Source organism: Cibotium barometz, chromosome 61, assembly GCF_041138505.1.
Source record: "Cibotium barometz isolate CiBa-2024 chromosome 61, ASM4113850v1, whole genome shotgun sequence".
NCBI lineage: Eukaryota > Viridiplantae > Streptophyta > Polypodiopsida > Cyatheales > Cibotiaceae > Cibotium > Cibotium barometz.
The window spans coordinates 21,677,009-21,749,097 of NC_141106.1; the positions used below are offsets into that span (position 1 = coordinate 21,677,009).

Here is a 72,089-nt window from a genome sequence, read left to right on the forward strand (position 1 = left end):
AAAGCTTGTAAAATGTGGATTCATATACCCTATTGAGCACTCAGAATGGGTTTCTCCAATAGTCATCGTACCAAAGAAGAATGGGAAACTCAGAGTGTGCGTTGATCTCAAAAAGGTTGATGCAGCCACCAGAAGGGATCATTACCCCTTGCCATATTCTGAACATGTGCTTGAAAGAGTGGTAGGCAAGGAGGCATATAGCTTTTTAGATGGGTACTCGGGTTACAATCAGATCACAATTGCAGTTGAGGACCAAGCTAAAACAGCATTTATCACGGAGTTTGGAGTGTTTGCCTTTCGCGTCATGGCTTTTGGCTTGACCAATGCACCTACAACATTACAGTTTGGAGTGTTTGCCTTTCGCGTCATGGCTTTTGGCTTGACCAATGCACCTACAACATTCCAACGATTGATAAACACGGCCTTTAAGGAATATCTAAGGGACTTCTGTGAAGCTTTCTTAGATGATCTTTGTGTTCATTCCTCTTGGGACGAGCACTTGATGTGTTTACGAAAAATATTTGAAAGGTGTAGATTATATTGCATCTCATTGAATCCTTTCAAATGTCAATTCTGGGTTAAACACGGAGTTATCTTAGGGCATATAGTGTCCAAAAATGGGATTTCCACTGACGAGAGTAAAATCAAGGTCATTCTGTCATCTTCTAACCTTTTGCCAATAGCTGCCAATTGTTGCTTAATGCTTTTATATATGTTCAAGTGTGTGATTAACGGTTCACTTTTCTTCATATCCAATTTGTAGAATTGCATTAACAGATTTATCTTTGAATTTTTAGCTTGTGTGCCAAATAATTTATTGAGTTTATCCCATGCATCTTTTGCCCATTCTATCCCTATGATGCGATGAATGATTTCATCATTTAAACTGAGTGCAATAAGTCCCAATGCTTTTTCATTCCTACTCTTCCACTCATTTTTCCCTCTCACCTCTGGACATTCATCTCTTCCCTCAACTAGCCCCCACAGATTTTTCCTCATGAGCAAATACATGGTTTTTGTCTGCCATGTGTAAAACTGCTCCCCGTTAAATTTGACTATTTCTTGTGCTGCTGTACTCATGCTAATGTGAAGAGGGTCTTACCTCTTAATCTAATTTCAAGATTCAAGGGCAGTGTCTACTCTTTTACAACTCAATTTGGTGTTTAAGAGATGATTACAACAGATTTATCAGCATAAAATCACTAGAAATCACATTAAATCAAGGATAACCAATTTGTACGGAATCGTTGGAGTATCAAACCAACTCCGAATTGCAATCTGAAGTTATAGAGATCTGTATCAGATACCTAATGGTTAATTTGAACCCTCAATTTCACCAAAATATAGTAATTAGCAAATTAATCCTATGTTTTGTGTGCAAAAAATAGAGTATGCGAGGAGCCTAGATATGAGGCCTTAGAGTTCAAATGAGCTCAAATCCTTTCAAGGCCATCAATAGCAATTAGTCTAGTAGAGGATTAAGCCAAGAAACACAAGATTTGACCAAACATTGAATGCTTAATCTCTGTTTTACCAAAGTCACCTGTAGATTTGATGAAGAGCTTGGATCTCACTGTAGACTTGATCAAATCAAATTCTGACTTCACCAGCTTGTAGAGCATGCTTGAAAACCCCTGGGGCTAAAAGGAATTAGACCCAAATTTTGATCTGTGGAAGAGAAGATCTCAGTTTTTCTCCCAGAAACAGGCGCTTGATAAATCAAGAATTTCAACAGCAGCCCACCGGCGGCGGTGGTTTGCGCTTCTGATTCGATGGACTGGATCGTGGAGAGGCTGGCTATGTTGGGCTAGAAGGGTTTGGGCTAATTTTGAGTGTGCAAGGAGAGGGAGCTTCTCCCCCCACTGGCTGGGGGTACAGAGGTTAGTTGAAAATAACTAAAAACTTTGATTATTTCTTAATTATCTACTAATCCTAATTAACTAGATAATGGGCTCATAAACTTGATGGATTCTAGGCTTGGCTTTGATACCATGTTAAAATTACAGCAATGTGATGAGCTATGGTGGATCAAATGCTAGAATCAACATCATTATACAATGATTAGCAAATAAATAAGATGTGATTAGTGACTAATTAATTAATAATTAAGATGTGATTAGTGAGTAATTAACAAATAGCTTAATGTAGGCATAGATAATCAAAAACCAGCAAATTCTCATTAGCCCAATGCCTCAATTTATAGAGTTTACATCCAAGCATCTAATCCCACTGATTTCTCCTTGACTCACTTCCACCTCTTTTGCTTGATTCTCTCCACCTCTCCTAGAATATCTCCACACTTCCTAAATCTTCTCGTGCTACCCTTTATTCTCTCTCCCAGTAGATTCTTCTCACCTTTTCACAGGTTCTCTCACATTTACAGATTCTCTTTTACAGCCTCTAGCCAAGGGCTTGTTCCCGCACACACCCTATTCACTTGTATATTTCAACAAATAAGAGTAGGAATGTCTATAGGGACACAAAGATCCTCTATCAATCTTCTCAACCATATACATTCAACTGTCCACACAGTGAGTGTAGCTTTGTATTCAACTTCACACGACAATGTTGCCATAGTTGGTTATTTCTTGCTTAGCCAAGATACACACGAATTACCAAGAAAGAAACAATTTCTAGATGTAGAATGTCTTGTATCATAATCACTTGCCCGTCAAAATCGTTGAAGGCCTATAGTTTTGAATCACCTCCCTTGGCATAAAACAATCCAAGATCTTGAGGGCCTTACAAGATACATTTAACTGCCTGCCAATGCTTAGTGCCTGGGCAATGCATGAATTTTGAAAGTTGTGACACACCATACGAGACGTCTAGCCGTGAGTTGCACAAATAGATTAGACATCCAACAGCTTGATCATAAGTGATTAGATGGTTATGTTGACTGGTTCACCGGTATCCTATAAACTAAGTTTTACACCAAGTTCCATTGGTGGAGAAATCGGTTTGCAACTTTCCATATTGAACCTCTTGACCAATGCCTTGATATACTTTGATTGCTTAATGGCTATACCATCATCTTGTTGTATAAAATTGTATACCCAAACAATAGTGCAAAAGACTAAGATCTGACATCTGAAAATTTGAGATCAACCTTGAAGGCTATAATGAAATCCTCATTAGTGCATGTCACTAGCATGTCATCAATTTAAAGAATGACAATAAGCAAATAGGCTTACTTATTCTTTTGCACATATAAAGTACTTTTTTCGAACTCTTTTGAAATTTGTCCAACCAAATAGGCATGAATCTTCTGCTATCAAGCTTTAGGAGCTTGTTTCAAACCATATAAAGCTTTATTAAGCTTACATACTTCTGTTCTTAGCCCGGTTCAATAAATCTAGCTGGTCGAGTCACATAAACTTCTTCCTACAAGTCAACATTCAAGAACATTGTTTTAATATCCAATTTGTGCACTTTCCTTCTATGATGATGGACTATCAAAGCAATATAAATCTGATAGTGGTCATACGAGAAGTGGGAGCAAATTTTTCATCATAATCAATCCCTTTTTACTAGGCATAACCTTTTGCAACAAGTTTGGCTTTGAATCTATCAACAAATCCATATGCCTTTCTTTTGACTTTGAAAACCCACTTAGTACTAATAGCTTTCTTGCCAAGTGGTAGATCCACTAAATCCAAAGTACCATTTTTCTAAATGAAATGAATTTCATCTTACATGTTCAACCAATTTGGATCTTCTTGAGCCTTTTCACAAAAGACTCAAATTCATCTACATCATGTAGAGAACTAAGGAGTTGAAAACTCAGAAATGTATGTGTTGAGTTGAAGAAGGAGATTAAGCATTGGATCTAGTTCTACTTTGTAAAGGAGAAAACAATTTACTATTCTACAAGGTGCTTCTAACCAATCTAGATATAACACTAGATTCATTGATGATCTTTCAACATTTATAGCATCTTCTAACTATTTTGAAGTTGGTGCATCAATTCCTTGAGCATTCTCCCCTTGCAACAAAAAAGAATCAGTATGAAAAAAATACTGAGAATTAACAGAAACTGGCACAGGCAACAATCCCTCAAACATGTCCAGAGAATCGGTATAGACATTCCTATTGAATTCCATCATTGGATAAACATAATCCTCTACAAAAATGACATCCTTACTGACAATAATCTTATTAGTAAAACGATTGCAAAGACGATAACCTTTTCTTTCAACACTATAATCAATAAAAATGCATTTCATTGCCCTATCATCAAGCTTAGTTTTGCTTTGTGCTAGCACATGTGCAAATGCTAAATAACTAAAAACATGCATGTGTTCAACCTTAGGTTTTCGATTGAACCAAGCCTCATAAAGAGTGATAAGTCTTCAAAGCTTTAGTGGAACACATGTTCAACACATGGATAGCACAAAGAACTACTTCCATCCAAAACATGTGTGAAAGTTGCTGACCTTTAACCATGCACCTAACCATCTCCATGAGAATCTTATTTCATCTCTCAATAACACCATTTTGTTGTGGTGTATAAGGAGTTATATACTTATGCTTAATGCCTTTGTGTCAAAAAATCTTTGAATGCATTGGACATATATTCTCCCCTCTATCTGAACAAAAAGTTTGAATTTTTAAGCCAGTTTCATTTTTAATCATAGCAAAGTGTTGAAAATGAGAAAATACCTCTGATCATGAAGTCAAGTTAATTTATCAAGATTTTAAGGTTTGGATTAACAAAAAAGTTATGTAGACTTTAAAGGGATCAGAGAGGTTATTCAAAGGAGACATGGAGTTTCTTCGAGTCAAATTAAAGAAGAGCTCTTATATTTGCGGAAATTCTAGAAGCCTTCCCCTAGGTATTTTTGTCTATATATGATCACAAGACAAATTGATGATTAAGCCTATGAGTTACTAGTACCTTCTCATCTTTGGATTCACAATGTTTTTCATGTGAGTGGCCATAGGCACTCACTATCATTTAGAGAGATAGATGGATGTATTGAGAGGATAAATCAAGTTATTGAAGATACGCTTAGAGCTTATTGTAGTTAAGAACCTTTAAAGTTTTACATTTGGTAGAGTTTGCTTATAATGCTTCATGTCAAAGAAGTCTGGATATGTTTTCTTTTGAGGCCTTGTATGGGCAAGAACACATTGCGTCTTTGACTTGGTTAGATCCTCTAATTAGAGTTGAGGCTACTAATAGATGCTGGATGAAATGGATCATGAAGTCAAGTTAATTTATCAAGATTTTAAGGTTGCTTATTAGGATTAACAAAAAAGGTATGTAGACTTCAAAGGGATCAGAGAGGTTACTCAAAGGAGACATGGAGTTTCTCCGAGTCAAATTAAAGAAGAGCTCTTATATTTGGGGAAATTCTAGAAGCCTTCCCCTAGGTATTGTTGTCTATATATGATCACAAGACAAATTGATGATTAAGCCTATGAGTTACTCGTACCTTGTCATCTTTGGATTCACAATGTTTTTCATGTGAGTGGCCATAGGCACTCACTATCATTTAGAGAGATAGATGGATGTATTGAGAGGGTAAATCAAGTTATTGAAGATGCGCTTAGAGCTTATTGTAGTCAAGAACCCTTAAAGTTTTACATTTGGTAGAGTTTGCTTATAATGCTTCATGTTAAAGAAGTGTGGATATGTTTTCTTTTGAGGCCTTGTATGGGCAAGAACACATTGCGCCTTTGACTTGGTTAGATCCTCTAATTAGAGTTGAGGCTACTAACAGATGCTGGATGAAATGGATCATGAAGTCAAGTTAATTTATCAAGATTTTAAGGTTGCTTAGGATTAACAAAAAAGTTATGTAGACATCAAAGGGATCCATGACGATTAAGCCTATGAGTTACTCGTACCGTCTCATCTTTGGATTCACAATGTTTTTCATGTGAGTCTCCTTAAGAGATACGTGGTTGACGCATCTCATATGTTAGATGATACCCATGTGATTATCCTTAAGCAAGAAAAAATTAAGGTAGAGCCTGAGCATAGATTCCAGAGAAACTTATTCGAAAAAAATTACTTTGAGAGATTTTAATACTTACCTTTAGAAGATGCTACTTGGGAAAAAGGTTGATGATATTCATCATGCTTGTCCCCATTTCTCGAGTTGAGGATATCTTATTCTTTTTAGGGATGAAGGATGTACGGTCATTGTCTCATAAATAGACTAAAAAATAGATAATATCACTTCTTTTTTTATTTTTACAAGACACTTGTGTTGTAAAAACTAGACTTGAGAATTTTTAAAAGAAAAAAGCTAGAAAAATCTAAGGTCGAGGATTATAGGAGCACATGATAACAATTCTTGATTTTGAGACTACGTGTATACATGTGGCAATAATAGTGTTGGATAAGAAAATTTTTATAGGGTAATGAGTTAGAAAATTTTCTTAAGTAGAGTATTAAAGGGAGTCATGGTAATAAATCTTGATTTTGACATGGGCAAGGTGCACTATTATTAGAGAAAAATAATAAATTGTTAAAAATTAGAAAAAAATAACACGGGGGGATTTTGGTGAAGGGTGAAATTTAATCAAAGTGTAGGTGGTTAATAATCGGGCACCTAGGTGTGCATAGATTGTAACCTTAGATCTTATTAATAAAGAAGGGGTCTACTGAAATTTTCTTCTCAAATTCTCTAAAGTTAGGTTTGGCCAATAACCCTACAAATGATTTTTTTGGTATTCTTTTCAAAGAGGATAAATTAGATGGGTCAAATTAATCCCTATGGCGTTTTATGGTCATAAATGTTCTAGTTGCAAAGGCCTTATGGAGTTATGACAATGTCTCAGTGTAAATGTCAGAGATGGTTGGTTTCTTGATAGTGCTTTTAAGTACATAACTTCTCACTATTACGTGTGCCAATAATGCCTCATAACTTGTCAAAAGTATTGGTGAGATAGTGCTTTTAAGTACATAACTTCTCACTATTACGTGTGCCAATAATGCCTCATAACTTGTCAAAAGTATTGGTGAGATAGTTCTCACTCTACTACAAGTGGTAAGGATCTTTGTCTAGGAATTAAGAAGGATCTACTTTCTATGCTTAATTTAGCAAGGGGAGGTCTTAACGCTGAATTTGCAAATGATAGATATGTTGTTCGTGAGAGAACATGACAAACAGATTGTGATTATTGGATCTTTAACCACCAGCGATTTGTACAAATTGGACATGTATGTTAAGTGTGATGTTGGTTGTTTGCCAGCAGACACTTCTAATGCAATGAAAGATGCCTAGTTGTCGCATGCTAGGTTTGGCCACACTTCTATTGGTGGTTTGATGCTTTTGCAGCAACATGGGATGTTAGAGGATCTTCCTCAACTTCATCCACCACCAAAATATATTTGTGAAGGATTCATCCTTGGTAAACTTGCTCGCCAACCTTTCCTAAAGGATGTAATAAATAGAGCTGATCTCAAATTGTAGCTTATATATAGCCTCAACTCTAATTAGAGGATCTAACCAAGTCAAAGACGCAATGTGTTCTTGCCCATACAAGGCCTCAAAAGAAGACATGTCCAGACTTCTTTGACATGAAGCATTATAAGCAAACTCTACCAAATGTAAAACTTTAAAGGTTCTTGACTACAATAAACTCTAAGTGTATCTTCAATAACATGATTTACCCTCTCAATACATCCATCTATCTCTCTAAATGATAGATCGTACTCATATCAAAGTGAGTGCCTATAGCCTCAAAAATAAAGTTGTCCAAAACGTAGAAGAGAACCCACTGAGGATGCAATAAGGTAATCCATGAAGCCTTACTATTTCTCTTACAAAGGTATATAAAGGTTTGGGCAATCGTTGAAAAGGTCTTCTTAACTAGCAAATGGACTACCTTGGTTAATTAATCTACCACAACCATGATAGAATCATATCCGCCTTGCATAGTTAGGATCCTAGTGATGAAGTCCATATAAATACGCTTCCACTTCATCTATGGAAGTCCATTTTGATACACTCCCACTTCATATGTGGAATATCTAAGGCATGAAGCTTCCAAGGCACATCCCTTTTTAAACCACTCCAAAAGACTCTTTTTATTACCTAAAGCATAACTCTTTGCATAACAGGATATAGCATTAAAGGTGTATCATGTGTCTCAGAGAGAATCTTCCTTCTAATCTCATTGTCAAGAATGCATAGCCTTCTACAATAAAACAAGCATCCATCCTCCAAGGTAAAGCCTTCAACATTGGATCCATAGTATCAAAGATTAAAAGCTTACACAATTGGGTGAAAATAAGGATCTTGATCAAGAAGACTCTTAACTTGCTTCGAAAGGGAATTAGAGAGCATAGAGACTGCCATACTAAAATCTTGATGCATAAGAGTATCCACTAATATGTTTTCCTTACCATGATGAAATTTAATTTCAAGACTATTGAAGTACCTCGATCCATGTCCTTTGCCTCATGTTAAGAACGGACTAAGAGAAGATTCACTTTTAGCTCTTGTGATAAGTCATTAATTATTATCTATCTACATCCTAGCAAGTAATGTCTCCAAAGTCTAAGTGCATGACCCATTGCCAAAAGCTCCAAATCATGGGTAGAGTAACTCTTTACATGCGGGCACAACTTTTGAGATTCATATGCAATTGCATAGTCTTACTACACCAAGACAACACTAATAGCAATACCGCTAGCATGGGTCACAACACCACCTCAAATGCTTTGTTGAAGTTCAAAAGCTTTAGTACAAGTTGGCACACCTTTAGCTTCTCAAAACTATGTTCACATTCTTGCGTCCAATGGAATGGTAGCTCTTTCTTAAGCAGTGCAACTATCTTGGCATAGTCTTTTACAAAGATTTGGCACCATCATGTCTGTTAATCCTAAGAAGAATCAGACATCCCTAGTTAACTTGGGAGTGCACGCCAATTCATCACGACTAGGAGTAAAGCACAAGACTAAGATACTCAATCTTGTTAGTAAAGAAAGTACATTTTAGTCTTTCCTGTATACAACTTATACTCCCTTAGAATGTCTAGAGCCAAACTCATCCAACTGCTCTCGAAAGATATCAGAATCTATTGAAAGTAGCTGGAGCATTTGTTAACCCAAAGGGCATCACCTTGAATTGAAGTAACCATAGCAAAGAAAACTTTGAATGTCCGGCTCTAGTATCTTGATTTAGTAGTAACATGATTTCAAATTTATCTTGGTGAAATCCTTGACACCATGCAGCCTATCAAAAAGCTCATCACTGGGAGGAATAGGATATTTATTCTCGATGGTGCATTGGTTAAGGCCTATGTAATCCACAAAGAGTCTTAGGATACCATGGTTAAGGCCTATGAAGGATGCCATGTCTTCTCTTCTGGAATAGAACTATTGTGCCTACTGTGTTCAAATTCTTGTACATAATTCTGTGTTTGAATTCCGCTACTCTCTAGCACATAGACACAAGAGCTCTACAATGGCTCGCTGGCGGTTGAACCAAGCCTACAGTTGACGTGAGTCCACTAGTTTCCATGTGTGAACTACGAAACAGATCTGGTCCACACCCTCCATGGTCACTGGGGAGAACTCTTATGCTACGCAGGAGCGGTATGCACATTTAGAGCTCCTAACTAGAGACTCAGATGCACTTAGGTGGTGTTGCAAGTCCATGTGGCTCCTCCCCCTGACATGCAATCTCCCTCCCAAAGTGGCAAGCATTGGGGGGAGCTCCCCCCCACCATCTGAGCAGATACCTAAGAGGGGCAGCAAATTGAAAATAAAACTTTTGAGTAACAACACTGCCGAGACACTGCCATACAAAATGTGCACCACTCTGGAAAAATGAGGATGCTTTATTGAAAGCATATTTTACAAGCTCTTACACACCTCTCCTTGACCTATTTTGGTGAGCAGTGTCACTTTAATGATAATGGTGTCTTGAGCCGAATTTCTGCTAACTTGCCAAGGCACCTTGCACTATGGTCTTCTCCTTATCCGACAGCGCCTGTCACAACATAAACTGTGATTAATTGAAGGTTGATACTTTTACATTCACACTACAAATACGTTGCACTGAATGGGATTTAGGATATAGGGTTTAATGCTACATTCACACTGATTAATTGAAAGCCGATACTTTTACATTTACGCTACAAATGCATTGCAATGAATGGGATTTAGGGTATACCGTTTACGGATTAGAGTATAGAGTTTAGGGTTTACCTGACATAGTAGACTAAAATAATTATGATCATCAGCAGCAAGCTTCTTGAGGAACTCAGACAAATAGGAAACAAGATTTAACTGCACAACATTTGGAAACACGTCATATTCATTACAGATTTGAACCCCATATACCACTAAAAACTGGTTAAATAAGCTTTTTACAATCACTTTTTTCCTCCCAACATTTACCTGATTAATGGGATCTGTGGCGGCACACGGATCCTCCTTGTAATCTCCTTTTTCAACCTTCAAAAACAACAAAATCAATTACATGAATTAAAATGCATGTCCCCAAGGGAAGTAGCCTAGTGGATAAGATTTTCAACTTTCAATATGGAGGTTGTGAGTTCAAATCCTCTTGGGGACATCTATGCCAATGGATCCTTGTTTCATCATGAAACACCCTACCCAAGCAATCATGCTGTTCAAAGCCCTGGTATGGGTGTGTATGGGTAGTAGAATGGGTGTGTTGTAGCCGGGTGAAATTCCCATGTGCAACTAGAAAAAGGGGTGGGGGCAGGACCCACTCATCCTAATGAAAATAATAATAATAATCCGTGCACGTGTGCACTCGCGCACGTGCACACATACACATGTGCATGCACACAAACCTCATCTGTCAAAAGATGCTTCATTTCTTCAAGAGGCTGGAACACAGATTTGCCATTCTGCTTAGCACTGATGGTCCTACCAAGAGTTCCTTGGCTCACATCATTTTCATTCTCATCATAACCATCTTCTTCTTCATCCTCAACCTCCTCCCAGCTATCATCCTGAAGATATCCCACATGGCAAGGACATGCAAAACCACCAAAAAAAGAAAAGTAAAAATAGCAGAAATTTTAAATGTATAATTCATTCAGGTATTAAAGTTTGTATAAAAAGCTACCTCATTTATGCCTGCAGCCCCTTGATCTTGCATCTCTGCTAAGACATTTATTAACAATGATAACAACTGCACATTCAAGATTCAAGACTCTCCTCAGTACTTTCCTTAGTTAATGGCACTTAATCTCTAGCAAGTTAAAAGCTAACCTTAACAGGGAGAGGCACTGAAGTCCATCGTTCGGGCATTCCTTTGGCCCGTGATCGTGTGACAATCCCACTCACTGTCGACTGAAAGCAAATGCCTCTTAGGAAAGCTTTCCTAATTTTGAACTCAAGAAGTTGCAGTTTATTGATTGTGAATGAGAAAAGCCCCATTGGTTTGCTTGCCATCTCAGCTACATGTCTGTCAAAGGCCAGATACACAACCTTCCCTGCCCATGCAATCCAGCAGGGAGTTGGGCAGGCAAGGTCGAGCACCCATACCCAACAGGGAATGACTTGGATGGGCTGCCACTGAGGGCAGGGTTTGGTTGTGTATTCAGTCTTAAGCTTTGTGCTTTCACATAAGATACAGGAAGCACCCTTTAAGCCCTGCTTGGATACGTTAAGAACTCTAACAAAATGCTTGTACAACTGAAAAGGCCTATTTCTTCCCCTCACCTGGACAAGCTGGCCTTGCACATGGATTTTGGAAAGCTCTGGATGTCTTGAAGCTAATATCAAAGCAAGAGCAGTGGTAGTCACTTTTATCTGGTAAGCACCCTGCATCTCTCCTGGGATCAAGTTGCACAAATGAGATGACCACCATCCTGAAGTGTTTCTATACTACATTCCAAGACAAACACAAAGCTCGCACCTTGCTGCTTGGTCCACTCCGACATCACATATACAAGAGAGTTAGGAAAGCCCTTTGCAGGAGTGAAAAGAAGCAAGTTGAGAAGCTGTCCGACATCTGGAACGCTCATGTGCACCTGTGTAAAACCTAACTCTAGTTAGATTATCACTTCAGCAGCTGAATATGTATAAGAACAGAAAGCACGACTTTTTCGTACCAGCCTGGCAAAGACGAGAATCAGAGAGTTTCTGAGCCCCATTATTTCGCAAGTATCCATGCGCTGCACAAGCGCAGCTACCAGGTCTTTGAGATGGGGGGCCATGTGTGCCGGAAACTTCTGTATCAACTGCGTGATGAACCGTTCGACAAACAGGGATGATGAGCTGTCCAGCTCTGGATTCAGAAGCCTGCAAAAGTAGCCAAGGATGTAAGTGCCAGAAGCTAGCCATTGATGGTGCTACTGACCTCTGAAACCATTCTTTACCTTGCAGCAGCATCTAAGAGCATCCTCATGGTGCTACCTGAATCCCTGCTCCAACTCAGAAGGGATTCCCCGCCTTCTTGCACAAAAGCTGCTAGACATTCTGTGGCATTCTAGAGGAAAGAAAAACCCATTATCAAGATAAACTAGCATCTTGACTAGATATCACTGAGTTGATAGGAAAACAATCCTAGTAGTGAGATCCTACTTGGAGTTCACTGTGGTCATCACTCTGGAGGACCAGCCCAATCAACGGATAGAAGGCAACATTGTATATGGCTTGCACAATTTCTGTACTTGATTTCTGTGCACAATAAGGCACAACGACAAGCCAGGACAACAATGAGATGCTTTATTTAGTTAAGATAAATACTTCTCTCTCTCTCTCTCTCTCTCTCTCTCTCTCTCTCTCTCTCTATATATATATATATATATATATATATATATATATATATATATATATAAAATAATATATATAAGGAGTGAGTTCGAAATCACACCCCCTGCTAGGCAGCGTGGTAGCCACTCAGATAAGGGGGCACCAACTAAGATGATAATATTTTACCTTGAGTAAAATAGTCAGGAGATCGAGTGCCCCTGCCACCAAACCAGTTACCTCATCCGAGGGCTGCAAGTCAAGCCTTGAATGAATAACTTGCACTAGTGAAACTAAGATCAATTTATATATGTAACAACCTTAATTGAAAAGGAATCAAGCAACCAGTCATGCTGTTGTAGCTGTTGTGTGCGCCTGTGAGTGTTACTGTCCATGTGCGCATAAAGTAGAATTCCGTTCACACTACCAAAGACATGACTGACAAAAGTGTGTGCGTGCTGTGTGTGTGTGTGTGTGTGTGTGTGTGTGACTGTGAATGTCCTTGTGCACACAAAGTGGAATTCAGCTCACATTAGCAAGGACAGGACTGACAAAGTGTGTGCATGCTGTGTGTGTGTATTTGTGCACATGTGCATGCAAAGCAGAATTCAGCTCACATTAGCAAGAACAGGACCCACAAATGGAAGCACCCTCGATACCAAAGGCTCTAGGCATCCTGGTGTATCCTTCAGTGCCTGTAACGACACAGTACAGCTGTTAATGTGAGAATTGGCATGCACCTAAAAGCCTATAGATCCCAAGAAAGAGCTGCCCAGCTTCACAGTCATACCTCCAGAACCTCCATTGCATCGATGCTTACAAATGGATCAGAGATATAATGCCACCAAACATTGAGTACAAGAGGAGAAATCTTGGACTCCATCACCCATGAGGTTTGCGGATCTGCTCAACCACAAAACAACTTATGGTTCATGTCACAGTTTGCACATACAGGACATACTTAAGGTTACATGTGAGGACCATTCAGAAAGAAAAATTTGATAAGCAGCTTGCAAATATATGCTCTGCAACAAGGCAATGGCAGATGTCCCATATACCTGCCTTGATGGCAACTTGTAAAGTCTCCAAAGCCAGATGCAAGGTCTCATCTGATGCCTGTATAGATTACACACCAAAAATCTCAGCATGCACAATATGGCAGTACTCATGGTAAGGGGACAAAACAAAGCTCTATAAGGCCACATACCTCTTGCATCAAAGTGCAAAGGGCTGTCAAAACAGTCTCCATACGTGTTTGAAGGACCTGGATTTTAGACATCGGGAGCAATTCCAAGAGTGCACGGCATGCACTCACCTTTATCAGTGCAGGGCTGCAGCCAACAAGAATTATCAGGCTCTTTCCAGAAAAAAGAGCCACCGTTCCAACGGCAGTGGGCAGAACTTCAACCGGCTGGGAGAAGAGGGGGGGGGGGGGGGGGGGGGGTTCCCTAGCATGGACAGTCGAGCTGGGCCCCTGCAATAGGCAGGGGTGTATGTCTGTAACCCCCCTCAATTTCAGCAATAGATAGTTCATGCTCACACATCAACATGCTTTTGATTCGAAAAAGGGATAAACTCAAGTCTTACATGCTATGTCCCAGACCTCCTACAGCAGCATTAAGGAACTCCTCGCACCTTCTCGCATCAATCTATGTCAATACAAAGGTCCGCTCAATAAAACCTGCCTCAACTTTCCTCCAAGATCATAGGCATATATGGCATTAAAAAAGCGTGGAAAAATCTCATGCTTCTGATCTCGATTCTCTCTTAAGAACACATGGCTGTGAGAGAGTCAGATTGAAGACTCACACGAGAAGAGAGCTTGGCAGCCACCCATAAAGCACGCCCATACAGAAACGGGCATTCCATCCCAGCTGCAAATTGGTCAAGCCTACTATTACAAATAAACAAACTTTTATATACTAGGGATCTTTACAGACAACTATGGGGCACCTGTCTGTAAAGACCATATAAAACCTACTATAACTTAAATAAAACAAGCTTGCACCTGGATTGAGGTCCTCCAGCAATATATTGTCCAGAAATCCCTCCACATTGAAAACAGATGCTGTGTTCACCTGTTGAGGCATGAATTATAACAACTTTGTGTAGCAAAATGCCAAAACTAAATTACATACATCCAACCCATCCATTGGACAGGCAGGGCCATGAACCTACATGTTGCACTACACAATTTCCTTCCACAACGCCATATTCGAACCACGTAGCTGTTAGCAACCAAGTTCCACATTACCAAGCTATGTATAGGACATGCAGTATGCATGCATAAGCATACACATGTCAGAATACGCAGCGGAGATGATGACCAGATCTAGGAACACAAGAGCAAAAAACGCAGGCAGAAAAACAGCACAAGAGAGAGAGAGATGTAGGCGTGTAACTCTGCTCTGATATACACAAGAAGATCCCGAATATGATACAAATATGGTATGGGGGCTGGGGGCCCATTTATATGCCCCCAGATAGGCAGTCGGCCTGCTGAAAAGTCCCTCCACGACTGTAGCAACAGTCGGCCAGCAGCTGATAATGCCCACGACTGCTTGCATCTAGTCGGCCAGCATCACAAGGGTCCACGACTGATGTATGGGCAGTCGGCCAGCTACTGGTCCTCCAGCCGCCTCAAGGCTGCCTCCCAAGCCACAGAAAAAATGGGAAAAAATAGGGGAAAAATACGGGGAGTGAGGAAAAATGATAAAACACCTGATAAGGGCGGGCACACCCACAACAAAGGCCCTGGTGTATAAATCTAGACAGGAGATGACTTCTAACACCCCCTCTCAGCTCCTAGCTGTGAAACCAACCACTGGGAGCTGGGATGCCGCCTGAGCGAATCCTGAGAGAGCGACTTCATGAAGAGGTCCACCGTACTGTCCTCTGTCGAACAGAACTCTAGCAAGATGTCATCAACAACGATTTGTTCACGAACAAAGTGCCTCTGGATGACCATGGGTTCCTCCGGTGGAAGCCCAAACCTACAGTGTAACCTCCTGCTGCTTTGTAAAACTGCTCCTGGGCCATAAGTAGATCTCCTCGTGTCCGGATCTCCTCCCCAAACCGAGTCACTCCAACCGTGGAGTCGGATTCCATCCAGCAATCCCCCACCTGTGTACAAGAGTCCATGATCCTTCGCATGCCGCAGAAACCATAGGAAACGCAATCCTGCCTCCCAAAGAGACATCTGCAACCATGAGCTCAACTGCCTTATCAGGAAGCTCCCGTCCAATCTGGTGTCCATCAACCAGATCAATGAACCATACAGCTTCTGAGTCACAGAGACATCACACTGCTCACAAGGATCAACACCTGTTACGGTGCACAAACAAATCCTGGAAACCTTCTGAAGACCACGCAAGGCCTTCTGAAACCTGTCAACCACCCCCTCTGAATCCGGAACCACAAAGCCTGGAGAAACCACCTCCTTCTGCAAGTAAGCACCTGCCACCTGCCTGGCTTTCCAAAAGGTCCCCGTGGAAAGAACATCCTCAACTACCGGAGGTTCATTGTCCTGAACACGACGAGACATCAGAGCATAAGTGACCTGTTCAGTTTCCTCTAACTCACGAACACAAGAACCACCAACATCAGTACTGGAAAGTTCCTGCCAACTGCTGCCATCTACTGGCAAGCTATCCACCACCTGGTCTCGGAAAGCCCGCACCTGCAACGTATCCACACTTGAGTGGCCATTACCAGACTGCCACTCATCACAAACCTGAGGACCTGGGAGAGAGAGTGCTGAAAGCCTGTAAAGTCCATTCTCCACTCCACCTTCCCAAACCACTTGGCCTGTTTCTTTGTCCCGGAGAGCAACAAAATGCTCATCAAACTCCACCCGTACGCCAGTCTTGCAAACCTGATGCACTGACAACAGATGAAAACCAAGTGCCGAAACATACAACACCTGGGAGGAATGCTTCCCCCCTCTGCCATCGGGAACTATCTCCATCCTGCTCTCACTGTGAACTGGGATAGTGGATGTATCACCAGTAAGAATATGACCAAAAAGCCTGCAGAGATCCTGTAAACCGAAACGGGAAGGAGTCGTGTGCCTGGAAGCACCACTATCGAGAATCCACTCCCAAGTATCCGTTGCGGAGAGTCCTCCAATCTCCTCCTTACCTGAAGAAAATGAAGCACCGGTGTCCATCACCTCCAGGTGCACAAAAGCCGGAGTCTTCATGATTGCTGCTGAGGAGTCTTCATCCTTCTCGGTCTTCCGCTTGGGACACTGCTTCCAGTAGTGGCCTTTCTCGCCATAATCATTACAGGTCCTCTCTGCCTTCAGCTTCTCGCGGTCAGCGTCGGACTTCTTCTCAAAAGACTTCTCCAATGAAGCCTTCCTTTGCCCGAGTTACGGCCTTTCGACCGTTGGCCAGTAAAGGCCTCCGAACCTCCACCCTGAGGAGGGTTCATGAATCGTTCCTCCTGGTCCAGGACCATGGGCACAAGCTCCTCCCACGTGATGGTCCTTTCCGATCAACAGTAACTCCCCTTCCTCTACTTCCGGCCGTGGAACACCAACGACGAAATCGGCGAGGTCGTAAGACTCCAGAACAGATTCCATCATCACCTTCCATATGCCGTAGTTGCTCCCGTCCAACCGACGGTCCACCGAGAACGTGGGGAGTGTCGGGATCTTCACATGTCTCTCGGCCATCTCAAACAGATCTGCCATAGCAAGGATGTACAATAAAAAGGGTGGGTGGGTGGGAACAAAGAAGAACTAAAACCTGCAAGTCGCTGTCCAGCAAATCAGCCAGCCTTCCTCTTGCACCTTCTCTTCCCGATCAGCCCAAAACAGTCCACCAATCAGCCACAAAACAGTCCCCCTCTTGCTCACACAAATCCCAAGACCTATCTAGAGCCTAGGGCTCTGATACCATGTCAGAATACGCAGCGGAGATGATGACCAGATCTGGGAACACGAGCAAAAAACGCAGGCAGAAAAACAGCACAAGAGAGAGAGAGATGTAGGCGTGTAACTCTGCTCTGATATACACAAGAAGATCCCGAATATGATACAAATATGGTATGGGGGCTGGGGGCCTATTTATATGCCCCCAGATAGGCAGTCGGCCTGCTGAAAAGTCCCTCCACGACTGTAGCAACAGTCGGCCAGCAGCTGATAATGCCCACGACTGCCTGCATCTAGTCGGCCAGCATCACAAGGGTCCACGACTGATGTATGGGCAGTCGGCCAGCTACTGGTCTTCCAGCAACCTCAGGGCTGCCTCCCAAGCCACAGAAAAAATGGGAAAGAATAGGGGAAAAATACGAGGAGTGAGGAAAAATGATAAAACACCTGATAAGGGCGGGCACACCCACAACAAAGGCCCTGGTGTATAAATCTAGACAGGAGATGACTTCTAACAACACATACATATATACTCCATCACTTAGCAAAGGACCTGCAATTTTGCACAATAATCCTCCACCATTGAACATGCTCTCTCTTGCCTTAACAAATTGTGTCTGACTATGGAACCCGCACCCTTGTGTGCCTAATCCCTCACTGCTAAACTTGCTTTACCCTTGCCCACAGTATCCATGTCATCAAATGTCCCCAAAAAGACCCCACTGGAGTCGATCTTGTAAGTGCCCCGTTCAAGTCTGGAGGTCAGCACCCGGTCCACAGCCACATCAAAACAGGTCAAAAAGGTTGGAAACTTGGGCTCCACAGACTCTCTTCATGCCATCAAAAGTCTCTTGCCTCTTCTGCATCTGCTATTTTAGCATATGGGCCAGGCCATTTTGAGCTTACAAAACCATTATTCTAGACAGCCAGCCATTTGCAGATCCTATTTTTCGTTTAAAAAGAAGCTAAGATGAAAAGGTGAAATCAAGTCAGTACAGTACCTCGATAATTGATTCAGCTATTGTACCAACAGCCAGGATTGCAGCTTCCCGAACCTGCAAGAAATAAATGCAAGTTTTGCTGCAATGACATTGAATGCAATGGCATCTACGACATTGTTTATGTAATCCAGAAAGAGCATGCCTTCCACCATTCGGCCCTCCCAACAGCTCTCAATTGTGCTGCTTCAGAAATCCGCCTTTCGACAGATTGCACAATTGACTGAATGGCAACCACCTCATAGGTTGTCACCAGCTCCTCTAGAAGCAAGATTCCTTCAATACAAGACCAACATAGCATGACTTTATTAAACCACTCATTTGTCCAGACGCAAAAGACACCTCACATGTATATACATATGTATGAGAAACCTTAAATGAATGTATGTATGTATGTTCTGTATGTACATATGTATGTTATGTACATTATGTATGTCTTGTATGTATGTACGTATGTATATTAAGTATGTGTTTTACGTATGTAGGTATGTACGTATGTAGGTATGTACGTATGTATTATGCATGTATGTATGTATGCATATATGTATGCATGTATGTATGTAAATTTTGTTTGGGGTGCGTGTTTGTGTGGGGGAGGGGGGTTTGTAGAAAGATAGAGGTACTACCTGACACACGGCAACTGCATATTACATCATCTTCATCAGCAATAAACTCATTTGGATCTGAAGACCATGCTTCTACCTGGGGAATAATAAGCATTTAAAAAAAGACAATCCAGTAGTGTTAAGCTTTGAAGACTAACAAAAAAGGATTGAGTTTAATGCTCCTCCTTCAATCCCTTTGATGGACAAAGAAGCACGGTATGTGCAGCACACTCGAAGCAAAAGGCTATACTTTACCTGCTCACTTGTCATCTGCATATAGCCGATTGAATAGTAAGCCAGATCACCTAAATGGTTTTCAGTGACCTATGGAAACCACCATATGATGAACGTTCATGATTTTTAGTGATTCAAACCATTAACAATAGGCAATCAAGCCAAATACAATACTAAAGGTTGTCACACAAAAGGTTGACTAAGTTATACCTTACTGTATCGTGGATGACCGACTATTGTCAGCAGAAGTTCAAGAAGCTGCAACAAACATCATACAAGGAAATTTGGGTTACAAGAATTGTGTGATTCATTCTCCACATAACACTTCACATGCATTGAGTGCCAAAAAATGAGAGAGAGAATTCACGTACACACTACATAAATACACGTGTCATATATATATATATATATATATACATATACATATACATATACATATACATATACATATATATATATATATATATATATATATATATATAATTTATTTATTTATTATTATTATTATTATTATGTGTATGTATGCATGTATGTATATTTGTTTATTTCATATTATTATTGTTATTATTTTTATTTTGTGTGTGTGTGTGTGTGTGCAAGCTTGTGTGTCCGAATGTGCATGTGCATATGCATGCACCCACATGTGCACGTGGTGATAAGTCACCTGTACAGAAAAAGATTCCAAACTCTGTTCGTTTCCATCAGAATCTGCTAACTCTGAAAACGAGTCTTGTAGTCCTTGGATGCATGCTGACTCGTACACCTCAAGACAAGAGACAAAAGTCTGCCACAGTGGAGAGAGAATCACTGGGCAAAACAGAGAATCAAAGCTTCAGTGCTTGGGGTGTTGGAGTCCAACATACTCAGACAAAGCCCATGAAGGGTGACCAGAAAGGCATATAAATAAGAAGCCAACTTGATGAAAATATGAGCAAAAACCTGACCAGAAAACTCAGTAAGAACAAGTTTGGGGAAATTCAGAACCAGCTGCATCAGTGTCTTGAGGGCCTACAAAACATGACGAAAAGTCAGGCACCCCATGTACTGCCCTGATAATGTTATGGTCTTTCCAGGCATAACCCCCATGCGTAAAAAGGAAAGATCTTACCCGCCCATCGCTTTATGGGCAGCAAATTCTCCCCAGTCCAACCAACACCCACTTGATGGGCAGGGGAGATGTATGTAAAGACCCGTACTAAAACTTTGTGCTTTACTCATGAAAACAAGGCTCCATTGCTGACCTCCATTCTGAGGCCCCAATCATCAGGATTTCCTTGAGGAACAGGAGGGGACAAAACAAGTGCGAACTGCTCCATCCATGCCTTCAGCATTGGTGACACTAGGGCTTTGGTCTCAGACTATGGACAATCCAGTACACATTCACGAGTTCAAATTGTTCCATAAAGCATTTACCAAAAAAAACGCAAAAATAAAACCAGTGAACACTTACCTGATAGATACCAGTCATAACACCAAGGGTGGATATGCAACCATGAAGTATGATGAGAGCCCGGCGGCGTATGGATGGTCCGTAAGCCTACATCATAAATCAAAGGTGACAAAAAATGACTTCAATTGTTTGTCGGTGCAACACTCTCCTACATGGAAGGCACCAATCTCACATTCACTTACATGGGGTGAAGAGACTATGGTATACAAGGATGGGAAAAGGATGGGCACAAGCTGAGGTATATGAATGTCGTCGAGATCTCCCGAAAATAGCGCAAGGCACTTCAGAGCTCCATTCACTGTAGAAAATCAAAACCACTTACAACTTAGATCCTTTTGAAGAGTGGTTGGCATGGGGGTGGGGGTGTGGAGCTGGAGCTGGGGTTGGAGTTGGAGTTGGAGTTGGAGTTGGAGTTGGAGTTGGAGTTGGTGGTTGGTGGCAGGGAGAGGGGATCAAGTAATCATTCAAACCCAGGAGACTACCTTTATTTGTATCCGTCTCATCATTAATATATCTTAGCAAAAACTCCATCAGATCCGGCCACTCCTCTGGCCAGTCGCAGCTCGCAATTGATGCAATTGCCATACCTACAGCAGTTCTAATCTTCCCGTGAGAATCATCTAGCACTTGCAGGAGAAGGCTGCGAATGACCATCTACAAATTCACAGCAGACAGAAAACCAGAGTTAAACAACCTTCAATCCTTGATTTCCCTTGAGACAAACAGGCATATCATACCAGTAATCTCATCCGGCCACATTCCCCACCTTGTCTTCAGATGGAACAGTGGGAGGCCTATACTTGTCCTCTCCTTCCTGCCAGTGTTGCTTTACATACTGCTTCAACACAACTGCAGCTAGGTGCAAAATAAATTAAGGGCAACTAGACCAGCACAAAGCTTACAACATAGAGAATAAATACTATGCAAGCCTTACAAAAGAAAGACGGGAACTAGGTCAGCACACAGCTCGGCACTGTAACCCAGCTTTTGTTCATCTCGCATCACCAATTTCACTTATCAAAAATGGCTCACCTGGAGCTTAGCAGCACCAATAGCACAAAGAAATTGTAAGACCTTGCAAGGTGACTGAGCATGTAGTCAAAAAGGATATCTGTCGTAGCCCCAATGGTAGAGCTTTATCCAAAACGAGCTTGGAAAGTGCAACTCCGTAACCTTTGGACACAAACAAACTGCTTTGTAAGCATTATGAAATCATGTCCTGTACACCAACAATCCTTTACCAGTAAAACACTTCACAATCCAAATCCGACATATACAGCTTCAAAACAGCCCAAGGGCGTGAACAGTCCACGTGCCCTTGTCACAATAAAAATAACTCCAAATAGCCAATAAATAGTGACTATATACAGAAGGTATGGTTGTAATAACGTAACTGCACAAAAAAATAACCCTCTTCAAGAAGAGATTGCAATAAAAAGTGTCAAGAAGAGATTGCAATAAAAAGTGTTATGTATGATTACAGGGAATGGACTGAAAATATTTTGCACAAGGAGTTTCTCTGGCTAATTACAAGAAGAGAAGACTGCTTCGAATTCAAGCCACTTACTGTTGGGCTTCTGCGAAATAATCTGAGACTGGAGATTATGATAAGGGCTGTCGCAACCTATCTAACAAACCCTTTAGTTAAGCATGTCGGGAGCTGGTTGGCAGCCTTGCACTGGCCATGGGCCAGTCCAATGTCATGTGCATTCTGCACTTGGATGCCACATGGACATGACTGTATAGGACAAGTGCACACCTGAGGCTGGACACCAATCATTTGTTAGCATTCACGGTGCCATGATGGAGCATGTGCACAAAGAGGGATGAAGGATCAAGCCATGACTATGGTGGATGGAAGATAGCCATGGTGACTGTGTGTGGGGAGAGAGAAAGAAAGAAAGAAAGAAAGATATATTAACATCTCCTAAAGGCTGAAATGGCCCATGAGACCAAAACAAGGTACAACTGATGATGATGATGTCTCATCATAACAAATCTGAAAGAAAGAATGAAAATAGAAACATCCTAAGAGAGCTAAGAGCTGAAAGCGGAACCGCTGAATCGTCACGGTAAACTCCTCCGGTGGCGGGCAATGATGGCTCGAATCTGCCAATGGTGAGGGAGTCATGGACACGATCCTCGTGGTCATGGCGTCTCACTCTACAGATGGCAATGGCTCTGTCCACGGTGACTCCTCTGGAGGGTGGTCTGCCAGGTAGGCCTATAGATGGGAGAGAGAGAGAGAGAGAGAGAGGTGACAAAGCTCAAGAGAGAATGATAACTCCATTTTTTAATAGAACCACCCAAATACATGCTTTGATAGGCATCAAGGCAATCTTTTGACCTAGAGACTACTCACAACATAGAAACCTTCAATAGTCTCTATACACCAACACTAGCAAAGAAACAAGACATGTTCCCCGCTACTGACTCAAAGGCTCAAGAGCATGGCTCAGAGGCATAAAAGCATGGCTCAATGCAAACGATTCAGAGGTCAAATCCTACCTCAAGAGACAAAGACAGCCTACATCAGCATACAAAAACAACCCCCCAACAGGGTAAAGAGGGAATGATGAAGCATTACAAAAAGAAACACAAAATATTCAGATTTTGAGGGACTTCCCAAGCACAGAACCCATGATTCAAAACATAAATAGGAACTACAAAAAGATTTTGGAAGTTTAAAAACTTCCCCTCGGGCGTATGTCACTGAAGAGTAGTCTCTTTCGGTGACGTTGCCATGCCAGTGCCGATGCAGATTTGGTTGCAGAAGGCAATGACCCGATGCACATGCTTGGACCTTCCATGGCACTGTAGAAACTCCAATTTGATACATGAGGCTTCAATTTGATGATTTTCTCCATTCCCATAATGCCTATTGCTGCAAACCTGATTGTATACTGACCAAGATGCATGCAAGACACCCAGTCAGCCTGCAAATCAGCCCTTCACACCATTTTTTACATAGTAGAGGTCAGGCACGCATGCCTGCCCGCCAGCCCGCCCACGCGCTTCATTGTGAGGAGAGGAGAGAGAGCACCACGACTCGTTTGTGAGAATGGTGTGGTCACAATTTGTCCTTTATATCCTAAGCTCCAGTCTCAAACGCGCGCATGTGGGATAAATTGCCAAGCGGCTCCACAATCCCTCCTCCAGTACAAGATATGAAACTTCTTACTTTCTCCTAACATCTCCTAAGCCTTGCGTTTTTCTCCTTCAAGCTAAGATGATGTGCGTTTTTGCATAAACGCTGCTGTGGATTGATTTCGACCTGATATGGACCTGCAGTGGCCCCGTTTTGTTGAGCGTTTTTGTTGAATTTCATGGAGCTGCAAGTAAAGAGCTCAGCCATGGAGAATCAAAGAGATATATGGTAGCAAACAATGAAAGAGAGAGAGTTAGAGAGAGAACAAAGCTCTTAGAGAGACAGAGAAGTACACAACTCAATGATGTAAATATTGATTGATTTCTTCAATGAAGTACATGCAACTTTAAAGGTTACTAAGGTTGCCTCAGTGACATCATTACTTATGTCAAGCACACACATACCTAGATATTATTTGATACCCCTCTAAGAAGTAGTTCACAAAGACACACTACTTCATCTCTTGCTATTTCAAGGATAAATCAAGACCCGTAGTCCTGTTCACATGCCTACAGTGGTGCACCTTGGGTGGAGCTAACAATCAAAAAGAAGGACCAACCGCATCACACACAATCCACATGGCCTATATCATAAGGTGCCAGAGGTGGTTACAACCATGATTAACACTTGATCTAGAACACAAAACACAACTTGGTCTAACATACAAAACACAAACACCTATCTTGACATGAAAAAACATAGAAATTCTACACACACATGGAAACACACATTTGTGCACTGTATCACATCACCCCCCCTTGATACCAACTTGGCCTCCTCATTTGGTGGCTCAAAGGTTGAATCATTACATAAAGTAGATTTTTCATCTCATCCCTGGAGAAAAATCAAGGTTTCCAAAAAAACAAGGTTTCCCAAAAATTAGGCCTTTATGAAAATGATGCTATAGCAACACTCCAATGCTTGATATATGCTCTCAATTTTGAAAAATGTTGGGGGATTTAAGATTAATGCTTTGATTAAGCAAGATTTGTAAAAAATCCCCAAATTTTACTTCTTGATTTTAGAAGGAGCACTTCAAATGGTAGATTCTTGAAAAGCCCCACATATTTTTACCTTTTTTCTTTTTTTCTTTTTTTTAATGTCAATTTTTGCAAGTTGTTGTAGACCTAGGGCTTGCTCCTGCTGAGCTACTACTTTGGGTTGGTGCAATACCTTGGGACACAGAGGACAGAGATGACAACAAAAGGTGCAAACACCAACGCATGAAATTGAACACATTGTTGACATCAACTACAGGCGATGGTGCAAATGTCACGTGCACCCTGCACTGGGGTACACAGTGACACATTGGCATGATCATCAATGTAGCATTTATACAAAAGTAGAACCTTTTTTAGGATTATTTGTCATATGTTGTGACCCCATTGTGAGCCCTCAGTCCAAAGGACAGTCAAGCATGAGCTACGTAGGTCAGTCTAGAGGTCAATCAGATGCCAGTCCTCTTAACCCACTTGGAGAAAACATCATTCAGAAGCATTTCGGTGTCTACCGTAGCCTTAGTTGCATGTTAAGCATTTGTAGGACATTATCACATAGAAGGGGCCAGCCCCAAGGCAGCCCAACATGGGCTAGCCTTGCAAAGGGCAACCATGCCCTTGACAAGCAGCCGGCCAAGCCCCTTGGTGGCTTATGTGGCCAGTCGGCCAGCAACCAACCAAGCCTACAACCCGACCAGCATAAGATGGGCAGCCACCAGGTGTATCAGCAGCCAACTAGGCAGTTTAGCCAGTCGTGAGAATATTCTGCAGCCGACTCGGGATTTAAACCAGACGATTGGAATTAGCTAGTCGTGGGAGACATTTCTGCAGGCCGACTATTCATTTGCAGCAGCCGACTGCATCCAAGAGGTCATATAAAAGCATGGCCTCAGTCCCACACAAATTCATTCAGGTATCCAGCAAAAGTCAACAAAACAGCTCAGCATCCTATCAACTCCAGGTAAAAAGGAAGCTCCTCCACACATTCAGCCAGCATATGTGCAGTCCTACAGCTATCTAGACTTGCATTAGTGGCCAAAAGAGTATTCAGCAGAGCCTCAGACTAGGTGGATACTCAGCCAACGTACGGTCTTCCTCATCCTTGCGTTGGGCATTCATATCACTTGTACTCAGCATTGTACAGCATTTCTCCAAAGAATAATATAGGCAAATACTCCTGCTTACAGGGGCGGCCCTTCAATGGGTATTGGGACCCAATACTATGTCGTCTTCAACATTCTCGTTCTCTTCTCTCCCTACTCTCTAAAGTTGATGCTAAAGATTCTCACCACATAACGGTATAAAGGCGGTGTTCAGCGTTACCACAATCAACCTCGGTGCATGTAACAGCGAACAACTGCGACCAGACAAGTGGGAGCTAGACAAAGCAATGGGGCCTAGGTGTGAAGGCATGGATCATAGTTGCCTGTGAACCCTCGGTTCAAGGTACTAGCAGCAACCACAAGAAGCATAATATATGGAAATATGGGCAAGATTTGATGGACCCGATCCAAGGGCCAAGGACTGTAAGCAGCCAATGGGCAGCCCACACTAGCCCAAGGGCTTAGGGGACCAAGTGCCCCAGTCAGCCAGCCAAAAGGGGTTAAAGGCTCCACGGCTATAAGTCGCCAAGCCTATGGTACTCTAGACCAGTCGGCCTACACGGCTGGGTGTCATGCCCATATATAAAGGGTAGTCGAGCCCCCCCTCTTCCCCATCTTCAAATCTACGGAGTGCTGACCTCTAGCAGCCATAACAGCAGCCTGCAAGGAGGAAATCCACAGTAAAATGTCATTGGATCTGAGGATCTAGTCATTTGTTCTCTGGCCGCTGAACTGTGGCTTGTAAGGAGAAAACACAATTCAGGTCGGTCCTTTACTAGGGCAAATTCACCCCCATCGTATTTTGATTCATTTCTGCAGTAAACAAAGCAAATACTCCTTCGGAAAAAAAGCCCTTCAATGGGTATTTGGGACCCCATCTCATGTACGGTGTACCTCTCTCTCTCTTTCTATCTTTCTCTCTTGCAAGTTTACGCACTAGTTCTCCTTCATACTCACATGTAAAGATCAAAAGGAGCTCCTGCATGTTATGTTGGTATCAGAGCTGTACCTTGTGAAATGTACAAAGAGGAGCCCAAATTTATTTTCCTTTTTTATGGATTGTGATCCTTGCCCTTCCCCTCCCTCTTCCTCCTCGCTCTCCCCAGCCTCACCGCTTCCCCATCTTCCTCCAGTTTTTCGCCGTCCTTTCCATCTTCGTCCAACAGCATCTTCCACTCTTGGGTTTTTATCATTTGGCAAGTCTCGGCCTCTTCTGGTCTTCACCCTCAAGAGGACTCCATGGCAGCGGCTCTGTCACCCCGGACTGAGGCCGCCATAACTTGCTTGTCTTTTTCTGAAGCGGACATACAACTTCTCGCTACGACTGTTGCATCCCTAGAGGCCTCCACTCTGTATGCAAGATTGTCAATAGCCGCCCTGCGTGCGGACAACTCAAAGATCTTCTGCAAGGTAGCCTCCTTGGTGGACCTGCAAAGATCACAAACATTCATCCTCTCGGGAATGGCTACTATCAGGTTAAGTTAAACTCGCCACCAATAACGTCAGATCGAGTCATGTAGCTGAGCCCCATTGCACTGCCTACGGCCCAAGCCTTCTTTGCACGGTGGCAGCACGGCTTTGACCCCACATCCGACCCTCTTGGTTAGCGTTTCTTGCTTTCCTATGACAGTCTGCTTCCCACGCCTCATTAAGGAATACCTTCGTCTTCTCCCGGTGATCAGTGGAGCCATTGGGAGAGTAATGGAAACCCTCCCCCCCCCAACAGCCACTTCGTCCCTAGCACGGGCGGCCGGGATTCCATGCCTACACATTTGTATTGCCTCGTCGGAGAGTGCCCCATGTCATATCTATTCCTTGCCTTCAAGGAGACAACATCATTTAGCGAGTGGAGTACTTAGGCTTTCCCGGCCAGTGTTTCATTTGCAGGCAAATGGGCCACCTTGCCAAAGCTTGCCCTCAACGCCAGTCCAGGAGACCACCTCCAATGGTTTAAGCTAGAATTTCTTAGGTTAATTGGTTTAAGCCTAATCCTCATGGTTCTATGTTAGATAATCCTTGGGTGTGGTCTGTGGAGACCTTACATTGGTATCAAAGCTGAATTTGACAAGGATAGAACCCGTGGATGTCAAGATTGAGGGGTTGTCACTGAAAAGCACAAGCTAGTGCTTTACCACGTTACCCATGGTGTGGAAGCCATGAAAGCTTTGCATGAATGTGCAAAAAAGCAAGGAAAGGAGAAAAAGCACCATATGTGCGGGTTTTCTTTCATCTTCTCGGTGCATGTGTCATGATGCGATCAAGAAGCTTTTGCTCCCGATTTTGCCCTGATGTTGGTAAATAGAGACGGAGCAAGAGAAGGTGTGCATGTGGCAAGTAAGCACAAAGGGAGAAGGGGCTTTGGAAGGCATGGTTGTGAGGGTAAAACCTCAGCCCTAGGTGGCTTGGAAGGGCCTGCCCAAAAGAGGGCGAAAGGTGCAGCCCATTAGCGGCTAGGCTAGGCTAGCCCCAAGGCGGCCAGGATACGCCAACTAAAGAGGGCAGCCTGGGGCTTTGTCGGGCCACTTGTGGCCAAGTTGAGAACAGCTCACTACAAGGCGGCCAGGTTCAGTAATGATGTCAGAAGGCATTGTGGGTAGCCGAGTGAAGCTGAAACTCCCCCTCGTGCGTCTGATCCTGCCCACCCCTCCTCTTTCGCCTGTGTGCCCCTACCTCACCTGGCTCCAACACCCCCTTGCTTTGTGCGCAACCCCCCCTGCCTCGCCTAACCCTAGCACCCCTCCTTCGCCCGCCAACAACCACCCCCCACCCCTTTCTTCGTTGGCAGCCCCCCGCTCTTGCCCTGCCCTCCTGTTTCGCGCTTGCACCTTCCCTCTCTGTCCCGCCGCCCGCACCCCACCCCTTCCCTTTCTTCTCCCCTCTACGTCCCCCCCTGCATATGTGCCTTCCCCTTCTGCCTCAGTCCGTGCCTCTAACCCCCCTCTCCCTTTTTTCTCGTTGTAATCCTTCCCCTTCCCCTCCCTCTTCCTCCTCGCTCTCCCCAACCTCACCGCTTCCCCGTCTTCCTCCAGTTTTTCGCCGTCCTTTCCATCTTCGTCCGGCAACGTCTTCCACTCTTGGGTTTTTATCATTCGGTAAGTCTCGGCATCCTCTGGTCTTCACCCTCAGGAGGACTCCATAGCAACGGCTCCGTCACCCCCGACTGAGGCCGCCGTAAATTGCTTGTCTTTCTCTGAAGCGGACATTTAGCTTCTCGCTCCAACTGTTGCATCTCTAGAGGCCTCCACTCTGTATGCAAGATTGTCGGTAGCCACCCTACGTGCAAACAAATCAGAGATCTTCCGCAAGGTAGCCTCCTTGGTGGAACTGCAAAGATCACAAACATTTATCCTTTGGGACATGGCTACTATCAGGTTATGTTAGACTCGCCAGTAACATCAGATCAAGTCATGTAGATGAGCCTCCTTGCACTACGTACGGCCCAAGCCTTCTTTGCGCGGTGGCAACACGGCTTCGACCCTCTGGTTAGCGTTTCTGGCTTTCTTGTGATAGTCTACTTCCGAGGCCTCAGGAAGGAATACCTTCCTCTTCTCCCAGTGATCGGTGGAGCTATTGGGAGAGTGATGGACCCGCTCCCCCAAACAGCCACTTCATCCCTAGCACGGGCGGCCGGGATTCCATCCCTACACATTTGTATTGCCTCGCCGGAGAGAGTGCCCCATGTCATATCTATTCCTTTCCTTCAAGGAGACTATCATTTAGCGAGTGGAGTACTTAAGCTTTTCCGGCCAATGTTGTGTTTCATTTGAAGGTAGATGGGCCACCTTGCCAAAGCTTGCCCTCAGCACCAATCCAAGAGACCACCTCCAATGGTTTAAGCTAGGATTTTTCAAGTTAGTTGGTTTAAACCTAATCCTCATGGTTCTATGTCAGATAATCCTTGGGTGTAGTCCGTGGAGACCTTACATTGGTATTAGAGTTGAATCTGACAAGGATAGAACCCGTGGATGTCAAGATTGAGGGGTTATCACAGAAAAGCACAAGCTAGTGCTTTACCAGGTTACCCATGGTGTGGAAGCCATGAAAGCTTTGCATGAATGTGCAAAAAGTGAGGAAAGGGGAAAAAGCACCATATGTGCGGGTTTTCTTTCATCTTCTCCGTGCATGTGTCATGATGCGATCAAGAAGCTTTTGCTCCCCGATTTTGCCCTGATGTTGGCAACCGGAGACAGAGTAGAGAAGGTGTGCATGTGGCAAGTAAGCACAAAGGGATAAGGGGCTTTGAAAGGCATGGTTGTGAGGGTAAAACCTCAGCCCTAGGTGGCCTGGAAGGGCCTGCCCAGAAGAGGGCGAAAGGTGCAGCCCGTTAGCGGCTAGGCTAGGCTAGGCTAGCCCCTAGGCGGCCAGGATACGCCAACTAACAAGAGGGCAGCCCGGGGCTTTGTCAGGCCACTTGTGGCCAAGTTGAGAACAGCTCACTACAAGGCAGCCAGGTTCAGCAATGATGTCAGAAGGCATTGTGGGTAGCTGAGCGAAGCTGAAGCTCCCCCCATGTGTCTGATCCTGCCCACCCCTCCTCTTTCACCTGTGCGCCCCTGCCTCGCCTAGCTCCAGCACCCCCCTGCTTTGTGCACATGTGGCTGTTTTTATTAACTAATAGAAGGATCTTTTTCTCGGGAAAAAAAAAAGTTGGCCAGGTTCAGGCATGCCATGTGTCGTTGCGTGGGGTACCCAAGTTGGCCATGTTGGCTATGCTCCGGGTGGTGCAAAAGGCTGGGCAACGCCCTTGTTTGCACAGGGCAGCCAGACCAGTAATTTGCTTATGCTCACAGCAGTGTATAATGCAGCACAGATATGGCAGCCAGCATTGTGCACATAGGGTGTCAACACAACAGAGCCTTGTGCAGAAATAGGGCAGTCGACTGGGCAGCATGCAGACAGTGAGAACAATTTGGCTCACGACAGCGGGCAGTTGTGCGCCTATAAAAAGCAAGAGAGGGCATGAATATTAGTAGGTCTGGAGTTTTTTTAACAAAAAGCATGTTAGCTTTTTCTTGTTGAAACCGATCCCGTCAAGTGGGAATAGACTCCGTTGGACACCCACACACGTAATAGCACAACTTAATATCACAATTTGAAATGGACAACTTAATAACAACTGCAAATTGAAATGAAATAGATGGACACCAGCACTGGGGCCGGAACGGGCCGACCCCCCCCCCTCAATATATGATATATTATTGGGAGTAATTAACAAATACAATGCTCCATGGGTTCAATGAACCAGATGATGTCCATGTACAAATGAATACAGTACCAAACAAGAGGCTCGAAGTAGATGTTCGAAGGAGAGCGACCACTTGAGTGGTCCAGTCTCTACGGTCCTGTGCCTTCACTGGACTCTGCGGAGAGCGCCCCACTGGTGTTCCAGGACCACGCACAAACAGGCGCTCCCGTACTAACGCCTGGCTCTCCCGATCTCGGCACCTTTGGGCCGTGGCTGAAAAAGCTTGGACTACCAAAGGGGTGTTAGCGGTAGAGAGAATCCTTTATCAGATTTACAACAAAGTTCTTTACTTAATTTTGAATTCACTTACTTGTAGCTCGCAAATGGAAGTCTAATACCCGAGGTGTTTGTGTGCAGCTACTTGAGAGGGACACCAAGGCGCAGCAGCCTGTCGAGGAGAATGAGGAGAGCAGCCTGCGTAGCCATCTGAAGAAGGGAGATGCCACCTATGGAAGGGAGGCGCAATCCGCCTGCAAAGGAGCACAGCCGCCTGCTGTGGAGGAGGAGGCGTAGCTGCCTGCAAGGGGAGGATGAGGAGAGCAGCCGCCTTTGGAGAGGTAACGCCTGGCTGTATGAGCACAGCCGCCAGCTGAAGAGGAGAAGGTGGCGCAGCCTAAAGAGGCGTGGAGGAGCAGCTGCCTGCTGGAGAGGAAAGGGAACACCTGGCTGCAGCCTGCTGGTGAACAAGCGCAGCCTGCTGGACAGAGGGAGGCGCACAAACGTCTGCTGAGGTGGTGGAGATGGCATAGCCTGAGGAGATGGTGGAATCGCCTGGCTGCAGCCGCCTGAGAGCCAACGAGGAGAAGCAGCCTGAGGGGATGGAGGCGCACAACCGCCTGTGGCTGCGAGTGGGAGCGAGAGACGCAGTCGCCTGAAGAGACGCAGCCGCCTGAGAGCCAACGAGAAGGAGCAGCCTGAAGAGATGGAAACGATCGCCGGTTCTGTCCTTCCACGAGTGGGGTGGTCGCTCTCCTTTGTAGAGATTGGAGAGGAGTTAAACGACCACAGCTGGCCGGCCCCCCACGTTTGCATGGGGGCGGCCAGCTTCATGGTTTGGTGTGGGTAGGTGGCCATGCACCCACCCCCACACACTTAAGGGACTAAGTGTGGCTCCCCACCTTGGCCCATATGTGGGTGCCCCTAATGGGTGCCCACTTTTAAATGAAATGTGAACTTACAACCTTATAAAATGAAAGGTTAGAATTAAAACTATTAAACCAACAAGTGCAATACACTTACCACCTGTTCACACGCAACAAAACTCATCAGAAGACAGAGCAAACTTCACGACTCACTGGCAAGCGTCCCCACTCAGTAAGTGGCACATCAAACAGGCAAACACAAAAATACAAGTCATGCGAAAACAGTTTCAAACATGCAAAACATGAGTGCATGTGCAAATAGTATCATAGACATATCTCCCGTTCATGGAACAAGTACAAAATATCCGTCGGACACAAAAATGGCACGACATAAAACATAAATCTTGGTCTTCCTATGGAGTGACAGTCCCATAGGTAAAACACAGTTCCAGGCATGAGCCTTCCTATGGAGTGGCAGTCCCATAGGCAAGACACGGCACAAATACTGGCTCTTCCATGGCGTGACAATCCCATGGATAGAACACAATCCAGGTCATACACGGGTGGCACCAGTCTGGCTCCCGTCCATACGACACCATCCTGCTAACACACGGGTGGCACCAGTCTGGCTCGCGTCCATGTTAAGCAAAAATACTAGCCTCTTCACATGAGACACCGGCCTGGCCTCAAGTGAACGAGACACAAAACTGGAGATGGACCAAACGGTCGGCCAATTGGTGACACTTGTGCTAAAGCCTAAAAGTGGGGGGCTTTTACTTAGCTTTTTGAAAAAGCACAAAATTAAAGCAAGCTTTTTAAATCCATCCACTATAAATTCAGCCTTGCTATTCTTATTTGCCTATACTTGCAAGCTCCACATGCTTGATGTGCAACATCACTACGCCTTAGGTCTCCAAATGCTGCATACCTCACTTCAACCCTCTCATCCACCCTAAAAGCTTTTGTCCTAACCTTTCACTTCTTTCCAGCCTATAACGTGTTACCTTTTTGCCACTGCTTTTCTCCAAGTTAGCATGCACGATTTCGTGTGCACCGGATCTATATGGAGTCAGTGAACAGTAATTTGTGAACCTAGCGATAACGTGGAGACGGTCGGCAATGATGACTTTGACCAAGTGAAGCCACCGAAATGGCTAGGATTTGACCCGCCATTGGCAGTAAGGCTGGAAGATAAACATAGAGTGCATTATCCAAGATCCCCTGAGGGAGGATAGCGTCCAGCCCAAGCTTGATTGGTGCTCCATGTCTTGGCCAAACAATGACCATGGGGTTGTCAAGTGGTGTCAATAGGCTTTAGCTAAGTGGGATTCAAGTTTGCAATCCCACACATTGGCAAGTCCAAGAATGGCCCAATAGTCTCAACTTCACAAACCCTAAGTCATGACGCTTATTTTCAAGTACTTTTTTCTAAAACCCCTAATTAATAATTTTTAATTTTTCGAGGTCTTTGACGAAATCTAGTTTTGTTGCATGCTCTTACTCTTCCACATGAGTGGATAGTTCTTTTTAAAACAGTGAAGAGATCATACCGAGTTTCACCATGAACCCTTCATGTTATCTGGATGACCACACTGAGTGGCAAGTGGCACGCAATCTTGTTGGGTGTTGAGTTAACACAAGACGAAATGTCAAGTTAGGCAGCCTTGTGGTGATGATCATAATCTAGGATGCCTAGGCCAAGGTTTCCAAATGGCTTAGAGACAACCAACCAATTCCACTAACTACGGAAGCAAGGACAGAGGATTCAAGTGTGAACATGATGGTATCTTTCATCTTTGACTTTGCATGGAGCTTATAATTAATAGCCTAGGGCTAATAATGGCTAAAAGCTTATAAATAAAGCAAGAAATCTAATAAATAAAGCAAGGGCCAATAAAAGCCGGGTTATTGCCAATGAGGTGATAGCTCAAATGGTGAAGGTGTTTGCCTAGGACCAAGAGGTTCGGGGTTCAAACCCCCCCTGGTGCTTCCTCAACAGCATCGCCTACAAGTGGATAAATAAGCAACTACAGGCAGCTGTCTACGAACGGTGAAATTTGGTAACTATGGGAGGATCTTGGGCCAAAGGCCAATTGAAAAAAAAAAAGGAGAGTTATTACTATATAAGTGACCTTGGGATCACTTATTAGACATAAGAGGTCAAGTAGTTATGTGGTGGCCTGGGGCTACCAAAGAAGCATGCAAGATCTCGTGGCCCTGTAGCTACAAGGTGAGAGGTTTGGCCTAGTGGTATGGGACGCTAGGTTGGGACCATCACTACCATTCAAGCTCGTGGTAATTAGACGTCAAGCTCTGGGGCGGTTCAAGGCACTGAACCTACAATTAAGTGGTGAGTCGCTAGCCACAATCCATCACTCATGCGACACGTACGATGTCATGACAATGTAGGGTCTATGGAAACCTCACTACGGTTTCTCAAGTTTGTTGGTTTAACTCTAGTCCTCATGGTTCTATCAGATAATCCTTGGGTGTGGTCTATGGAGACCTTACACTGCCTTTGTCTCCTCCTCGTCAAGCTCGCCACATAGTCTGAGGTTTCGATAATCTCTTGCCGTTGATCTTCTCATTTACTCCACCTACCTCACATACTACTTCTTTGAGCTACCTTGTGATACCCGAAAACCAAAGGGGCTGCACTCAATAGGCCGAGGACACTATACAAGGTCTCCAAACTCAAGTCTCCACTCTTTAGCACTACCTTCACGAAGCAGAGTCGAAGCTCACCCACCTCCGCACATCATCTTTCCACAACATAGAAGAGATGCTTGCGTTGCGTGATCAGATCGCACGGCAGAACACATACCTCGTCTCTTTACGAGCCCAACGAACGGACCTAAATGATCTTTGCCAACAACCTCTTTGGCCTCTTCAGTCCCTTCAACCTTGTCACTAGTTCTCAAACCTCTCAATCACTAGGGTACAAAGCTTGTCAATTAGCACTCGGAGTTTGCCTCCAACATGCTGAGGGACTTTAATTTTCCTCTCATTGTACATACCATCTTTCATGATGTATTAGCAATATAGTGCTTATTTTCATTCTGTACAAGTTTTATCAATTCACAACATTTCATTGGTTCTATTCTTTTTTTTTCTCTCTATCTTCTTCACCAAGGACAGTGAGCACTCTAGTGGTGAGCCACTTGTAGCCACCAAGGGTACCCACATTGGACCGTCTCTCGACAATCGAACCAACTAGACCATCCCAACTAGACCATCCCAACTGAACCATCTAGCAACAACGGATCTCCTGAAGTACACCACCAACATTACATGGGAGGTGCGTGCACGCACCAACATTGAAGGCACCACAATGTCACCCTGATGGACATCTACCAAAGATAGGAGATACCACCGACTCCACCGCCTCCACAAGAAGCATTAAAATGATTCCTCATCCCATGCTTCAAGTCATCATTGTCATCTCATCTTGTTCATTGAGTCATGTCATTCCGTCCAGTGTGTTGTCCATCTCGTTGTAACCACTGTTGGGTATGCACGATGCAATGAGAAACTTGTAACAACTTCTTGAAAGCAATAAGAGTAGTGTTTCCAGTATTCTGTCTTCTTGTCAATGTGTTCTGCTTACATTCGAGTCTATTTAAAATGGTGTCATGAGTGTCGAGGAATCCATACCTATTGTCCGAAGAAGAACCACCACTTTAGAGTGCCGAGCAACCACCATGCTACACCCCGGAAAGGTTACATTTAGTAGGTATGATAGTACGCTTGATTGACCCTACTGCTTTACATTTTGGAATTCACCAATTTGAGGCATATTTTGCTGTTGTCCAACAATCAGATATAGAGAAGATTTTTTAGCCAATCCAGTGGCACTTGTATCTGAAGGCAAGAGTGGTCGTGAGCCTACACTAACTCATGGAAACTACATGTGGCAAGAGCAGGGGGCTTGCACACTTAACTAATAATGAAATTAAACACTTATTAAGTTGACCACAACCAATTATCACAACGCTTTAAAGAGATATGTGGCACAGTGATACCACATTGGCCTAAAATGGGCCAACCCCCCTTGAAATATTTATATTGCCAAGAAGTATTTATACAACTCTTCTTCCTAACTAGAGATGAACAACAAGATTATTCCGCTTTGCAACTACGGAAAAGTGCAAAGGTAAGATGTTTATCCTTTCATGAGGGTAAGTATGATACTTTCAAAAGCCATAAGGATGTCACCAAACATGACAAAGGCAACATCCAAAGAAAAAGGCAGATTTTATCAATAAAACTGGCAAGTGGCATAAGGTTATAGGTTTTTTAAAAGAAAAATCCCAAAAGTGAGAAGCATGAAAGCAAACTCAAAAGCTGTTACAAAAGGAGTCTCTAGATTGTGGGTTAACACCTTGGTCCTAGGGAGCAGCTTTACAATGCACGTCATGAACATGATGAGCTCAACTTCGTTCAATTGGGGGGGGCGGGCGGGGGTGGTGCGCATTAAGCATCAGCTACCTATCTTTAGTCCAAGAAAGTGAAGATAAGGTCTGATTTTTTTTCACAAACACGGCCCTACATCAAGAAGCTCCATGATCACCACAGTTTAAGCATAAAAAGCAGAAGTCTCCAAACATATGCATGAGAAACAAGCTGAAAACAAGAACCTGGTTGACTAGAGGCTGTATTTAAAGCATCCTCTGCCGTTTTCCAAGTCCCTGGATCAACATCCAAAGTGGCATTGAGACAGTTAAGCAACCAGACCTGCCCGCCTTCCATTCCACTAATATGAAGAAACCTCTCAATGTGAAAAAGGGGCCTGCATAAAACCTTCCCAATTAGGAAAGAAACAAGCTGACAATCTTAACGGATACGAGGACCCAAAATGCCGTGTCTTCACATGGATGCTACGTAGGACCCATGTGGGTGCAACATGGATCATGAACAGAAGCCGAAACCACCAAAAAAAGCACAGAAAGATAGAGACACCACTGATCTCAACAGAGATACATACTGGATCGGATCAAGTAAGTTGTATCAGAGGACCTTTGTGAGCTGGAATTCTCTCTGAATGTGGAAGCGCCAATGTGCCCGAAACAGTAACGGGCATGCGTTGAGTAGCAGCCCACTAGTCTTGTAAAGCTCTCAGATGGCGCGCGCGCGCGCTCTTCTGGAAAGACGCATTTTCTCAAAACGGCGCCACTAGGTTTACACACTGGGCGGCTTCAAATGGCCTCTTCCCTTCTCCGTCCATGGGACACAAGACTCGCTTCTAATGTGTTGGGGTAAATTCATGGCAATATTAAAATAAAACATTATTTATCACGGGCTTTATACACACACACACACACACACAAACAACAACAACAACAACAACAAAACTAATGAATTTTAATAGTTGTCCATTGTCCCTGCGCTTCAATTATGGGCACTACAAGCATCGCCCACGGCCTTAATTTTCTAATGAGAATCAAACCAAAGAGCATAATCCATTAAGTCGGTGCCTCCATATTCATGCAAAACACTTGTTCAAGTGTTTGAATGACACTAAATATGTAAGCAAACTTTGGATAACCCATAAAAAAGGTCTTTTAAAGTGCTCACACATTTTATCCCCTACTATCCTTTAGTATCAAATTATTGAAAGTGCATGGAACACATCCCCAGTTATGGATAAAGCAATACAAAAACTAAAAGAAGATGATAAAAGAAAGGTGTGTACTCAGGAAAGGGGTCAAAATCTCCTTGGTTAGGAGTCAAGACAATATTCACAACAACATGATCACAATATCACATATCATATAATGCATGCCCATATCCATGTACTAGGTGATATTCTCATTGTAGTTAGAGTTGAATTGTTGGGAATTCTAAGTAATCTACTATCATAGAGGCAGAATGTACACTATATATCCATGTTTATCCACACAGTAAGTAAAAGCTCTTGACATAGGTTGGGTCGTACTCTATCTAACACATGATGAGATGCCAAATGTTCAATTTGATGGCTTGCTAGATGGAAACATTGACCATATCTATTGTGGATATTGGTACTTCAGTACTAGGACGCCATCCATGAGCATTGCATGATTCCACTATACAAATACCCACCCTATAATGAAAAGGGTGATCCCTGACTTACAAGTCATTGAGATCAACTTATATATCAAATCATTGATGCACGAAAAAGCCCGGTGTGACTCTTGATTCAAGAAGGCCTTGGTCTCTTATATGCAGGACCACAAAAATCAAGGCCTTGGTCTCTTATATGCAGGCCTTGGTCTCTTATATGCAGGACCACAAAAATCAAGGCAAGATCACATCGGTTCCTTCCTTATGAGCCAAGCGGAAGAGTGGGGTGGTACGTCCACTCAAATAGCGTAGGGAGATTGGATGTTTAGTGCCACATCAATCATAGTGGAAGAGTGGGGTACACCCACTCAAATAGCAAGGAAACTAGATATTTACCAGAACATCAATCCATCGCTAGCAAGTTTCTAGCGTCTCCTACCAAATAAGGCCCTAATTGATCAAGTCAAGTTATCTTTTTTTTAAAATGATTTAGTTGTGGATATCGTTGCTTTTATTATAATGTTTAGGCATCATCTAGTCATGTGTATACAACCCCTATTATGAGAAGTAGCCATGGTTGAGCACTTAAGTGCACCCCGGTACTCACACAAGATTGACCTAAGAGGAGGCCATATGGTGTAGAGATGGCTTGGATAAGATTTTGCACACTATCAAATAGACTACATGAGAGATTGTTATTCCATAATGGTCTTCACACATGGGGTAGGTAAACTTTGCTCTTGAACACCCTATCCAAAGTTTGTGGGGCTCAAACAAGACCCAAGATGAGCCTGGATAGAGTGGATTGTTATTCCATATCGGTCTTCACACATGGGGTATGTAAACTTTACTATTGAACACCCTATCGAAAGTTTGTGGGGCTCAAACAAGACCCAAGATGAGCCTGGATATGCGTGGAAGGCACATCACATTGTAGTAGTTTTCTAGTATTTCTTCATGTGCCGATTCAACATCAAGTCTTTATAGAGACACTCCTCACCATGTATCAAAGTCTTTATAAGGACACTCCCATACCCTTCTCCTCACATCATCTAATCGTAGGGGAAGAGTGGGCTACACCCATTTCAATAGCAAGGAAATTGGATGTTTACCACCACATCAATCCGTCAAGTAAGTTTAGCTTATGCTACCAAATTAAAAGCTAATTGATCAAGTTAGACTATCTTTTAAAAAATGATTTAGTTGAGGATATCGCTACTCCACGCTAGTATATTATAATGTTTATGCATCATCTAGTCATGTGTATACGACCCCCATTATAAGAAGTAGCCATGGTTGAGCAGCTTAAGTGGACCTCGATACTCACACAAGATGATGGCCTAGGAGGCTAGATGGTGTAGAAATGGCTTTGCACACTATCAAATAGACTACATGATAGGACCGTTATTCCATAATGGTCTTCACACATGGGGTAGGTAAACTTTACTCTTAAACATCCTATCTAAAGTTTTTGGGGCTCAAACAAGATCCACGATGAGCTTAGATATGCGTGGAAGAAGGTACATCACATTGTAGTAGTTTCTAGTATTTCTTGATGTGCCAATTCAACATCATGGAGTAACAAAGCCTAGTCATGGCCGTCGCACCATGTATTCAAGTCTTTATAGAGACACTCATGTCCCTTCTCCTCACATGTATCCAAGTCTTTATAGAGACACTCCTAGACCATTCTCCTCACATGTATCAAAGTCTTTATAGAGACACTCCTCACCATGTATCTAAGTCTTTATAGAGACACTCCCAGACCCTTCTCCTCACATGTATACAAGTCTTTATAGAGACATTCCTAGCCCCTTCTCCACACACGTCATTAGTCATCATTGCCCAAATATTTCATTTCTAGGATTGCTATAAGTTTGAATGAAAGATTGAAAGGTGTGCTATTAGCATAGCTGCCTTGTAGGATGTGTGGTAGGCCCATCATGTTGGAGGTAGCTTTTGCTCCTAATTGTTTTGTCTATCTTGTATTGTGTTTGTAGGATGTGTGGTAGGCCCATCATGTTGGAGGTAGCTTTTGCTCCTAATTGTTTTGTCTATCTTGTATTGTGTTTGTGAGTATTGCACTTATACTTTTTTTCTCTTGTGGGTAATTGAGAGTAGACTTTTGTTGCACCACAAAGAATGTTTCCAATAAGAAAGACACAATCTCACTTATGAAATGCAACCCTTGACACTCACTATGTCTGGTGGGCAACCAAAGCAAGTAATCACATTGTCATAGAGCTTCTCATATAGAAACTTAGGTGTTAATCAAGCATTTTCTCTTTGTATAGCTCTTACTTCTACGCATTTTGTGCAATATTTAGTAGAGGCTATGATGTAGTGTGCCTTTCATCCCTTAGTAGCAACCACACTAACAAGACAAAATCAATACCCCATTTTTCAAAAGGCTATTGAGATGTGATGGGAATGTTGGGCATTCAGTTTTTGTTTTGGACCATGGAAAATATTTGACATGATTTTGTTAAACAAAATCAATAGCATCATTGAAGAGTGTTAGCCCACCATAAGCCTACTTGTTGAAGTACCTTATGCAAAGTGGCCTCTAGCAATTCCTATGTGGGCATGTGCTCACAAACATCCAAGAAATCATTCACATGTCAAGCTATTATCTTGGCCCATTTTCAACAACATTTGATCAATGGATAGGGTGCTATTCTCTTGACAAAGCATTTAGCCTTGTCTTTGTTTAGAGGTTTGCCTTTGGGGAGGCCAAGGTAATACGTGATGATATCTTTGCTCCGTTCTCAAACCAAACCTAGATTGAATACGAGGAGCGTTGGGCAAAGTATCTTCCACTCCTATATAGTACACTCTTTGTTTTCACTTGTGAGATACAATAATATGATCAGGATGAACATGTTGCAATCCTTTCCTCACAAGGTCAAGAACTCAAATTCCATCAATACGAAAAACCAGCACATGATGCATCTTGTAGTATACTTCTTTTTAGCCTTATTAAGTCGTTCCTTTTGCAAAAGATATGGGGAAGTCCATGCTGTGCTCCCCAAAGTTGTGCTAGAATATATCCTAAAGCAAAAGTCAAGGTGTCAATCTGAATATAAAACATAATGTCCATCCCAATAGCAATGAGATTAGGGTGCTAACTAATGTCTTATTTAGCTTTTCATATCCACATTAGCATTCATGAATCCACTCGAGTCAATTAGTTGACTATATAAGGGAGGGGCTTATATCATATAAAGAAAGATGAACCTTTGGTGATAATACACATCCCATGAATCTTTGTACCCCTCAATGCTTTGTTAGTGGTGGTGATGTAAGGATGAATGTGACTTTTGAGCCATTTTTGGTGACAACGTGTCTCAAGGTCATACCATGTTGGTACACCCAGAACTAGCACTTCTTGAAATTGACACATTTTAAAGACCTTTCTTAAGCAGAGCACGTGTATTCTCATTTTTATGTTCTTTTTATTAATAATCACCATGGGTGAAGTCCATTGTGTATGTTTGTTTTCATACATAAATTTTGTGTCGATGATGAGCTTTTAAAAGCTCATCTTTGATTAAGTGTGAATAGTAAGGATTCATGGGGTATGGTCTTTACTTGATTGGCATATGCACCATCCATGATAAGAATTCTTATGTTTTATTGCGCTAGAAGGAACACTCCTCATGTTTATGTACTTCCATACAAAGCCAATCAAGTTCTTTCCTTCATCTAGAGTGAGGCCTATAGCAATGTATACTGGCTTAGGATATTCACTTGGTCGAGCTGGCTTCCTTGACCTTAGCTAGGCCATCATAAGATGTAAAGATTATTGTAGCTCTTTGCATGTTCTCCTTTTTGGCTTTTTCAAGATAAACAATCAATCTCTGACATTATACAATTTCAAAAATTTAGGCACTTGTTGTGAACTTTGTTCATCTTTTGCATTCTTTAGCCCTTGAAGTAAATTAAACATTATAACCGGCCTAGCCTTACAATTAAAGCAGTTGTTAGTAAGTAGGGGTAAATGCTCATGGGGCAAGGAAATCAAGCATGTTCGTAGTAGTAGGTAACTTACCTAAAAAGCCCTAAATCATGATTGAGAAAGGATGAGCCATCGACATGGGGAATCAAAGGGGGTAGTGTTTTTTTAATGACCTTGTGCTTACTTAAGTGGTCCTTCTAATCAAACTAGGATAGAATTTCTTGGATAGCAATGCTTGGGTTTCTTGTGTACATTTTAAATGTACACCATAAGGGCGATATAGAGAATCAAGAGTATGTAATAGTGTCTATTGAGGGACTCCATGGCTAGTCCATGTTAAAGAAACAAGGCTTTGGTCTTTAATCACATTATGTTTGGGTGTCTAGGATCTCAAGCAAACCCATGATTTTAGCCAACGTCTCCACCCACCTACTTTTGATAGGAGAATGGAAACCTTGTCCTCACACATTGTTTACCCAACTGTTGACAATGAAATAGTGCAAAGAAGAGAAAAGAGAGAGGTAAGAGGAGGAAGGAGGGATTTTTGTTGTGCTCATATTGCTTGCATTGGCAAGGGAGGGGGCGCCCAAACCAAGCAAAGGCCCCTTCACCCTATGCTTTGGATCATGGCTTGTGTTGGGTCATGCGAGAGCATACTAATCTAGGAACAAGCCCATTAGCCTCATGCTTGTTGTTCCATAATAGAGATGATTATTTTTGCTCTACATGAAAAATGAACACTCTGAGTTTAGTATTTCAAGTCTTAAAAATTTGTGTAAGCACCAGCAGGCAGCACATACAATGGTATTTTAGATCAGTTGATGTTATGCAATAGCGAGCCTCGATCACCTCAATTGATCATCCATCTTATAATTTTATCTCCAACCTCTGGCCCAAAGTGGTCCTAGCCTCACCATTAGATTTGCTTGTAGATGAGAAGCATACACGAAACTTGTTTTAAGGGCTAGCCACTCTTGCTTAGTACAAAGCTAGTAAAACTTTGTTATTATGATTTTTTATTAATGCCGTGTGGAAAAAAGTGGTTCCTTGCTTTCTAAAAACATTGTTAGGGTGCCCAAGCAAAAATGGACAACTTTGCTCAAGCTTTTTTACTTATTTATAGACCTCGTATGGTAAAAATTACCATACCATAATGATCCTAGATAAGTAAATAGCATTTGGGGAGGGATTTTAGGGTATTATTATAGTTTAAAAAAAGGTACGAGTAATGCAAATTTATAGCCAAATTTCAAATGTATCCCTAAAAAATGTCACATCTATTTATTGGCATGTGAAAAAAACATGCCTAGCATTCTCTTAAGTAATAACCTAAAAATAATGCACATGTTTGAGAATGCACTTGTTGACAAACTACGAGAAGCTACATTTTTTTGCATATTGAAGTGAAACTTTTCAAGAGCACCTTCACAATCTCAAATGTCAACGTAAAAGTGGAAAATTAGGCAACTTCAGCACTAGGCACATGCAGCCACACCTGTTTTGAAGACAATGTTGCACACATGATTTGAAAACAATGTTTCTTTTGCTCTTAAAGTGAATTGTATGAATTTTAAGTGTGCAAATCCTAGGTAGGGGAAGAAATGCTTATACCTCATACTTGATTTTGATACGTAATGGTTGAATTTTGCAAATAGTAGGGAGGGCAAGGGATGTGATGTGATATAATAAGAAATATATTTGTAATATTGTGTGTGTATATTATATATATATATATATACATATATATATATACATATATACATATACATATATATATATACATATATACATATACATATATATATATACATATATACATATATATATATATATATATATATATATATATATATATATATGTATATATGTATATATATATATGTATATGTATATATGTATATATATATATATATATATGTATATATACATATATATATATATATATATGTATATGTATATATATATATATTGTGTACATATGATATGATTATAGATATTGTGTGTATATGTATGTGTCTAGGTTTGTAGGCACATCTCTCTTTTGCTTTGGCTTTGGGTCCTAACCTAAGGGTATGTTGCTATCCTTTGAATTTAGGGGCAAAATCATCTACCAAATGTTTACCCTACAAAATTACTTATTTTAATGACCATTGAATATAGATTAGACCTCTTCCTCGATGTATTATATTGATCAGTCGCGTTTGTGTTATCACTGCAATATTGATTACAGATGTTTATCCCATGAATCAGTAATTTATGAGAGTTTATATTATCAAGTGTTTAACAAACATGTGTCTCTCTCTGATTGTGTGCAATAGAGCTGCATATTCAATCAGTACGGGTGAGGAGATATTCCTGTGTGCGCCAACATGGAGTGGTTTCATTAACCAGTTTTCACAAAACAATCTTTGAGAGAAACTTAGGCAAAGTGTTGCGTTTCATGAGCTGTAATTTGCTTTTCAAATTTGATTATTTCATATACTTATTATCCAATCAAGCTTTCACTAGCTTCTAATTAAAATATAACTATAACTAGTCCAATAGCTTCAGTTAAATATAATTAAACTCTCATATGATCACCTAAGTGGGTCGTACCATTAATATAACTTCATGTTGTTGAACTTTTTATCATTGGAATAAGCCTTACACACCAACACAATGGCTTCATGTGGTAGCTTTGTTTGAAATCCATATGAGAGTTTAATTAATCTAATTAAACTCTCATATGATCACCTAAGTGGGTCGTACCATTAATATAACTTCATGTTGTTGAACTTTTTATCATTGGAATAAGCCTTACACACCAACACAATGGCTTCATGTGGTAGCTTTGTTTGAAATCCATAATTACCACCGTTTTATCTTTCACATGAAGAAAGCTACCCATTGTGTGTGCCGCTTCATCAAAATAACATGATTTTTTTAATATGTGAAAGGGAGTACTAAAATCAGATTCCATATAGGTAGATTCAAACCCACTACCTCACTTTGGAGGGATGGGCATTACTTGTGTGTGCACATAATATTTCTAGTATTGCACGAAAATTGACTCTATCTCATGTAAATATGATAGGCACTCGGAATTTCATCGTGAGCTTTTACTATACTGGGTGGCACAGAGTAAGAGGCCAAAGATTCCCTTTGGATGAAGATCTTAATGACTTTCGAGATAATCCTTTGCAGGACATAGAGAATAAAAAATTAGAGTTGTGTAATATCAATGACTTCACTTATGGAATACATTTCACCATCTCATTCATGGTTTTCACCCCAAGCATCCAACTAATAAATATTATCTTGTAGGTTGTTACTTGGCTACAATATGACTCATTATATAGTAATCCTTTCAACGAAACAACTTGAAAGGAAGGTATTGACTTAATCATGATATATGACAAAGTTGGCTTCCCCTTTGATTGGTTAATGTCTTACATGAGTACTATTCATAAACCTTGGAATTATATACTTTGGATATGGCTTTATTAGTGAAAAAAAAAGATTTATAATGAAGTAGTTTTCATTGCACATGTACATGGGGAATGGGGCCTAGGCACTTGTTGGGCTTAGGGATCTTTACATGTGTACTTTTGGGGGGCCTTGAGCTATATTAAGTATAGGGCTCATGGACCCTTTTAATCATTTACGCTTTATGAGTACACTTACTCTTTGGAGCTCTAAGCTTCCATGGTGAACTTCTCCCTCTCTTGAGAGAAGCTATGTGTGTACTCCATTATGAGTGCAGTAGGTGCTACTCCCTATGATGAGTGGGACATGTGTGTAGTCTATGCTAATGAGTGCAATTCTCAAGTTTCCTTCATTGCATCATTGGTATAAGAGCTCTTGGCTTAGATCTTTGCTTAGGGAGTGATTAGTGATTGATAATCATTTTTGAATTCTACTTAATCCAATTTTTAAAATATTTTTTCTTGATATTGATTAGTGATAATCATTTTCAAATTACTATTAATCTAGTTTTTCAGAATGCATGATCTTGATCATGATTAGTGTTAATCATTTTCGAAATTGATTTTTACACAGTTTTCAGATTTGCTAATTTCTTGTTTGATAAGATTAGCAATGAAATTTATGTTAATCATTTTTAAATTTGTATTAATCATTTTTTAAAACCCTAATCCACTTTACTATTTGTTTTCTTGAACTTCTTGGTCTTGATTTTCTTGAAAATTATCTTGATTTTCAAAATTAGGATTTGCAAAGATTTTAACAACCAATTTTGAATGATTACCTTGCATTATCCTGATAAGAGAGCCTACAGTTTCAAATATCAATCCTTTAAACCCTTATTTCTTCAGATTGCCAAATCTTGGAGTTCTTGGAGAAAGATTGCAAGAGGAAGATTGTGGTACAGAAAATCAAGGTTGTTGTGCAAAGTTTTCAGATTGCTATACAGATTTCAGATTGTTGTGCAAAAATTTGGTGCATTTTCAAGAAAGTGTGCAGAAATTTGATGCAGTTTTAAGAAACTGTGTAGAAATTTTAAACAATTTAAAGAAAGTGTGCAGAATCTTAATGCAGATTTCAAGATTATGTGCAATTGATATAGTTTTTCAAGGATTAGTGGAGATTTTTAAGAACAGTGCAGAGCACAATTTTGTTGCAGATCTACAGATCAGTTTACAAATTATGCAAAGCTTATTGTGTTGAAATCAAATCTTGATGTAGAAACAAAACAAAAAAGTGATTCTTTATCAAATCTTTCTAATCTTGTCACTTTCTTGTTTGCAAAGAAGTTGGACAAAGATTAAAAATCTATTATAGTAGTATAAATCTTGATGTATTGCATGTAAAGGTAGCAAGATAAGTGTTGAGAAGACACTGTTTGTAAGCACATATCCTAGATTACAACATTTTAACACATTTTCATCAAGAAATGTATAGCATGTTGTTCTACTATAGATTTGAGCATCAATATTATGCAGAGAGCATGTTGATAACTGGTTGATGTAAAAATGTACAAGCTTTACAATTTTGAGTGCAAAAACTCAGAAAGTTTGTTGATTAACATTGTGTTTGCAAGTATGGCCCTGATGGGAATTGCCCAGTCCATTGGTATGAGCCAGTGTGCCCCATACACCACAAGGTTCTCCTAACTTGCATACAAGGTTTCTTAAGTGAAAATCTTCAAGCAAGAGTGCACAGATGACTCAGAACCAGTATAAGCAAGAGATGTTGCTTTCTTTCATATCCAGATTCTAAGGTGTTATGCTCACATCGGGATTTTAGCCTGTTAAACTCTTTACAACTAACAGCAGTGGAAGGTTTACTCTCTTGCTGTCTTGGAAGAACAACAGTTGCTGCCGTTCATTGATTAGCAATCAAGCACAAGCAAGGAGAGCAACTTGAACAGTTTCTTAGCCAAGAATTTAGCAAATAGCAAGCAAGATTGAGATGTTTAATGTATTCAAGGCTTGAGGCAAGCAAGAAGATCTAAAAATTCACAAACAAGTGGTGTAAACCCATATAGAAATGTTATTCAAGACTTCTTCAGAAGCATCATTAACCTTGGTTACAAGCTCAGCAAGAACATTGCTTTAGTGTTTGTTGGCATAGCCTTTCTGGTTTTTGCTACTATCATCTAAGAGGACAGTAAAAAGTTATTATCAACATCAACAAAGCCTAACATTATCAAATAATCAAGCAGCTTTTGATGACAACAACAAGCTACAACAGCTCTTAGATAGTGGGTTGCAATACTATTGAAATGCAAAATGGAAAAGCATCATGGCCTTGTGGGGCTCAGCAAGTAAGCCAGAGGTGTTGGATAGAACTACTCAACCTTCTATTTGAAAGAAAAAATCACAGTTTAGCTGCCTTCGCAACTAGCAACTTGCATAGAGTTCCCAAACTTGGACTCATTGACAATGCATCATCATTGTGGCTCTACTTTCACAAGCATTGGTAGATGCAGCATCGTCGTTGAAGGCTCAACAGAAGGTTCAATGCTCTACAAAGTTTAGCAGCTCTTTCATCCCCGCGAGTGTTGGTAGAAGGTTTCGTGATCTATAAAAGGAGTATGACAACAGTGTGCAGAGGAGGTGGTCAAGTGCAACACAACAATTGAATAGAAGCAGATGCCAGAAGCAATCAACACCATAGCCCTTGAATAATAGAAGAACGCGATAGTAGCATCAAGAGCTGTCACCAAGTAAGCCATCCATGGCAACAGAGCATCAAGCAAAACGTCCACAACAGCATCAAAAGCACACAAGCCTCAAACAGTGCATTGACACTTCATCACCTCTGAGGACTGGCAGCCGGCTAGAAAACAATCTTTCATGGCCTTGGTCTTCTGCAAGGCTCAGCTAAGTAAGCACACAACCGTGCCGTCCTTTGGTACATCAATTTATTGTGGCTAGAGCTTGTCAGCAGCATATCAATAACATCAGCCTATAGCCAGCATTTCACAACAGATCTTCTTATATAGTAGCAACATTTTCAGTTGAGAAAGACACTCAGATCAAGCAGCGTGAGCAAACATGCAATTCTTTTTGTCACCAACTGACCGAGTAGATTGTAGCGTGAGAAAATATGCAAATTTTTTTGTCACAGCAGATGATCGAGCAGATCGCTGTTGTCTAGCAAAAAAAAAGCACTACAGATTGCGTGTTTGATTTCACCCAGCTAAGACACTCAGATCAAGCAGCGTGAGCAAACATGCAATTCTTTTTGTCACCAACTGACCGAGTAGATTGTAGCGTGAGAAAATATGCAAATTTTTTTGTCACAGCAGATGATCGAGCAGATCGCTGTTGTCTAGCAAAAAAAAAGCACTACAGATTGCGTGTTTGATTTCACCCAGCTTACGAGGAGCGTTGGGCAAAGTATCTTCCACTCCTATGTAGTACACTCTTTGTTTTCACTTGTGAGATACAATAATATGATCAGGATGAACATGTTGCAATCCTTTCCTCACAAGGTCAAGAACTCAAATTCCATCAATACGAAAAACCAGCACATGATGCATCTTGTAGTATACTTCTTTTTAGCCTTATTAAGTCGTTCCTTTTGCAAAAGATATGGGGAAGTCCATGCTGTGCTCCCCAAAGTTGTGCTAGAATATATCCTAAAGCAAAAGTCAAGGTGTCAATCTGAATATAAAACATAATGTCCATCCCAATAGCAATGAGATTAGGGTGCTAACTAATGTCTTATTTAGCTTTTCATATCCACATTAGCATTCATGAATCCACTCGAGTCAATTAGTAGACTATATAAGGGAGGGGCTTATATCATATAAAGAAAGATGAACCTTTGGTGATAATACACATCCCATGAATCTTTGTACCCCTCAATGCTTTGTTAGTGGTGGTGATGTAAGGATGAATGTGACTTTTGAGCCATTTTTGGTGACAACGTGTCTCAAGGTCATACCATGTTGGTACACCCAGAACTAGCACTTCTTGAAATTGACACATTTTAAAGACCTTTCTTAAGCAGAGCACGTGTATTCTCATTTTTATGTTCTTTTTATTAATAATCACCATGGGTGAAGTCCATTGTGTATGTTTGTTTTCATACATAAATTTTGTGTCGATGATGAGCTTTTAAAAGCTCATCTTTGATTAAGTGTGAATAGTAAGGATTCATGGGGTATGGTCTTTACTTGATTGGCATATGCGCCATCCATGATAAGAATTCTTATGTTTTATTGCGCTAGAAGGAACACTCCTCATGTTTATGTACTTCCATACAAAGCCAATCAAGTTCTTTCCTTCATCTAGAGTGAGGCCTATAGCAATGTATACTGGCTTAGGATATTCACTTGGTCGAGCTGGCTTCCTTGACCTTAGCTAGGCCATCATAAGATGTAAAGATTATTGTAGCTCTTTGCATGTTCTCCTTTTTGGCTTTTTCAAGATAAACAATCAATCTCTGACATTATACAATTTCAAAAATTTAGGCACTTGTTGTGAACTTTGTTCATCTTTTGCATTCTTTAGCCCTTGAAGTAAATTAAACATTATAACCGGCCTAGCCTTACAATTAAAGCAGTTGTTAGTAAGTAGGGGTAAATGCTCATGGGGCAAGGAAATCAAGCATGTTCGTAGTAGTAGGTAACTTACCTAAAAAGCCCTAAATCATGATTGAGAAAGGATGAGCCATCGACATGGGGAATCAAAGGGGGTAGTGTTTTTTTAATGACCTTGTGCTTACTTAAGTGGTCCTTCTAATCAAACTAGGATAGAATTTCTTGGATAGCAATGCTTGGGTTTCTTGTGTACATTTTAAATGTACACCATAAGGGCGATATAGAGAATCAAGAGTATGTAATAGTGTCTATTGAGGGACTCCATGGCTAGTCCATGTTAAAGAAACAAGGCTTTGGTCTTTAATCACATTATGTTTGGGTGTCTAGGATCTCAAGCAAACCCATGATTTTAGCCAACGTCTCCACCCACCTACTTTTGATAGGAGAATGGAAACCTTGTCCTCACACATTGTTTACCCAACTGTTGACAATGAAATAGTGCAAAGAAGAGAAAAGAGAGAGGTAAGAGGAGGAAGGAGGGATTTTTGTTGTGCTCATATTGCTTGCATTGGCAAGGGAGGGGGCGCCCAAACCAAGCAAAGGCCCCTTCACCCTATGCTTTGGATCATGGCTTGTGTTGGGTCATGCGAGAGCATACTAATCTAGGAACAAGCCCATTAGCCTCATGCTTGTTGTTCCATAATAGAGATGATTATTTTTGCTCTACATGAAAAATGAACACTCTGAGTTTAGTATTTCAAGTCTTAAAAATTTGTGTAAGCACCAGCAGGCAGCACATACAATGGTATTTTAGATCAGTTGATGTTATGCAATAGCGAGCCTCGATCACCTCAATTGATCATCCATCTTATAATTTTATCTCCAACCTCTGGCCCAAAGTGGTCCTAGCCTCACCATTAGATTTGCTTGTAGATGAGAAGCATACACGAAACTTGTTTTAAGGGCTAGCCACTCTTGCTTAGTACAAAGCTAGTAAAACTTTGTTATTATGATTTTTTATTAATGCCGTGTGGAAAAAAGTGGTTCCTTGCTTTCTAAAAACATTGTTAGGGTGCCCAAGCAAAAATGGACAACTTTGCTCAAGCTTTTTTACTTATTTATAGACCTCGTATGGTAAAAATTACCATACCATAATGATCCTAGATAAGTAAATAGCATTTGGGGAGGGATTTTAGGGTATTATTATAGTTTAAAAAAAGGTACGAGTAATGCAAATTTATAGCCAAATTTCAAATGTATCCCTAAAAAATGTCACATCTATTTATTGGCATGTGAAAAAAACATGCCTAGCATTCTCTTAAGTAATAACCTAAAAATAATGCACATGTTTGAGAATGCACTTGTTGACAAACTACGAGAAGCTATATTTTTTTGCATATTGAAGTGAAACTTTTCAAGAGCACCTTCACAATCTCAAATGTCAACGTAAAAGTGGAAAATTAGGTAACTTCAGCACTAGGCACATGCAGCCACACCTGTTTTGAAGACAATGTTGCACACATGATTTGAAAACAATGTTTCTTTTGCTCTTAAAGTGAATTGTATGAATTTTAAGTGTGCAAATCCTAGGTAGGGGAAGAAATGCTTATACCTCATACTTGATTTTGATACGTAATGGTTGAATTTTGCAAATAGTAGGGAGGGCAAGGGATGTGATGTGATATAATAAGAAATATATTTGTAATATTGTGTGTGTATATTATATATATATATACATATATATATATACATATATATATATACATATATACATATACATATATATATATATACATATATACATATACATATATATATATACATATATATATATACATATATACATATATATATATATATATATATATATATATATATATATATATATATATATATATATATATATATATATATATATGTATATATACATATGTATATATATATATGTATATGTATATATATATATGTATATATACATATATATATATATATATGTATATGTATATATATATATATTGTGTACATATGATATGATTATAGATATTGTGTGTATATGTATGTGTCTAGGTTTGTAGGCACATCTCTCTTTTGCTTTGGCTTTGGGTCCTAACCTAAGGGTATGTTGCTATCCTTTGAATTTAGGGGCAAAATCATCTACCAAATGTTTACCCTACAAAATTACTTATTTTAATGACCATTGAATATAGATTAGACCTCTTCCTCGATGTATTATATTGATCAGTCGCGTTTGTGTTATCACTGCAATATTGATTACAGATGTTTATCCCATGAATCAGTAATTTATGAGAGTTTATATTATCAAGTGTTTAACAAACATGTGTCTCTCTCTGATTGTGTGCAATAGAGCTGCATATTCAATCAGTACGGGTGAGGAGATATTCCTGTGTGCGCCAACATGGAGTGGTTTCATTAACCAATTTTCACAAAACAATCTTTGAGAGAAACTTAGGCAAAGTGTTGCGTTTCATGAGCTGTAATTTGCTTTTCAAATTTGATTATTTCATATACTTATTATCCAATCAAGCTTTCACTAGCTTCTAATTAAAATATAACTATAACTAGTCCAATAGCTTCAGTTAAATATAATTAAACTCTCATATGACCACCTAAGTGGGTCGTACCATTAATATAACTTCATGTTGTTGAACTTTTTATCATTGGAATAAGCCTTACACACCAACACAATGGCTTCATGTGGTAGCTTTGTTTGAAATCCATATGAGAGTTTAATTAATCTAATTAAACTCTCATATGATCACCTAAGTGGATCGTACCATTAATATAACTTCATGTTGTTGAACTTTTTATCATTGGAATAAGCCTTACACACCAACACAATGGCTTCATGTGGTAGCTTTGTTTGAAATCCATAATTACCACCGTTTTATCTTTCACATGAAGAAAGCTACCCATTGTGTGTGCCGCTTCATCAAAATAACATGATTTTTTTAATATGTGAAAGGGAGTACTAAAATCAGATTCCATATAGGTAGATTCAAACCCACTACCTCACTTTGGAGGGATGGGCATTACTTGTGTGTGCACATAATATTTCTAGTATTGCACGAAAATTGACTCTATCTCATGTAAATATGATAGGCACTCAGAATTTCATCGTGAGCTTTTACTATACTGGGTGGCACAGAGTAAGAGGCCAAAGAGTCCCTTTGGATGAAGATCTTAATGACTTTCGAGATAATCCTTTGCAGGACATAGAGAATAAAAAATTAGAGTTGTGTAATATCAATGACTTCACTTATGGAATACATTTCACCATCTCATTCATGGTTTTCACCCCAAGCATCCAACTAATAAATATTATCTTGTAGGTTGTTACTTGGCTACAATATGACTCATTATATAGTAATCCTTTCAACAAAACAACTTGAAAGGAAGGCATTGACTTAATCATGATATATGACAAAGTTGGCTTCCCCTTTGATTGGTTAATGTCTTACATGAGTACTATTCATAAACCTTGGAATTATATACTTTGGATATGGCTTTATTAGTGAAAAAAAAAGATTTATAATGAAGTAGTTTTCATTGCACATGTACATGGGGAATGGGGCCTGGGCACTTGTTGGGCTTAGGGATCTTTACATGTGTACTTTTGGGGGGCCTTGAGCTATATTAAGTATAGGGCTCATGGACCCTTTTAATCATTTACGCTTTATGAGTACACTTACTCTTTGGAGCTCTAAGCTTCCATGGTGAACTTCTCCCTCTCTTGAGAGAAGCTATGTGAGTACTCCATTATGAGTGCAGTAGGTGCTACTCCCTATGATGAGTGGGACATGTGTGTACTCTATGCTAATGAGTGCAATTCTCAAGTTTCCTTCATTGCATCATTGGTATAAGAGCTCTTGGCTTAGATCTTTGCTTAGGGAGTGATTAGTGATTGATAATCATTTTTGAATTCTACTTAATCCAATTTTTAAAATATTTTTTCTTGATATTGATTAGTGATAATCATTTTCAAATTACTATTAATCTAGTTTTTTCAGAATGCATGATCTTGATCATGATTAGTGTTAATCATTTTCGGAATTGATTTTTACACAGTTTTCAGATTTGCTAATTTCTTGTTTGATAAGATTAGCAATGAAATTTATGTTAATCATTTTTAAATTTGTATTAATTATTTTTTAAAACCCTAATCCACTTTACTATTTGTTTTCTTGAACTTCTTGGTCTTGATTTTCTTGAAAATTATCTTGATTTTCAAAATTAGGATTTGCAAAGATTTTAACAACCAATTTTGAATGATTACCTTGCATTATCTTGATAAGAGAGCCTACAGTTTCAAATATCAATCCTTTAAACCCTTATTTCTTCAGATTGCCAAATCTTGGAGTTCTTGGAGAAAGATTGCAAGAGGAAGATTGTGGTACAGAAAATCAAGGTTGTTGTGCAAAGTTTTCAGATTGCTATACAGATTTCAGATTGTTGTGCAAAAATTTGGTGCATTTTCAAGAAAGTGTGCAGAAATTTGATGCAGTTTTAAGAAACTGTGTAGAAATTTTAAACAATTTAAAGAAAGTGTGCAGAATCTTAATGCAGATTTCAAGATTATATGCAATTGATATAGTTTTTCAAGGATTAGTGGAGATTTTTAAGAACAGTGCAGAGCACAATTTTGTTGCAGATCTACAGATCAGTTTACAAATTATGCAAAGCTTATTGTGTTGAAATCAAATCTTGATGTAGAAACAAAACAAAAAAGTGATTCTTTATCAAATCTTTCTAATCTTGTCACTTTCTTGTTTGCAAAGAAGTTGGACAAAGATTAAAAATCTATTATAGTAGTATAAATCTTGATGTATTGCATGTAAAGGTAGCAAGATAAGTGTTGAGAAGACACTGTTTGTAAGCACATATCCTAGATTACAACATTTTAACACATTTTCATCAAGAAATGTATAGCATGTTGTTCTACTATAGATTTGAGCATCAATATTATGCAGAGAGCATGTCGATAACTGGTTGATGTAAAAATGTACAAGCTTTACAATTTTGAGTGCAAAAACTCAGAAAGTTTGTTGATTAACATTGTGTTTGCAAGTATGGCCCTGATGGGAATTGCCCAGTCCATTGGTATGAGCCAGTGTGCCCCATACACCACAAGGTTCTCCTAACTTGCATACAAGGTTTCTTAAGTGAAAATCTTCAAGCAAGAGTGCACAGATGACTCAGAACCAGTATAAGCAAGAGATGTTGCTTTCTTTCATATCCAGATTCTAAGGTGTTATGCTCACATCGGGATTTTAGCCTGTTAAACTCTTTACAACTAACAGCAGTGGAAGGTTTACTCTCTTGCTGTCTTGGAAGAACAACAGTTGCTGCCGTTCATTGATTAGCAATCAAGCACAAGCAAGGAGAGCAACTTGAACAGTTTCTTAGCCAAGAATTTAGCAAATAGCAAGCAAGATTGAGATGTTTAATGTATTCAAGGCTTGAGGCAAGCAAGAAGATCTAAAAATTCACAAACAAGTGGTGTAAACCCATATAGAAATGTTATTCAAGACTTCTTCAGAAGCATCATTAACCTTGGTTACAAGCTCAGCAAGAACATTGCTTTAGTGTTTGTTGGCATAGCCTTTCTGGTTTTTGCTACTATCATCTAAGAGGACAGTAAAAAGTTATTATCAACATCAACAAAGCCTAACATTATCAAATAATCAAGCAGCTTTTGATGACAACAACAAGCTACAACAGCTCTTAGATAGTGGGTTGCAATACTATTGAAATGCAAAATGGAAAAGCATCATGGCCTTGTGGGGCTCAGCAAGTAAGCCAGAGGTGTTGGATAGAACTACTCAACCTTCTATTTGAAAGAAAAAATCACAGTTTAGCTGCCTTCGCAACTAGCAACTTGCATAGAGTTCCCAAACTTGGACTCATTGACAATTCATCATCATTGTGGCTCTACTTTCACAAGCATTGGTAGATGCAGCATCGTCGTTGAAGGCTCAACAGAAGGTTCAATGCTCTACAAAGTTTAGCAGCTCTTTCATCCCCGCGAGTGTTGGTAGAAGGTTTCGTGATCTATAAAAGGAGTATGACAACAGTGTGCAGAGGAGGTGGTCAAGTGCAACACAACAATTGAATAGAAGCAGATGCCAGAAGCAATCAACACCATAGCCCTTGAATAATAGAAGAACGCGATAGTAGCATCAAGAGCTGTCACCAAGTAAGCCATCCATGGCAACAGAGCATCAAGCAAAACGTCCACAACAGCATCAAAAGCACACAAGCCTCAAACAGTGCATTGACACTTCATCACCTCTGAGGACTGGCAGCCGGCTAGAAAACAATCTTTCATGGCCTTGGTCTTCTGCAAGGCTCAGCTAAGTAAGCACACAACCGTGCCGTCCTTTGGTACATCAATTTATTGTGGCTAGAGCTTGTCAGCAGCATATCAATAACATCAGCCTATAGCCAGCATTTCACAACAGATCTTCTTATATAGTAGCAACATTTTCAGTTGAGAAAGACACTCAGATCAAGCAGCGTGAGCAAACATGCAATTCTTTTTGTCACCAACTGACCGAGTAGATTGTAGCGTGAGAAAATATGCAAATTTTTTTGTCACAGCAGATGATCGAGCAGATCGCTGTTGTCTAGCAAAAAAAAAGCACTACAGATTGCGTGTTTGATTTCACCCAGCTTTGAGAAATAGCGAACGTCAAAGCCGTTCTATTGCGAGTAGCACGAGAGCAGTTAGAATTTTTTTTTAAAAAAACAAGGGTCATTCTTAGCACGTGTTTATTTTTGTTGTTCTTTTCTTTCATTTAGACCTTAACTAGCTTAGGGTTTGGAACCCTTTTCACACTATGACCTCCACACTGTCCAATTAATTAATTCGTGATTCCCAGTCTCTCCATTGCCCACTGCCCATGCATATTATTCATTGTAATCTTCCACATTTTGGGCCACATTTCCCATCCTTGGCTAAGCTTTATCTTTTCTTTAAGCCTTACTCAAAAATTTCATTTCATTTTTTACACCTTGGTGATGTGGGGTGAAACATACACGCATACATGTAGGGGGTGGCTTGGGTGTGTAGTATATTTGTGGTTTTGGATTTTGTTCACACGTTTTTAGGTTTGTTGAGCATTTTTCACATGCTTTTATGCATTGTGAGTATGGTTCACACATGAGTATATTTTTTTGAGGTGTTCGCACACTTCGAGCTTACATTGGAGATTATTCACATGCTTGGGTTTGACGGTGAGAACATTCACACATGACCATTTAGGCATGTTCACACATTATTCGGGACTTGTTCACATGCTTTGAGCTTTGTTGAGATGGTTTGTGTGCCGTATGGCCGATTTGATGCATTTTGGGCGTTCACGCGCACACTTTTGGCTGTTTGGTGTATTTTGCGTGTTCACACGCGCATTTTTGGCCACTTTGGTGCATTTGAGGGCGTTCACTCATGAGCCCTACCTTGTGGATTGATTTTTGCACTATTTTAGACATTTGGTGGTGATTTGCATTCAGTTTTGTCCCTTGTTCACGTGCAGGTGATCATTCTGAGTATTTTGGTCATTGTTTTGGCTTTTGCACACATGCAGGTGGCCATTTGAGCATATTGGTGTTTTTTTCCCACACGTGGTGTGGCATTATTGAGCACATTTGGGGGAGTGTTTCCTAACTCTCAAGCATTAGCGGATGACGTGGGGATCCATTACTACCTCTACCCTACCTACGATCGTCGTGCTACCCACCATCATCATCGTTGACATCACTACGATTCCATCCCACGTTGATCATGTAGCATCTGCTCGTATCCTATCACTCTGGCGGCATGCCCGTCAGCTTGATTTACCATTTTAGGTGAGGAGATGCATATCGTTTGCCGAGTTCATACATACATTTGGCACATCATGGCTTCTTCGACCTCTAGATCCTTCTTCACTGAAACCATGCTATGATGACACATCATATTCATGTCACATATGGATGTTTGAGCTTCAGATGTTGTTGCCTAGTTAGTTTAGACACTTATTTGATGAGGAGGATGTCCATGGAGGATGTCCATGCTGTCAAATAGTCTAGAACTTCTACACATGGTGATTTTGTTGAGGATCTATATGGTTATCTTTACATGGATGGTTCGGCATTGCTTGCATGGGATGATGTATATGGGGACTTGATTGAGTGCCCTACATTTGTGAGCAGAGATGACTATATACCTGAGGATGGGTATCATAATGACATGCATTCGATGATCATCATGTTGATGATGATATTGATGTTGACACATGCACACATGGTGATGATCATACACACACATGTGATGACATTGATGTATCACACCCACATACCCATAATGTTGTATTGTACACACACACACACATGATGATATTGATGTATCACACACACATACACATGATGATAGTGATACACGTGCACATAATGCCTGTTTACAGGACCATGGTACATGGAGATTGGAATATTTCACAAATTGAATAATAGAAGAAATAAACCATCATCATCATAACATAAAACAAAAACATAAAAATCAAAGAACAAAAGATTGGGTGCAATCTCCCCCCAACGTGTGTGGCTCCACTCTCACATGCGGTATTTAAATTATATTCATAAGTTTAGCCCTTGGAATCACTCACAAAAATGAAAATTACTTAGCATCATTACTTGTGATAAGATGTGGTGTGATGCAAATGAATGTGGATGTGGATGTGATAAGATGTGATGTGATGTAAATGGATGTGGATGTGGATGTGGATGTGGATGAGATGTAAAGGGATGTGGATGTGAATGTGATGAGATGTGGATGAAATGTGATGTGATGTGAATATATGTGGATGTGAATGTGATGAATGGATGGATGTGGATAGACGTGCATGTGAATGACTGGATGGATGTGGATGAATTGTGTATGGATGTGATGAGATATGGATGGATGTGGATGTGATGTAATGTGGATAGAATGTATATGATAGGATGGGGATACAATGAATGTGAATGAATGAATGTATATGATAGGATGGGGATACAATGAATGTGAATGAATGAGATGTGATGTGAATGGATGTGATGTGATGTGGATCGGGGTAGTTGTGAATTGATGAGATATGGACGGGTGTGGATGTCATGTAATGTGGATAGAATGTATATGATGGGATGGGGATACAATGAATGTGATGGATGTGAATGAATAAGATGTGATGTGATGTGAATCGGGATAGATGTGATGTGATGTGATATGGATATGGGTAGATGAATAAGATGTGATGTGATGTGAATCGGGATAGATGTGATGTGGATATGGGTAGATGAGAATGGATGAGATGTGATGAGGATAGATGTGGATAGATGTGATGGGATGCATTATAATGTGATTGGATGAGAATGGATGGGATGCATTATAATGTGATTGGATGAGAATGGATGGGATGCATTATAATGTGATTGGATGAGAATGGATGAAGGACGATAGGAATACATATGATTGGATGTGGATTAAGCAATGTGAATTGATGAGAATGGATGAAGGACGATAATATGATTGGATGAGAATGGATGGGATGCGTTATAATGTGATTGGATGAGAATGTGATGGGATGCATTATAATGTGATTGGATGAGAATGGATGAAGGACGATAGGAATACATATGATTGGATGTGGATTAAGCAATGTGAATTGATGTAGAAGAAAGTGGAATAACGAGAAATGATGTGGAACAATGTGGAAAGATGATAGTTCATTAGAAACTGTATTTATAACCTGCTTTTAAATGACTTTTTTATGTCAAGAATGTTGGGGAGGAAGCGTTTTGACCGTATTGCGAATGAGGTCGTATAGAGACCTAAGTGATAAAGTTGTAATAGCTGACGAAGAGTCAGCGGAGGACGTCTCGCCCAGCAAGGTCGGCTGAGGTCTTGACCAGCCTCGGTTCGATTTAAATGGTGAGCTTCTGGTACGGTGGATGAGGGACCAAGGAAGCGGCCTATGAGTGAAGTGCTAGGTGATCTGTGAAGGATCCTAGAGGGTGCTGACCATATACCATGCTAGGGCTCTAGGTCGTCAAAGATACCCACACGTGCATCGAGGAAGAAAATGGAACAAGGTGTTAGAGTTATTTTCTGAACTCGGGCATGGATCTGGTTAATTGACCTTGCTGGTTCTCAACGGATGAGTCCATGGCTCTTTTATATGGATCTGTTGGTCGATCTTGCTGATCTTTAATGGAGAGTCCATCTGGATTTTTATAAGTGAATATATTTTCGGGTACTATGAGCTAGGAACTATTGAAAAGGCCCCTAAAGTGGACAAGTGGTGAGAGCGTTCTAGTTGCCAATGATGCCATAGGTACACCGATGAAAGAATGATTGGAAATTAGAATTCAACCGAATATTTTGGAGGATTATGATCAGTGATACGATGGTTTCATTAAAAGATTGTTTTAAAGACAGCTGAATCTGTGAAACAGGCAATTTTATATTGGGGGTGCGTAAGTGGTGTGACTATCTTAAAGTTTGCATGAAGGGGGGCTAAGAACTCTTTTCCCTGGTAACCGGGACAAGTTGTTCTTCAAGACAACAAGCAAGAAAAGTAAGAGCAAACCTTCCACTGCTTGTTAGTTGTAAAGAGTTTCAACAGGCTGAAATCCCCATGTGACCATAACACCTCAGAATCTGCATAATATTGATGCTCAGGTCTATAGTAGAGCAACATGCTATACATTTCTTGATGAAAAATGTGTTAAAATGTTGTAATCTAGGATATGTGCTTACAAACAGTGTCTTCTCAACACTTATCTTGCTACCTTTACATGTAATACATCAAGATTTATACTACTCTAATAGATTTTTAATCTTTGTCCAGCTCCTTTGCAAGAAAGTGACAAGATTAGAAACATTTGATAAAGAATCACTTTTTGTTCTGTTTCTACATCAAGATTTGATTTTTGCACAATAAACTTTTCATAATCTGTAAACTGCTCTGTTCTGCACTGTAGATCTGCAACAAAATTGTGCTCTGCATTGTTCTTAAAAATCTCCACTAATCCTTGAAAATCTGCACCAAGGTTTTGTACACTTTCTTTAAATTGTTTTAAATTTCTGTACACTTTCTTAAAATTGCATCAAATTTTTGCACACTTTCTTGAAAATGCACCAAATTTTTGCACAACAATCTGAAATTTGTATAGCAATCTGAAAACTCTATACAACAACCTTGATTTTCTGCACCACAATCTTCCTCTTGCAATCTTTCTCTTGCAAATCTTAATTTTGAAAATCAAGATAATTTTCAAGAAAATCAAGACCAAGAAGTTCAAGAAAACAAATAGTAAAGTGGATTAGGGTTTTGAAAATAGTGATTAATACAAATTTAAAAATTATTAACATAAATTTTCTCATTGCTAATCTTATCAAACAAAAAATTAGCAAATCTGAAAACTGTGTAAAAATCAATTTAAAAAATGATTAACATTAATCATGATCAAGATCATGCATTCTGAAAAACTAGATTAATAGTAATTCGAAAATGATTATCACTAATCAATATCAAGAAAAAAATTTTAAAAATTGGATTAAGTAGAATTCAAAAATGATTACCACCACTAATGACTCCCTAAGCAAAGATCTAAGCCAAGAGCTCTTATACCAATGATGCAATGAAGGAAACTTGAGAATTGCACTCATTAGCATAGACCCACTCATCATAGGGAGTAGCACCTACTGCACTCATAATGGAGTACACACATAGCTTCTCTCAAGAGAGGGAAAAGTTCACCATGGAAGCTTAGAGCTCCAAAGAGTAAGTGTACTCATAAAGCGTAAATGATTAAAAGGGTCCAATGTCCATGAGCCCTATACCTAATATAGCTCAAGGCCCCCCAAAAGTACACATGTAAAGATCCCTAAGCCCAACAAGTGCCTAGGCCCCATTCCCCATGTGCAATGAAAACTACCACATTATAAATCTTTTTTTTTTCACTAATAAAGCCATATCCAAAGTATATAATAAATCTTTTTTTTTCACTAATAAAGCCATATCCAAAGTATATAATTCCAAGGTTTATGAATAGTACTCATGCAAGACATTAACCAATCAAAGGGGAAGCCAACTTTGTCATATATCATGATTAAGTCAATACCTTCCTTTCAAGTTGTTTCGTTGAAAGGATTACTATATAATGAGTCATATTGTAGCCAAGTAACTACCTACAAGATAATATTTATTCGTTGGATGCTTGGGGTGAAAATAATGAATGAGATGGTGAAATGTATTCCATAAGTGAAGTCATTGATATTACACAACTCTAATTTTTTATTCTCTATATCCTGCAAAGGATTATCTCGAAAGTCATCAAGATCTTGATCAAAAGGGACTCTTTGGTCCCTTACTCTGTGCCACCCGGTATAGTAAAAGCTCACGATAAAATTCTTAGTGCCTATCATATATTTGCATGAGATAGAGTCAATTTTCGTGTAATACTTGAAAGATCCCTGCCCCCTCCGCGCAATGAATTCGGGGGTGCTAGCAGTGAAAGTAGCACTTCTTGCATAGGGCTAGAGCCTCTCACTCAGGGCCTCGCCCACGGATATCCGGACAAGAGACTAATCCCTCGGTTTGTTCCAAAACCGAACCCGAAAAAACTTCCCTCGCCCAGAAAGCACGGGAGATTTCTCTAGGATATTTTTATTCTAACGTAGTCAAGAGCCTTAACTAACCAAACTGATCCGACCAAACCAATAGGTCACATGGTCAGATCAAGGAAGAGACTTGCACTTGGATCATAGAGACCAATGCTTTTTTCCTCGTCACAAGAGAGGCACAGTCGTTAATTCTTTTTCCATAGAACAAGGACTATCTGGGATTTACTTCATCTATCGTAACATAACATAATTGAGTTTCATTTTAGGGATCTATCAGTCCAGCCTATGGGTTAGCCAACCGCGCAACCACTGTAGTGATAGGATCCATTTAGGAATTTGGTTATGTTTTATCCCGAGTACCAGGGAAAAGGTTCCCAGGCCCCCTATAGCCGACGCTTCATACAAACTTCAAGATAGTCACACCACTTATACACCCAATATGAAATTGCCTGTTTCACAGATTCAGCTGTCTTTAAAACAATCTTTTAATGAAACCATCGTATCACTGATCATAATCCTCCAAAATATCCAGTTGAATTCTAATTTTCAATCATTATTTCAGGTGTACCTATGGCATCATTGGTGTTGAAATATACAAGTGAATAGGGTGTGTGCGGGAACAAGCCCTTGGTTAGAGGCTGTAAAAGAGGATGAGTAAATGTGAAAGAACCTGTGAAAAGGTGAGAAGAATCTACTGGGAGAGAATAAAGGGTAGCATGAGAAGATTTAGGAAGTGTGGAGATATTCTGGGAAAAGTGAAGAGGTGGAGAGAATCAGGGAAAAGAGGTGGAGTGAATCATGGAGAAATCAATGGGATTTGATGCTTGATGTAAACTCTATAAATTGAGGCATTGCCCTAACGTAGTCAAGAGCCTTAACTAACCAAACTGATCCGACCAAACCAATAGGTCACATGGTCAGATCAAGGAAGAGACTTGCACTTGGATCATAGAGACCAACGCTTTTTTCCTTGTCACAAGAGAGGCACAGTCGTTGATTCTTTTTCCATAGAACAAGGACTATCCGGGATTTACTTCATCTATCGTAACATAATAGAATTGAGTCTCATTTTAGGGATCTATCAGTCCAGCCTATGGTCCAGCCTATGGGTTAGCCAACCACGCAACCACTGTAGTGATAGGATCCATTTAGGAATTTGGTTATGTTTTATCCTGAGTACCAGGGAAAAGGTTCCCAGGCCCCTTATAGCCGACGCTTCATGCAAACTTCAAGATAGTCACACCACTTACACACCCAATATGAAATTGCCTGTTTCACAGATTCAGCTGTCTTTAAAACAATCTTTTAATGAAACCATCGTATCACTGATCATAATCCTCCAAAATATCCAGTTGAATTCTAATTTTCAATCATTATTTCAGGTGTACCTATGGCATCATTGGTGTTGAAATATACAAGTGAATAGGGTGTGTGCGGGAACAAGCCCTTGGTTAGAGGCTGTAAAAGAGGATGAGTAAATGTGAAAGAACCTGTGAAAAGGTGAGAAGAATCTACTGGGAGAGAATGAAGGGTAGCATGAGAAGATTTAAGAAGTATGGAGATATTCTCGAAAGTGTGGAGATATTCTAGGAGATATTCTAGGAAAAGTGAAGAGGTGGAGAGAATCAGGGAAAAGAGGTGGAGTGAATCATGGAGAAATCAATGGGATTTGATGCTTGATGTAAACTCTATAAATTGAGGCATTGCCCTAATGAGAATTTGCTGGTTTTTGAGTATCCATGCCTACATTAATCTATTTACTAATTACCCACTAATTACATCATAATTATTTGCTAATTATCCACTAATTATATCTTAATTATTTGCTAATCACTTTGTTAATGATGTTGATTCTAGTGTTTGATCCACCATAGCTCATCACAATGCCTTAATTTCAACATGGTATCAGAGCCATGCCTAGAATCCATCAGGTTTATGAGCCCATTATTTAATTAATCAAGATTAGTAGATAATTAAGAAATAATCCAATTTTTAGTTATTTTTCAACTAGCTTTTGTACCCCCAGCCAATGGAGGAGTTCATTCTCCTTGCACACTTCAAATTAGGCCAAGCCCTTTTAGGTACTTAAACTACACTCAAGGGGCTACAATCTACTCAAGGGAATTGAAGTAAATCAGTGCGCAAATCGGCGGCAGCCCGAATTGCAGGCGCGTTTTTTTCTGAGGAAAATTGACATTGCAGCTTCCACAAATCAAAGTTCTCTAATTCCTCTTAGCCCAAGGTGTTTTGAAGCATGCTCTACAAGCTGGTGAAGACAAAATTTAATTTCATCAAGTCTACAGTGAGATCCAAGCTCTTCATCAAATCTACACAGCAGGTGATTTTGGTAAAACAGAGATTAAGCTTTCAATATTTGGTCAAATCTTGTGTTTCTTGGCTTAATTCTCTACTAGACTCATTGCTATTGATGCCTTTGAAAGCATTTGAGCTTATTTGAAGTCTAAGGCACCAGATCTGGACTCCCCGCATACTCTGTTTTTTGCACACAAAACAGTGGATTAATTTGCTAATCAGTGATTAATCAATGGCTAATCACTATATTTTGGTGCAATTGAGGGTTCAAATTAACCATTAGGTATCTGATACAGATCCTTATAACTTCAGATTGCAATTCAGAGCTGGTTTGATACTCCAACCATTCCGTACAAATTGGTTACCCTTGATTTAATGTAATTTTTGGCAGAAAAATTGTGCTGATAAATTTGTGATAATCATCATTTTGCATTTAACCCTTGGTTAATGCCTGCAAATCTCACTCAAATTTAAGATTATTTACAGCCAGAGTTGCATTTGGGAATGTGCATAAGAATGAATGCTATACGCATTATGTATTGGGTACATTGCATTATTGTAAATATGGGATTAGAGACTACCCTTGTCCAGAATAAGGCAAGAGGTAAGACCTCCCGCATAAATTTGGGTTTGCATTGCATAACGACACAAGATAAACATCAAAAGCCCAAAAGAACTGTCAAACAAACATTTAAACATGTTGCTCACATGGAGCAAGAAGACCTGACAGACAAGCTCATGGCCCCAGCCATGAAAGAAGAAGAATATCTCTTTCGAAGAGGAAGATCCACACCAAGAAAATCTAAAGGAAGCATTGAAGGAAGACATGGACACAAGAAGAGAAACTGCCCTAAGAAGACTGAAGGAAGACGGACGCGTGGAGAGAAGTTGCCATGACACAAGAAGACTGAAGAAAAGAGAAGATGTGAGACTCCAAAGAGTGAGGAGCCATGTGAAAATCTCTGAGAGAGAAAGAGAGAGAGACCCCACAACCCAATGTAACCTGCCCCAACAAAGTAAAACCACCTCTGAGCCACCGATGATGTAGGCCACGTGGTAGATAGATGTATGTGTGAGCACTTTAGTCAAGGTCGCGGGCAACTATAGTAAGCCTTGGACACATAGAGAGAGAGAGTGTCAAGGACTATGAGTTTAGGGACTCGAGGCACTGGTCTCGCAGGCTATCAAGTAAGAGAGAAACTTGGTATAGGGTCCAGGTGTGCTAAGATAACTTGAGGGGAGGTGTAGACAGTAGTCAAGTAAGGGGAGGCAAAGTTGGTATAGGGTCTAGGTGTACTAGGAGTATTCACTTGAGGGGAGGTGTTGAAATATACAAGTGAATAGGGTGTGTGCGGGAACAAGCCCTTGGTTAGAGGCTATAAAAGAGGATGAGTAAATGTGAAAGAACCTGTGAAAAGGTGAGAAGAATCTACTGGGAGAGAATGAAGGGTAGCATGAGAAGATTTAAGAAGTATGGAGATATTCTCGAAAGTGTGGAGATATTCTAGGAGATATTCTGGGAAAAGTGAAGAGGTGGAGAGAATCAGGAAAAAGAGGTGGAGTGAATCATGGAGAAATCAATGGGATTTGATGCTTGATGTAAACTCTATAAATTGAGGCATTGCCCTGATGAGAATTTGCTGGTTTTTGAGTATCCATGCCTACATTAATCTATTTGCTAATTACCCACTAATTACGTCTTAATTATTTGCTAATTACCCACATCTTAATTATTTGCTAATCACTTTGTTGTGATGTTGATTCTAGTGTTTGATCCACCATAGCTCATCACAATGCCCTAATTTTAACAATTGGCAATCATAACGCTCACCACCTGTCCACTTAGGAACCATAACAATTGGCTAATCACTTTGTTGTGATGTTGATTCTAGTGTTTGATCCACCATAGCTCATCACAATGCCCTAATTTTAACAATTGGCAACCATAACGCTCACCACCTGTCCACTTAGGAACCATAACAATTGGCAACCATAACGCTCACCACCTGTCCACTTAGGAGCCTTTTCAATAGTTCCTAGCATAGTACTTGGAAATATATTTACTTATAAAAATCTAGATGGACTCTCCATTGAAGATCAGCAAGATCGACCAACAGGTCCATATAAAAGAGCCATGGACTTATCCGTTGAGGTCCAGCAAGGTCAATTAACCAGATCTATGCCCGAGTTCAGAAAACAACTCTAACACCTTGTTCCATTTTCTTCCTCGACGCATGCGTGCGTATCTTCGACGACCCAGAGCCCGAGCACCGTACATGGTCAGCACCCTCTAGGATCCTTCGCAGATCACCTAGCACTTCACTCATAGGCTGCTTCCTTGGTCCCTCATCCATCGTACCGGAAGCTCACCATTTAAATCGAATCGAGGCTGGTCAAAACCTCCACCGACCTTGCTACGCAAGACGTCCTCCGTTGACTCTCCTTCAACTTTTGTAACTTTATCACTTAGGTCTCTATGACCTCATTCACAGGACGGTCAAAATGCTTCCTCCCCATCATTCTCTTGACATAAAAAAGTCATTTTAAAACAGGTTATAAATACAGATTCTAGTGAACTATCATCTTTCCACATTGCTCCACATCATTTCTCGTTATTCCACTTTCTTCTACATCAATTCACATTGCTTAATCCACATCCAATCATATGTTTTCCCATCGTCCTTCATCCATTCTCATCCAATCACACATCTCATTCATTCACACATATAATGAGTACACATCACATCACATCCATTCACACATCTCATTCATTCACATCCATCACATTCATTGTATCCCCATCCTATTATATACATTCTATCCACATTACATCACATCCACATCCATCCATATCTCATTACATCCATACACAATTCATCCACATCCATACAGTCATTAACATGCACGTCTATCCACATCCATCCATTCATTCACATTCATACACAATTCATCCACATCCATCCAGTCATTAACATCCATCCAGTCATTAACATGCACGTCTATCCACATCCATCCATTCATTCACATTCACATCACAATTCATCCACATCCATCCAGTCATTAACATCCATCCAGTCATTAACATCCAGTCATTAACATCCATCCAGTCATTAACATCCATCCAGTCATTAACATGCACGTCTATCCACATCCATCCATTCATTCACATTCATACACAATTCATCCACATCCATCCAGTCATTAACATCCATCCAGTCATTAACATGCACGTCTATCCACATCCATCCATTCATTCACATTCACATCCACGTATATTCACATCACATCACATCCATCCATTCATTTACATTCACATCCATGTATATTCATTCACATTCACATCCACGTATATTCACATCACATCGCATTTCATGCACATCTCATCACATTCACATCCACATCACATCCACATCCATTTACACATCCATTTACATCACATCACATCTTATCACATCTCATCCACATCCACATCACATCCATTTACATCACATCACATCTTATCACATCCACATCCACATTCATTTGCATCACACCACATCTCACAAGTAATGATGCTAAGTAATTTTCATTTTTGTTAGTGATTCCAAGGGCTAAATTTATGAATATAATTTAAATACCGCATGTGGGAGTGGAGCCACACACGTCGGGGGGGGGTATTGCACCCAATCTTGTGTTCTTTGATTTTTATGTTTTTGTTTTATGCTATGATGATGATGGTTTATTTCTTCTATTATTCAATTTCTGAAATATTCCAATCTCCATGTACCATGGTCCTTTAAAAGGCATTATGTGCATGTGTATCACTATTATCATGTGTATGTGTGTGTGATACATCAATATCATCATGTGTGTGTGTGTGTACAATACAACATCATGGGTATGTGGGTGTGATACATCAATGTCATCACATGTGTGTGTATGATCATCACCATGTGTACATGTGTCAACATCAATATCATCATCAACATGATGATCATCGCCCACTGAATGCATGTCATTATGATACCCATCCTCAGGTATATAGTCATCTTTGCTCACAAATGTAGGGCACTCAATCAAGTCCCCATATACATCATCCCATGCAAGCAATGCCGAACCATCCATGTAAAGATAACCACATAGATCCTTAACAAAATCACCATGTGTAGAACGTCTAGACCATTTGGCATGGACATCCTCATCAAATAAGTGTCTAAACTAACAAGGCAACAACATCTAAAGCTCAAACATCCATATGTGACATGAATATGATGTGTCATCATAGCATGGTGTTAGTGAAGGATCTAGAGGTCGAAGCCATGATGTGCAAAATGTATGTATGAACTCGGCAAACGATATGCATCTCCTCACTTGAAATGGTAAATCAAGATGACGGGCATGGCACGCTAGAGTGATAGGATACGACCAGATGCTACATGATCAACGTCTGGGATGGAATCGTAGTGATGTCAACGACGATGATGGTGGGTAGCACAATGATCGTAGGTAGGGTAGAGGTAGTAATGGATCCCCATGTTGTCCGCTAATGCTTGAGAGTTAGGAAACACTCCCCCAAATGTGCTCAATAATGCCACATCGCGTGTGGGAAAAAAACACCAATATGCTCAAATGGCAACCCGCATGTGTGCAAAAGCTAAAACAATGACCAAAATACTTAGAATGATCACCTGCATGTGAACAAGGGACAAAACTGAATGCAAATCACCACTAAATGTCTAAAATAGTGCAAAAATCAATCCACAAGGTAGGGCTCATGAGTGAACACCCTCAACTGCACCAAAGTGGCCAAAAACGTGCGTGTGAACATGCAAAATACACCAAACAGCCAAAAGTGTGCACATGAATGCCCAAAATGCATCAAATCGTCATACGGCCAACAAACCATCTCAACAAAGCTCAAAGCATGTGAACAAGTCCGCGAATAGTGTGTGAACATTCCCAAATGGTCATGTGTGAATGTTCTCACCATCAAACCCAAGCATGTGAATAATCTCCCATGTAAGCTTGAAGTGTGCGAACGCCTCAAAAAAATATGCTAATGTGTGAACCATACTCACAATGCATAAAAGCATGTGAAAAATGCCCAACAAACCCAAAAACATGTGGAACAAGATCCAAAACCACAAATATACTACACACCCAAGCCACCCCCTACATGTATGCATGTATGTTTCACCCCACATCACCAAGGTGTAAAAAATGAAATGAAATTTTTGAGTAAGGCTTAAAGAAAAAATAAAGAGTAGTCAAGGATGGGGAATGTGGCCCAAAATGTGGAAGATTACGATGAATAATATGTATGGGCAGTGGGCAATGGAGAGACTGGGAACCACCAATTAATTAATTGGACAGTGTGGCGGTCATAGTGTGAAAAGGGTTCCAAACCCTAAGCTAGTTGAGGTCTAAATGAAAGAAAAGAACAACAAAAATAAACAGGTGCTAAGAACGACCCTTGTTTTTTTTTTAAATTTTCTAACTGCTCTCGTGCTACTTGCAATAGAACGGCTTTGACATTAGCTATTTCTCAAAGTTGGGTGAAATCAAACACGCAATGTGTAGTACTTTTTTTTTGCTAGACAACAGCGATTTGCTCGATCATCTACGAGGACAAAAAATTTGCATATTTTCTCACGCTACGATCTGCTCGGTCAGTTGGTGACAAAAAAAATTGCATGTTTGCTCACGCTGCCTGATTTTAGAGCAGGCGACCTGAGTGTCTTTCTCAATTGAAAATGCTGCTACTATATAAGAAGATCTGTTGTGAAATGCTGGCTGTGTAGGCTGATGTTATTGATATGCTACTGACAAGCTCTAGCCCCACAATAAATTGATGCACCAAAGGACGGCACGGTTTTGTGCTTACTTAGCTGAGCCTTGTAGAGACCAAGGCCGTGAAAGACTATTTTCTAGCCGGCTGCCAGTCCTCAGAGGTGATGAAGTGTCAATGCACTGTTTGAGGCTCGTGTGCTTTTGATGCTGTTGTGGACGTTTTGCTTGATGTTCTGTTGGCGTGGATGGCTTACTTGGTGACAGCTCTTGATGCTGCTGTCGTCTGCTTCTATTATTCAAGGACTATGGTGTTGATTGTTTTTGCCATCTGCTTCTATTCAATTGCTGTGTTGCACTTGACCACCTCCTCTGCACTTGACCAGCTCCTCTGCACACTGTTGTCATACTCCTTTTATAGAGCACTAAACCTTCTACCAACACTCAGGGAAGGAAGAGCTGCTCTGCTCCTCTGCACACTGTTGTCATACTCCTTTTATAGAGCGCTAAACCTTCTACCAACACTCGGGGAAGGAAGAGCTGCTAAACTTTGTAGAGCATTGAACCCACTGTTGAGCCTTCAATGGCGATGCTGCATCTGCCAATGCTTGAGAAAGTAGAGCCACAATAATGATGCTGCATCTGCTCCAATGCTTGAGAAAGTAGAGCCACAATGATGATGCGTTGTCAAAGAGTCCAAGTTTGGGAACTCTATGCAAGTTGCTAGTTGCTAAGGCAGCTAAACTGTGATTGTTGCTTTCAGATAGAAGGTTGAGTAGTTCTATCCAACACCTTTGGCTTACTTGCTGAGCCCCACAAGGCCATGATGCTTTTCCCTTTTGCATTCCAATGGTATTGCAACAACCCACTACTAAGAGCTGTTGTAGCTTGTTGTTGTCACCAAAAGCTGCTTGGTTATTTGATAA

At 40.7% G+C, this 72,089-nt stretch overlaps 1 protein-coding gene across 1 annotated transcript; it reads right to left on the reverse strand.

The window, feature by feature from the left end:
• Positions 1-9,783: 9,783 nt before the first annotated feature.
• Positions 9,784-37,628, reverse strand: LOC147604666 (ARM repeat superfamily protein). Its single transcript, XM_086794953.1, has 34 exons — positions 37,450-37,628; positions 37,071-37,222; positions 21,969-22,030; positions 21,624-21,716; positions 21,340-21,511; positions 21,040-21,155; positions 20,858-20,944; positions 20,649-20,765; positions 20,352-20,415; positions 20,072-20,214; positions 19,618-19,665; positions 19,429-19,497; positions 19,195-19,270; positions 18,714-18,844; positions 18,572-18,625; positions 14,703-14,772; positions 14,504-14,568; positions 14,282-14,343; positions 13,902-14,025; positions 13,753-13,810; positions 13,485-13,597; positions 13,312-13,389; positions 12,884-12,946; positions 12,527-12,622; positions 12,322-12,431; positions 12,055-12,244; positions 11,859-11,973; positions 11,663-11,775; positions 11,210-11,290; positions 11,064-11,129; positions 10,786-10,947; positions 10,364-10,420; positions 10,172-10,252; positions 9,784-9,953 (listed from the first exon to the last, which is right to left on the reverse strand). Exons 2-34 carry the CDS (start codon positions 37,180-37,182, stop codon positions 9,903-9,905), a joined length of 3,099 nt encoding a protein of 1,032 aa, XP_086651079.1. The 5' UTR covers positions 37,183-37,222; positions 37,450-37,628; the 3' UTR covers positions 9,784-9,902.
• Positions 37,629-72,089: the final 34,461 nt, after the last annotated feature.

Excerpts from the sequence above, each read along its gene's own strand:
- LOC147604666 (XM_086794953.1), bottom strand. The coding sequence starts at position 37,182 with ATGGAAGGCGGGCAGGTCTGGTTGCTTAACTGTCTCAATGCCACTTTG. Across the intron at positions 18,626-18,713 it reads GGAGGGCCGAATGGTGGAAG|GTTCGGGAAGCTGCAATCCT; the intron begins GCATGCTCTTTC and ends TATTTCTTGCAG. Across the intron at positions 11,130-11,209 it reads CAGTGCCTCTCCCTGTTAAG|TTGTTATCATTGTTAATAAA; the intron begins GTTAGCTTTTAA and ends TTGAATGTGCAG.